This window comes from Sturnira hondurensis, unplaced genomic scaffold (genome assembly GCF_014824575.4).
Source record: "Sturnira hondurensis isolate 20B ecotype Veracruz unplaced genomic scaffold, ASM1482457v3 Scaffold0022707, whole genome shotgun sequence".
Taxonomy (NCBI): Eukaryota; Metazoa; Chordata; class Mammalia; order Chiroptera; family Phyllostomidae; genus Sturnira; species Sturnira hondurensis.
The window spans coordinates 387,381-459,469 of NW_028095338.1; the positions used below are offsets into that span (position 1 = coordinate 387,381).

At 40.4% G+C, this 72,089-nt stretch overlaps 2 protein-coding genes and 1 non-coding gene across 5 annotated transcripts in view; 2 read left to right on the plus strand and 1 right to left on the minus strand.

Moving 5' to 3' along the window:
- Positions 1-1,630: 1,630 nt before the first annotated feature.
- On the plus strand, positions 1,631-56,313 carry DAPP1 (dual adaptor of phosphotyrosine and 3-phosphoinositides 1). The gene is made up of 9 exons (XM_037036260.1): positions 1,631-1,878; positions 20,187-20,309; positions 24,747-24,880; positions 37,032-37,162; positions 49,565-49,612; positions 50,955-51,017; positions 51,643-51,728; positions 54,276-54,363; positions 55,710-56,313. The coding sequence occupies exons 1-9, from the start codon at positions 1,778-1,780 to the stop codon at positions 55,776-55,778; spliced, it is 843 nt and encodes a 280-aa protein (XP_036892155.1). The 5' UTR covers positions 1,631-1,777; the 3' UTR covers positions 55,779-56,313.
- On the plus strand, positions 27,408-27,547 carry LOC118979976 (small nucleolar RNA SNORA42/SNORA80 family). Its single transcript, XR_005065030.1, has one exon. It is a non-coding gene; the product is annotated as a small nucleolar RNA SNORA42/SNORA80 family (small nucleolar RNA).
- Positions 56,314-68,321: 12,008 nt separating the features above from the next.
- The window catches only part of LAMTOR3 (late endosomal/lysosomal adaptor, MAPK and MTOR activator 3), a 19,180-nt gene continuing 15,412 nt past the window's right edge, over positions 68,322-72,089 (minus strand). For all 3 annotated transcript variants that reach the window (XM_037036249.1, XM_037036246.1, XM_037036247.1), the window contains exons 5-7: positions 71,276-71,409; positions 70,165-70,228; positions 68,322-68,671 (exon numbers count right to left, since the gene is read on the minus strand). In XM_037036249.1, coding sequence (XP_036892144.1) covers positions 68,598-68,671; positions 70,165-70,228; positions 71,276-71,409 — 272 coding nt within the window. In that variant the 3' untranslated portion in view covers positions 68,322-68,597. The remainder of the gene's footprint in view (positions 68,672-70,164; positions 70,229-71,275; positions 71,410-72,089) is intronic.

Here is a 72,089-nt window from a genome sequence, read left to right on the forward strand (position 1 = left end):
AAAACAGGAACAAAATAGATACAAAACCACTAAACAAAGGGCTGTAGTAAGGGAACAGGAAACTCTGCCACCAGCTGGTCCCCTATCTCTGCTGCAGGCACATTCAGCACCTTCCTGGCCAGGACTGGCCACTGTTGCAAAAGGATCTTGCATTTCTCTGAAAACAAACTGTAGCTGAAAGAATGTTAAACGCTCGCATTCAATCAGTGTGTGTTATCAGAGCCTAGTCTCCTCCAGGCTGTTTCTAGAAACTCAGGAATTTCCCTCTGGCAATCAGAAGAGGCCAGGGTCTCACAAATGGCAGACATATGCAGAAATAATAGTGAAGGACCTTAAGGAAGGGTAGAATGATGCTAGGTGCAGGACAGCCTCTACTTTAGGAACAGCTCTGTCTTGGTACCCTATAAAAGTAGTCTCCTCAAACTTTAATGTGCAAGGAGTCACTTTAGGGATCTGGTTCTAAGGCAGATGCTGGCTCAGAAGGGTTGAACCTGAATGCACCTGAAATTCTCTGTTCTCATAAGCTCCAAATGATGCCAATGGTAATGGTCCTCAAATGACACAGGGAGAAGGAAGTTATTGAGCACTTTGGTGAACCCTGAGTCAGGGAGAGAGAGAGAGAGAGAGAGAGAATATGAATGGGACCAGCCAGGTGGCTTAGTTGGTTGGAGTGTCAGCCTGTACACCAAAAGGTTGTGGGTTCGATCCCCTGTCAGGGTACATACCAATGTTGTGGGTCCCATCCCTGGTCACGGCACATACAGGAGGCAACTGATGGATGTTTTTATCTGACACTGATGTTTCTTTTTCTCCCTTCCTCTCTCTCTAAAATCAATAAACATATCCTTGGGTGGAGATTAAGAAAATAAAAAAGGAAAGGAGAAAAGAAAAGAAAAAACAAAACCAGAAGCACATTCAGAGAGAAGGCAGGAAGCAATACATGTTTTTTATCCACTTATTGCTGGGTTTTATCCAGTTCCCAAGAATTCAGAGTTACCGCAGTTTCCCCTTAGGACTTTCAGGCAGATGAAATTCTCTACTCATGAATGTGGACACAAATTGATACCAGCTATTAAGCCCAGCGAAGGTAGTGTGATAAAGGGGGTGGCATTCTAACACCCCTAGTATTTGTCACCCTCCAACTTTTCCTACCTTGTTCTCAACTTATCTTTTTTCCACTGAGGAAATAATTGTCTCTGAATCATGCCAACCTGAACATCAAACATATGTTGGAAACTTGGATAATTGAAGCAAAAATACTGAGAAAGTGCTAAGAACCAGACTTCAGGATTGATTTGACTCTGATTTTTTTACCACTGTATTGATGCTCCTGAAATAGAAGCTTCCTCAGTGTCCTGTGTGTTTGTATGTGAGACAGAAGGTGTGGTGAATGAGTGCAGGCACCCCCCTCTACAAACCAGAGAAGACCAAGGAGAAGCTGTGGTCTGGCCTCACAAGAGGAGTCTGAATTCACGGTCCAGTCCCAGTTGGAGTGCTGTCGTATTTATCTCATTCGACAGAAACCAGGTTGTGTGATGCAGTGTGTGTGTCCTCAGAGGTAGCTAGCTAAGTTTGCATACTTCCTGCGTGACAGAACACTCCTGCCAGTGCCTCGGGCCAGGGCGGTAAGTGTCGGTGGGAGGAGCAACTAAGTTTCACTTCCTTGAGGGTCGGAGACTCACAGCTGGCTTCTCTAGGAGGAGAGTGTGAGGAGCCGCAGAGCCCATTGCTTCTTCCCTCGGCACCTGCAGGGGCTTCACAGACGTGAGAAGCGCGAATGGGCAGAGCAGAGTCTCTAGAAGGGAAGATGAGCAGGCAGGATCCTTCAGATCTGTGGAGCAGATCCGACGGAGAAGCTGAGCTGCTGCAGGACTTGGGGTAAGAGAGCAGATCCGGGTTTCTAAGCGCTTCTTGAGTGAGCACTAACTCCCTGCTCCCTAACGCTCAGGTTAATTGATGATCACCTTTAGCTCTCTGCCACCCCCATTTTCCATCCCTTCCACTTGATTCATTTGTGTCTGTTAGGTGTCTTCCTGCTTGGAGCTAACTGCATTGTAAAAGCACATATTATCCTCCCAGATGTGAAAGTAGGTAAATGTGGACTGTGGGACAAAATTCAAATGCTAGACAGACTCTGAGAGTAGGGACAGAATTGAAATGTGTAAGTTGGTGTTGCCTGGTTTCCTTCGTATTGATCTGGTTTATAAGTAAATGTGCTGCTAATTTTTTTTTTAGCTCTATTAAGCTCTTGCCGGTAAGATAAACAGAAAGTCTACCCTACTGTACAGGAGAGGGACTTTTTCAAAAGAGAAAGGAGGAAGTGTCTGCAGCAGTGTCCATATGCCTTTCTTTTTCCTGACACTGCTTTTGTGAGCTCGTTTATGTTGGTGTGTCTGCAGGGGCAACTTGGAGCCTCTTAAATACTAGCCAGTCAGAAAGAGGATACAGTTTCTGCCTCCAACAGGTAATGAGTTTGTGTAGGCAGAGTCATCATAGTCCTGTCTTTAAGAAGGGACCAGATGAGACAACCCATCAGGATATTTAATCAGAGAAACAGATATTACATAAGAGAGAAGTAGAAGATTTCCTAGAGACACTGAAGCTTTACCCTGACACACCAAGAACTGCCTGGTGAGGCTGGTTTGGACACCTGTGCTTCACGGCAGGTGAGACCTGCACCTCCTGTCTTAGTAAACAGCTCCAATCTTCACAACAACACAACAACATAAGAACTGTTACCATCTCCACCTTACAAAGGAAGAAAATGAGCACCAAAAGTGTTGAATAACTCATCGATGTCACGCATCAATTAAATGGTAGAGCTGGGATTCCAGTCTGCCAAAGCCTGTTCTCACCGAGAGAAACTGTGAGGCAGGGATGAAATCTTGTCAGGGATTGTGTCTTTGTGTTGTATTAGTGTAAAAGTTCTCGGTAAGTCCTATCTGTAGATTTTAAATTCGAGGTCTCAGAATCAAACTCTACCTTCAGAAGGTAAATCAGATGTAACAACTAGAATTTTGTATAAAGTAAACTCTTTTTATTGGAAATTCAGAGTTCCAGGACATCACTAACCTTCTAGATTTCCCCAAAGAGAAAAGGTAAAATGCCCCTGAGCACCAAAAGCAGGTGTCATAGATCCGGGCACTAAAGCTGGATGCTTGGGCTCTCAAAGCCTTATTAAATTGTTAAACTATAATTCTTTAGTACACGCTTCCTTATCTATATTCCCACCCATGGTCAGTAGGAAGCCTCCAAAGAGAAAAGAGCCAATGGAGATATTCAACTCTGGCCCTTTAATTCAATAATCCTGGAGCCTAGACTGTGCTTGAGCACCTTGGCACTCACTTAGATGATAAGGTGAGCTATACGATGTCCCTTCTCCCCACCATAACAACCATGGCAGGAAGCAAGTACAGGTGAAACCCACAAAGAAACAAATCTGTGTCTTCTCTCCACGTGCAAAGAATAGACAGTCAATACAATCCAGAAACACCCTAAAATGTGCATTTATGTCTAGACTTCCCTATTTCAGAAGGCCTGGTAATTTATTAAGCACCTGAGGATGGTTTCTGTAACAACAAGCAAGCTACAACTATCTGGAGAGATTGCTCCATACTTGTGGTTCTAAACCTTGGTGGCACACTGGAATCACCCTAGAAGTTTTAAGAAAACTTCCGCCCAGGCCACAGACCAGACTAATGACATCAGTGTTGTGGGAGTGTTTTCTTATGAAACTTTCCAAGTGATTCCAGAGTGAGAGCAAGGTTGAGAATCACTGCAGGGAATAAAGTTCATCAGAAGTGCTGAGTAATGTGGCTTCACCTTTTACTTGTAGGCTATGTACCTGAATCTTAAAGCCATTAATACATGCTGACATTTTGTTCATTAATTTGGGGGCATTTGTTGAATAATTTTGTTGAGGTATATTTTATTTTATTTTATTTTTTTAATTTTTTTAATATATTTTATTGATTATACCATTACAGTTGTTCTATTTCCCCCTTCATTCCTCTCCTCCCGCACACTCCCTCCCCCACCATTCTACCCCCCTTAGTTTATAACCACGTGTCTCAAGTTCTTTAGATTCTATATTTCCCCCACTATTCTCGCCCTCCCCCTATCCATTTTCTGCCTACCATCTATGCTATTTTCTGTGCCTTCTCCCCCCTTCTCCTCCTCCCATCCCCCTGTTTCTAACCCTCCATGTGTTCATCATTTCTATGGTTTCACTCCTGATCTAGCTGTCCTCTTGGTTTGCTTTTGTTTTAGGTGTGGTTGTTAATAACTGTGTATTTGCTGTCCTTCCACTGTTCATATTTTTCATCTTCTTTTTCTTATATAAGTCCCTTTAGCATTTCATATAATAAGGGCTTGGTGATGATGAACTCCTTGAACTTGACCTTATCTGAGAAGCACTTTATCTGTCCTTCCATTCTAAATGAAAGTTTTGCTGGATAAAGCAATCTTGGCTGTAGGTCTTTGGATTTCATGACTTGGAATACTTCTTTCCAGCCCCTTCTTGCCTGTAAGGTCTCTTTTGAGAAATCTGCTGACAGTCTGATGGGTACTCCTTTGTAGGTGACTGTCCCCTTATCTCTTGATGCTTCTAGGATTCTCTCCTTCATTTTAGTCTTGGCTAATGTAATGATGATGTGCCTTGGTGTGTTCCTTCTCGGGTCCAACTTCTTTGGGATTCTCTGAGCTTCCTGGATTTCCTGGAAGTCTATTTCCTTTGCCAGACTGGGGAAGTTCTCCTTCCGTATAATTCCGTTTTCTGGTCTTTGGGTGTGTCCTATTTCTCCAAAACTTTGTTGTATTCAAACTTGGTTGTGGGAGAAGGCACAGTGTTTCCACCTATGCCTCCATCTTGGCAGAAGTCCTGTTGAGGTATATTTTAGAGATCATAAAACTCCCTCATTTCAAGAGTATACAATTCAATAATTTTTAGTGACTTTAAAGAGTGGTACAACCATCACCACAATTCGATTTTAGAACATTTTCACCCCTGTCCCGATGAGATGCAGAAGAGCATGGTTGATTTAAATATACTCAATGGTGTGCTGATAGGCCGCATGGACAAGGGCAGACCCTGATTTCCAGAGTCTGCCAATCTCCCTGGTGTGAATGCTCCTACCTTGGATGATACCAAACCATCGAGGATTTAACAATCCGCTTGCAAAATTCCTGAAAATGTACTAATTGACTTGTCAGTACTTGCCCCTCCCGGACATCACTGATACACCTTTTATAGGAAATAATTTCTGAGAAAACTTGAAAATAACCTCTTGCCTCTGGCAGAATTCTGAATATGAAAGAAGGTTTTTTTCCCAACCGTTAAGTCACTGATTAGGTATATACCAAAACTTCTGGTTAGTTTAGATTTTAAAAGCTCCATGAAAGCAAAAAATGGCTAGAGTCCTTGAAAGATTAAAATAGCTAGCTTTAAAATTATCTTTAATAGGTTGTTTAAGTAGGTAGATTTTTACATTTGCATTCCTGATTCATATAGACATAATATGATGATTAAATTAGACAGAGTACATCTTTGCTCTCTGGTCCCTGGTTTTCTTCAGACTTTGGAATATGGAAGCTCTGTAAACTAAACCCTGCACTGCAGCAAATCCATCACTTGCCTGTCTCGGACACACATGACTTGCTCAGAGCACAAGCTTATTCCTTCCACAGCACTTAAATCAAGTAACTCAGATGGATTTCTGCCTCATTTATAGTGTCAGCCAAAAAACATTCATTTTCTTTCATCTTAAAGTTGTTATTTCCTCCTGCAAGAGGAAATAAAACAATCTGTGGTTGTCACTCAGCCTCACTGGTACCTTGGCAGTGTGGGATTGGGGGAGGAGTGGGTAGTGGCGGGAGAAAGAGCAAGAGGGTGGAGAATGGCCCTTAAGAAGAAAGAGGTGAGTTGGGAATGGTCAGCCTGTATGCTGCTTTCAAAATGAAGCAATGGGGAAATGAAACAAGTAATGAATATTAGAGTCATCACCTAAATAACAAACTGCTGTAGAATTGCTAGTCAGTTAATAATCTAAAATTCCAGAAGTTCTTTGACTGCTACAAAGTTTCCTATGAGATAATGTAGGAAAGCCTCCTAAAGGTATAAAGGCTTACCCCTTTATAAACTGCATAACTACAGACACAAAAGAAATACTGAGAAATGCAAATATTTTAGGATATTTTTAAATTAGATATTCAGATGATCTAGTCACACATATTCCGTCAAGTGATAAATATAATAACTATGACCCTTTTCATATTATTTCCCAAATCTTAAATTTTATAAGAAGTGTCAGTGCTTGGCTGACCAGTGTCAAGAAACTAGATTCTAAGCTCTGGATATTTAAGTAAATAAGTCAAAATACCTCTCATTTCTCTACCTGTTATCCTCTGCATATAAGAGAAGGTTAGAATAGATCAGGGATAAGTAAAATTTTTATAAAGACCTGGGTAATAAATACTTTGGGCTTTGAAGGCCTATGATCTTCACCAGCACGTCTCACATCTGTCACTGTGGTGAGAGAACAGCCAGGATAACAGAAGCTGTGACCATGATGCTGTTCAAACAAAAAGTCACTTTTGGACACTGAAATGTGATTTTTATATAATTTTCATGAGTCACAAAATCTTTTTCCCCTCCCAACCATTTATTTATTTTATTTTTTAAAGATTTTATTTATTTATCTTTAGAGGGGAAGGGAAGGAGAGAATTATCAATGTATGGTTGCTTCTTGTGAGTCCCCTGCTGGGAACTGGCCTGCAACCCAGGCATGTGCCCTGACTGGGAATCGAACTGCAATCGTGTGGTTCGCAGGCCCGCACTCAATCCACTGAGCTACACCAGCCAGGGCTTCCCCTCCCAACCATTTAAAAACATAAAACCATTCTTGGCTTTCAGTCCATACAAAACACATGCTCTGGCAGGAACTGGCTCTCAGGCAATGATTTGCTAACCCAAGGAACAAATAACCCAAGTGGGTTCTTATTATTAGGTAGACAGTTTGCACACACCAGCTCCAGTCTTTAATAGTTGCTGGTATTCCAACTTTACATGCAAAGAGACCCATTAGCAAAAAAATCAGGCTGCCTGAGTCCAGCAAATCTGGGTCCCTCATCCATGTGTAGTCCACCAGGCCAGGATGCTCTCATGTCATGATAGTTATTCTTCACTGAGCCCTTACTCCTTGCCTGTACCATGCCATTCACATTCGTTGTCATTTAGCTTTCACGGTAACACTTTCAATGATACTTCTATACAATGCACCTTGTGCATTTCATAGATGCACAAGGTGACATCAAATAAGTACAGTGAACTGTCCAGGTCACTGACCTCCTAAATGGGGCTGCTGAGTGACATGCCTAGGAGATTACCCCGAAGCTGATGCTCTTTCTACTGATCCAAGAAGGTGTATGTTCTAATTGTGGGAGTCAGGACTTGCTGGATGCTCACAATGTGCCAGGCACTATTTTAAGCCCTTTGCCTGCATGACTTTTAAATTCAAATATCACTCTATATACATACCATCACTAATGTCATTCCCATTCACAAATGACAAAAGTGAAGGACAGAGTGTTAATCACATGTCAAGTTTACATTGCTCAGAAACCTTCAAATTCAGTTTTGCTCCAGAGTCCATGTGCCTGTCAACCAATGCAACTTCCTAATTTACATCAAACTTCTTTCTTATTACACTAGCACTATATGCAAGTGCTAGTGTGAACTGAGAGAAATAAAAAAGTTCTGTGATTACTACAACCAATACATTTTATTACTAAAAGACATTAATTATTCTTTCACATGATTCATATTATATATATATATATATGAGCATGACAAAACCAAGTTAATATCCTAAATAATAAAATCTTTACTGAATTTTGTATAGATTTCATTTTGAGGTCTAGACAAATTGACAAAACTAAGAAGAAGAATAGAAAAGTTAAAGCTTTATGGAAACCTGTTTACAAATCTGTGATACCAAATAGAGCAATAACACTCATTCCTCTTCTGTGCACAATTTTGTAATCTTGGAGTCTAAAAAGGGAAGGTGAGTCTCTTATGGTGGTAGGAGAATATGTAACTAGTGTACAGTTTGCTCTCTCTTTGAGTCAAATGAATTTCCTCTTCAGTTGTTGTGTTTTCTGTTCCTCTATGGCTCATGGTATCTTCCTTCTACTTACATGTGGAAAGCTGTCCCTCCAGGTTCTCCACACTGACTGGGGTCACTTTGCTTCATTCATTCAATGCTTTATGCATTCAATGCTTTACTTCATTCATTCAATGCTTTATGCATTCTTTTATGTTCATTCGTAGATCCACCTGTTGTTGACATTAAGAAAAGAATGGCTGTCCCCTTCAGGAGTTCACAGCACAGAGGACAGCGAAGGCACATGTGCATACGGTTAGAGGATGCAGGGTGAGAGGACTGAGGGCCGTAAGGGCGTCTGCAGAAAGCATAGCTCACATGGCAGGAAGGAAGGAGATCGCTGGAGAAGGTGGTCTTGGAACTAGTAGGATTTTTGTCAGCTGAAGTCAGAAAAAAAAAAAGACATTTGCTGAACAGAAAATGGCCTGAGTAAAGTGGTGAAAGTGGCTAAAGTCGTGACTATTCAAAAAATAAAAAGAGCCTCCTTAGACTCCACCTTCCCAGTCTCTGGCCTGCAGCTGTTAGTCAGCAGTCAGTCTGGTTTCGGTCTTTACCTCTCCGAGTTCCTTCCTTCAGCCACATTGTATGAGAAAACTTCCATCTGGCTTTCTTCTTCTGGTTTTCTAGTGTCTTTATCATACCCTTCACTATAAAAAATGTATTGATTTGAGGAGAGAAAAGGAAGAGACAAACATCAATTTGCTGTTCAATGACAATGCAGTCTAAGGACAATTACACTCTAGCAACCTTTTAAAGGTACAGGCTGCAAGAGTACCCAGAATAAGTGCAGAGTCAAGCTACTCAGAGAGGAGTCCTCCTGACAAATCTCTGGCTCTGAGTTTCTGTGCAGCCATTCTAGTCCTTCTCAAGTTCTTGTTTTTTCTAGTCAGTTTTCAAGCTTTGGGTTCTAGTTCAAATCAAACATTCCTTGGCCCCAACCACTGGGTGAGCAGTGACATTTTTATAGCTATTCCTGCACCACGCAGGCTGACCAGGGGACTGGACAGAAGGACCTCTGCTGGAACAAAATACAATTTGCCACCCTCTGTCCAGTCTCTCCAAGTCTGACAGCATGGGTGTGTTTGCCCACCTTTGAGTCAGGGCCTGTGGGTCTCTCTTTATGTGTCTATGTCCTTCTTTCTGTTTGGCTTCTGCCTGTCTTGTAGACCACTCTGTTTGAGTCATATTTATGTTTGTCAGTCACTGTCCTGTATGCTTCTGACTACCTGTGGGAGCTGGTGTGCCTTTCTCTATCTCCACATTTTAGTCTCTATCTTTCTGTCTACAGCTCTTAACGTGTGTCTCTGACTCTTTGTGTCACTCTGTGTCTCTGAATCTCTGAGTCCCTGTCTTTCTCTCTGTGTTTTCATCTTTCAGAACTTCTTGCCTCATTCTTCTTGCCTCACTCCTTCAAGAACAGGTTTATCCTGGTCTCCAACTCCCACAGAATTCTTGTCTTCCTCTCAGTCCTCTTTCCCTTTAACTGAACCTTGACTTCCACCAAAACAACTTGGGGCCCACCTTTAGTTCATTGTTTGACCAGATACTCACCCGCCTACCCCTGTCATCACTCAGGTATGCTTTTTAAAGCCTGGGGCAACTGGCCTCACAATTTAGCTCTGCTATTAGCACATGCGAATTTAGAATGGCAACACAGAAAGCCACAGACAAGCTGGGTGCATCCCAGAAACCTCCCTATTGGAAAGACTGTAGTGAGTCTTTTTCTTTTTTCAGTCTCTCCTATGATCACGCTTTGCCTATCTGAGGCCTCATTAGAATTTTCGGAATCCTATGCAAAGTCTTTGCTTGATTCTCTGCACTTTGACAGGGCCCATAGCTATGATCAATGGAAAGATACTCCCAAATTTATGAATATGGAGGTTAATGTTCATATATAGACAACACCATCTTGTCCTAGGTACTTCACAGCCTGACTCTAATGCAAATTGCAGCATGGATTGTTCTTGAACCAAATAAGACATTTCCTTGTCCTAAATCATGATTTCTGATGGTGTAGAGGCTAAAAGCTTTATTTTTCAGAAAATCAAGGGACCTAGCACCAACTTCATAAACAAATGAACATGAAGGAAATCAGCAACTAAGCAATCCCATGGACTGACTCCAGTGCTAAAGTCGGACTAACCCAAGTTAAGACTGCTCACAGTGGGATTCCCTAATAGAGCCACCTCATGGCCAACCTCTACTCTGTTCAGAAAGATTCTGAGGCCAAATATAGGCTTAGCAAGAAAGAAGACAGATGATTGAGCCTTATCTATGGCCTTAGGAACAGGGAGTAGCATCATATGCTATGCATTCGTCATCTTTGGTCTGGAGAGTTCACAAAGTGTGCCAGTGTCACTTGAAAGTGAGACTAATTTTGCAAATGAAGAAACATTCTCTGGAAAACAGAGCTTTTGTTGACTTTTCCACTCCAGGACCTTTCATCTGCTTTCACAATCAAGGGTTGAACCTACCACTGGGGGTTGAAATGTGTGTTCTTACATTTTTAAATGTATGTCTTATTACAATTCTAATGGGGCAGAATGTAGGTTCTATGTTACTTCTCTTTGCCAGGAAGGAGAAAATATGCCATTAAATATATAAATAGTCTGCAGTATGGGTTACTGAGGAATTTTATCACCAACAAATACAGAATAACCTAATGGATTATTTAACGTGCACGGCCCACGTTTTAAAGTGAAAGGTCACTTTCTGTGCCTGCTGTTCTTCTAGCTTCCTTTGGCATTCCTCCTCGGTGTCGACTGCCCCAGCTCATGAGGATCCCCCTCCTTCGTGGAGATTTCCCTGATCATCCCACCTGCTGGGAAGCCCCCTTCTGTCTGTCTACTGTCCATCTCACTAAAATGGTAGCTATTTGTGGTTTCCTGACAACATGGCCTGCGAATCCTTCTCGTCCCCCCACACTGGTACTGCAAAGCCACTTAGTATTGTGCTTTGACCTCTTGTTCTTCCTCTTCAGAGCCACAGTCTACGAAGGCAAACCACCAGAGTTATAGAAATGAATTCAAGTTTTTTAGGACCAAGAGGTTTTCACGTCTGTGATTTTCAAAATATAAACTTGGGTATCAATCACATGAGGCTGTTGCTTACATAGAGATTGTAACTCAGCAGGTATAGGGGGTCTGATAATGTGAGTTTCTAACAATCTCAGGGCACTAAGTAGCAAGGCTTTGCATTGTTTTCAAACCCCAGGTGCAACCCATTTGTGTTCCTAAAGTCAGTTTAGTGAATCACGAGCAATATTTGTTAAAAAGAAATAGAAGACAAAAATAGTAAATAGCATATAGAATAGTGTTTTCTCCTATAAATTTTTTTTGGCTTTTTGTGTATGTTTGTAATGTACGTCTGTGTGTGTGTGTGTAGAGAGAGATATAAAATGTGTTTTATATCATAGGCCAATTCAAAAAGTTTGAAAGCCTCTGCTTTAAAGAACAGTGCAAAGTGAGATATAAACTTCTTTCAGCAAAGTAAGGCAGCAAAATCCAATGGGATAAGAATTTACAGAGGCTCTAAAATGCTGGGGCCATTCCCCAGAAAGTTTTAGCATGAAGGGGCACTGGAAAGAAAGAAGAGGCTGAATATGGGAACCAGTTTTCTGGATCTAGCTTGTCTTTTTTCTCTGTGGTTGGGCTTGTTTCCTGTACCCTGCTGAGGGGCAGCTATGAAAATTCTTTAGTGGATGGGTGTTTCCTAATTTGTTACTGTATCACGGAAGGGATAATACCACCGTTTCCTTCAAGGTCAACTGCTGGGTTTGATAATCTCAAAAATGCAGCACAAATACACTTTGAGGGCTTGAGAAGCCTCTGCTCTGTTGCCTCTATCAGCCGTGAGACACAGTAATGGCAGCGGGTGCGCCTGGGGGAAAAGCAGACCATGACATTGCTTTGAGTGTGTGGTTATAAACAGCAGTTCCTTGTGCTTTTTCACTTCTTCGCGGAAAATGAAACCAACATTTTTTTGTAAGTTCCAGGAAAACAAAATTTATTTCTAACTATTCCCAGCACCTAGCACAATGTCTGCCATATTCATAACATGCGGTGTAATTAGTAAATCTTGTGTTCTGTTCTCTTCTACAAAAGTTAAGGGAGCATATAAAAAGTTTCTAAAAGAAGACTTCCAACATATGAAAATAAGAGGGTGTTCTTTCCAGGCATTATTATTAGTCACCTTGACAGATGAGAGGAAACTGAGGTTGCTACCTGAGAGGGGTCACAGTGCTAATCAGAAGTCATTGGTGTGGATAGACTCGCTGGGGAAATGACTTAGCAACAAAGGCATTGTCTCTTCTCCCCAAAATTCTCACTGCCACTGCATGAATGTTCCAGATGTAAGTGGCTGCCTATTAGCATTCCTTTTCACTTAGTATTTTCCAGGAATAAAAATGTTTCTTCTTGCACTTACCTTTGAAAGACATCACCCTTCAAATGTAGCTGGAGGAGACCTGACAGAGCAGCAGAGAAAAATGACCTACTGGGAGATTTAATCAATAGGACATTTAGTGTGAATCAGCAGCATGGTGCAATTGTCAAGAAACTAATGCAACCTTGGGTTTCCATAATGCAGATAGCACCTAGAATAAGGGAGACTTGTGAGGGTTTGTTTTGCATGTCAGACCTTGGCATTAAGTTGATTATAAGAATTTGAAAAGTAGTCAAAGGAGGTAAGTTTCTGGGTAGTAAGGTCCCTGGGTGCTACAGGGACTGAGAGACTGTCATAAAAGGAGAAGTTGAAGGTGAAGGAAAGGGAAGAGGACATATTCCAAATGCTTTACACTAGTGTCCAACACAATGCCATTTTTTATTACAAAATATTTTATTACAAAATCATAAGCACACAATTCTGTAGCAAAACATTATCACACTCAAGCACACCATAAGATATTTTAGATGCAATGCGCAAATTAAAACTATGAATTATTATACCTATTTTATTACTCTACCAACCACATTCAAGCAGGAGTTACTTCTGCCAGACCGTGTATTTGTTTAAGTCATCACTTTTTAAAGTTTAACACCAAAAAGTAGCTCTTGGGCCATCTGTTGAATGCAGGAAGTAGCAATTCCTGGAAATAATCATGGAAGTACTGAAGTATGGAGTGAGCTTACTTATGAAATAGTGAGCTTCCCTTCATTGGTAATATGTAGGCAAAGGTTGGATGACAGTCATCTTAGGGTTTAGATTTTATTCACATACTATACAAAATTTAAAAGAATTTTAATCAATCTAATGGTTGCAACAGGAGATTATACATGACTTCTATTTATTAGGGTAAACATTTTAACTGTTTAATTAAAAAATAAGAGTCCTATATGGCTTTTATAATCACCAGAGATGAGTCTACGGTGAAGGCAATGAAGTTGCAGCTTCAGGGCCCCTCCTTGGTGCAGACACTGGCTGGGTAGTTAATAAGCATTGTCACCTCAAAGAATATTTAATGTTAGTCCCTGTATGTAGCATCCCAAATGCCCTGGAATCTTACAGCTTGTACTTGAGAGAAATGTAATGGAAGTCCCCAAATTTGCCAACAATCTTAAAAACTTTATTACCAATGAAGCTGAAAATAACTTTTCTATACTACCACCGATTTCAAAAATTATTCTAGGTGAGAGACTGAATTACTGTTTCAGTCTCTCTCTAAAAAATTAGATTTTAAAATTGTTACTATATGAAGAAATAATCAATGATAATACAGCCCAAAAAGTGAGGGAGTATGGACATAAGTTAAACAAAGGAAATTAGTTAATAATTAGTTATTATTAATAAGATGAGTGATTTTTAATAAAAATAAAAATTAGTTATTTTTCTCAAATTTGCGATGTTTGTGATATTCATCAGCTTTTTAAATTTGAGTTTTTTATGGTTTCTCATTCTAAATAATTATTTTCTTATTTTTTGTAATTTTATATTAAATATGTTAACGAGACGTCCAAATTTTACAAGCTTAAGTTTCTTAAAATCTGACTCTTCCCTCTAAAAATCATAACAGCGAAATAAAAGAAAGCCTTTAAAACACAATTTCTATTACAGGAAATTTAGGTCCATGAAATTAGGACTCCGTGTAATGAGCTGTTGGATGTGGATTTCAAGCCATAAAAGCTCTATGAATAAAGCCTGTGTAACCGTGGCCAAGGACCCGTAGGTATCCAGTGGCGAGCACAACGCAGCATCAGTCTCCTCCCAGAGTCATCTCGCCACTCAGGACCACTGCCCTTTGACACTCATCCTGAATCAGACACACCACCATGCAGTGCTCTGATCCCATGCACAGCTAGCACTCCATTGCCTCTAGGCCTTGGCTCTGGTGATTCCCTTCCACCCTGACCCCACCCTCCATCCAAGTGCTGGGCCAATTCCAACATTTAATAAATAGTAGATGAATAAATTAAAAATAAACATATTATTAACAGGGTTATCTTTGGAGGTTGGATTATGGAAAAAATTAACTCTTATTTTCAAATTTTAGTTACCCAATAAATATATGAATCTATTTTTGATTAGAACAAGCTATATTAGGAAAATTTGATCAAGCTGAAGTCTACTTTAACAACACCCTCAATCTTGTTCCTTCCATTAAGGAACCCATACTTATGACTTCGGTATATACTTTTATTTTATGCACTTGCCTGTCATTATATGTACACATATATGTGTTGGATAGTTTAGGAAGAGAATGGGTGATTTTATACAACTAGTGGTATCATTCTGTACTTGCCACTAATTCCTTTAATTTAACACTATGTTTTGAGAGCAGTCAACTTCAATGTGTGTGTACAACGCCCCCCGTGTTTCTCAGTGCAGAGTGTAACGGGTGTTCTGGGCAGGAAAATTCTTGTTTGGTCAGAACTCATCATTCTTTGTAAGATGTGAAGCATTCCTGGCAGCCCACCTGACACAGTGCTGACAATCCCTTACCCTATCATCTGACAATCAAAAATGTGCTCATATATTTCCAACACTTTTGGCTAACTTTTTACATAATCTCATCCATGAGCACCCAACCTCGTCATCTTACTGTTACTGGGCGTTTACAATGGCTCCAAATGTTTACTCTCACAAACATGTCTGCAACAAACACCTGTGTTCATCTTTCTTCTGCTCACGTGTGAGTTCTGCCGGGCACCCACAAGAAGTGGAGTCTCCAGTCACCTGTGCATGTCCTGTTACACTTGTTATGCTGAATTCCCCTCCAGGTTATACGCCTCCCAGCCATGGACAATGATATCCATCATCCCCAAATTCTCTAATAGTTAATAATATCTAACTCTTCAATTTTACTCAACCTAATTGATAAAGAAAATGGCACATTTTTGTTTTAGTGTGCATATCTCTATTTAGTACTGAGACTTTATTTAAAACACATAATCCCTCTTCTGTGAAAAAACTTTCACTTTGTCTTCTCTGAGTGTATATATTTTAATTTTCACTACATAAACTTTATAATAAAAAATTACATACACTAAAAAATAACCTGCATGTCCTTGAAGGCCTACTTTGATATTGGCTTATTTAGGGAATGGTCTTGATTTTTCTTCCTGAAACCTCTGTTGGGTACTTCACTCTGTAGTATACAGTTTGCAAAGGATTTGTCTTATCCTTCTGACTAGATTAATGGTTTCTTGAAGCCCAGACTTGGGCTTTTCCATTTTTGTCCTTTTGACCTGCCCAGTACAGTGCCTTGCACAGTGCTTTGCACAGATTTAAAGCTTGATAAATAAAGACTTATAAAGTTGCCAGTCAGGGCACATGCCTGGGTTGCAGGCCAGTTCCCAGCGGGGGACACACAAGAGGCAACCATACCTTTTGTGTGGAGATGTTTTTCTCCCTCTCTCCTTCCCTTCCCCTGAAGATAAATAAAATCTTCAAAAAAAAAAAGACTTATAAAGTTGAATGATACAAGGTAGAGAAGATGGATTGTGAGGAAACTACCAACTTCAGTTTTTTAGTTGGTAGGAAACTACCAGTTTTTAACCTTTAGTTCTTCATGGACACGGATGGATATATTTCTATAGNAGTACAGTGCCTTGCACAGTGCTTTGCACAGATTTAAAGCTTGATAAATAAAGACTTATAAAGTTGCCAGTCAGGGCACATGCCTGGGTTGCAGGCCAGTTCCCAGCGGGGGACACACAAGAGGCAACCATACCTTTTGTGTGGAGATGTTTTTCTCCCTCTCTCCTTCCCTTCCCCTGAAGATAAATAAAATCTTAAAAAAAAAAAAAAAAAGACTTATAAAGCTGAATGATACAAGGTAGAGAAGATGGATTGTGAGGAAACTACCAACTTCAGTTTTTTAGTTGGTAGGAAACTACCAGCTTTTAACCTTTAGTTCTTCATGGACACGGGTGGATATATTTCTATAGAGGATATGTAATGTGACTTCGGTATATAGTAACTTCCCTGGAAGACATGCTCATCCTAAGTTTCTGGAAAAGAATTGCTTAACTCAAGTAAAAGATGAGGTTCCGGCATTTCTGGGAGAGCTGTTTGGGGAATGAGGATCTTCATTGCCTCATAGTCATCGTGAAGTGTGCATAGGTGTCTGTCAGGAAGGCTCTGTCTCAGGTTTGCCCAGGCTCAGGACTTGATAAAATCCGAGAGACATCAAAATTGACTCAGCAAGCTGCTACCCAGAAAATAATATTCACTGAGATGTTCCAAATTGGAGCACAGTGTGATTCTTCTTGCTTTATACTCAAGCAATTTTTAGTATTTATTTATTGTATTTATGACACATAACTATTATTAAAAGATTAGCATACAAATTTTCTTAGAAAAAAACCCTGCCATCAGGCTGCAATTATCAGAAGAAATTTGTAAATGCTTTAAATACAGACTTCAGATCTCATTGAAAAGAATCCAAAAGAATGACCAACTCCTTTACATTTTAGAATTTTGTTGATCAAATTTTGTTGTTTCAAATACATGATCTACTGGCTAAACTAAATCTTATTCTGAAATGTTCACCCAAAATTTAGTTATTAGCACAAAGAATTTAAGAACTTGTGACCTTGTGGAGATTTTAGCTATCAAAGGAATTAGAATTTTGGTTGTAGCCAAACCTGAAGTATTTTTATAGCTTCACTTTTAATTCCTCCAACTGTCTTTTTTTAAGTGAAGTATAATTGACATACAACATTATACTAGCTTTTGGTTCCAGCTAGCTGTCCTTTGAAAACATTTTGTAGTGAGATGTGAATTTGTCTGTGAATCAGTCCAATGAACAAGGCTGTTTTGTGGGTAAATAACCCAATAGTTTTTTAATAAAATATTTTTCCTTGTAGTTGTTTTCAGATAGTAAATATATTTCTAGTACAGGATAGAGACATCTCTGGCCCAAAGAGGAAATAAGCTAAAGAAACACACATTTAGGAAATAGCTTGGAGACCTCTGCAGAATCTTGCTTCCACAGACGGTCTTATGTTTAGTTTTTCTTATCAGGCTAAAATTTCAGACCATGGGGATGTCACAGTGGACGCTAGTGTGGCTCATGACAGCAGGGTCCCTCATGCCCAGAGTTAGGCTCTTCTTTTAAATTCTTGTGCACTATACACACCTTGCTCACTGTACTTCCTTTATTGACATTATTTGTATAACTGCCATGTCCCCTTCCCCCACACTGCCCTGGACTATGGGTCCCTTTCAGTAGCAACAGTCCCTGATACCTAGCTTTCTGTTATCTGAAATAAATTAAAATTAACACAAACTTATATTTGAGCAACAAGAAAATCACACCACGATCACAGCATAGCACATCACAAGTTATGGCTTTGTGGATCTCAGTCACTTCATGCTAATGACTGATGTGTACTAAGTTTTGCTGTTTGCCAGGGCTGTTTGGACCATTTCATGTGTGTTAATGTGAGCAGTACTCACAACTGACCCAGGAGGGCTATTATGAATCCATTATCAAGGTGAGAAAGCTGAGGCTCAGATAGGTTTTGTAACTTGTAAAGACACTGAGAGTTAACACCTGGATAAGGATTTGAGCAAACCAACTCCAGGAGCCACAATCCTAATCACCACCTTGGATTGCCTCCACCAAGTTGTTGGGTTTTTTTTAGTAGAATCTTTTTTATTCAGGAAAAATAAAACCCCTAAGAACAAAAAATTTTCCAACCACACACAGGAGGAGGTGTCTGTCCATCCAGCTCTGTCCCTTAGCCCATGTGGTTTTGGCAGCAACATAGGGTGTAGGGTAATGGCTCCATAAATAAAAATGGTGTATGTGTGTGCATGGGAAGGAGAGGGGTGCAAAAGCAGTGAGGAGTGGTAGGGGGAAGGGAAAGGCAAGGTCAGTACTGAGAACATCGCGAGTGGGAGGTTCCCAAGTCTTTAAAGGAACAAGAGCAAGGTGCAGAAGAGTGTGCCTAGAATGTTCTGTTTCCACGGAATTAGGAGAGGGGACAAATCTGAACGTCTCTAGATCAACAATTTTCGACCCTTTTCATCTTATAGCACACATGAACTAATTATTAAAATTCTGTGGCACACCCCAAAAATAATTTTGCCCATCTGACAGAAAGTAGGTATAACTTTGATTGATTTACAAAATAATCATAGTGGTTACCTACTCTTTTTGCTCCAAAGTGACTTTTTAAAAATCAGTGCTTACCCTGTACATAAAGATTTATGTACCAATTTGGTACCAAGAATTAACCGATCAGACACAACCATGTTATGCAACATGACCAATAAGATGCAACTCCTATATATTTATGGTTCAAGTCAGGACATTCATACCAGTTGGCCATTGTTGTGTTGGCTATTGTCATTTTTCTATTTGGTGATCTAAAGAAAAAGAGGGCAATGCCCCTGAATAAATAGTCAGGAATTGCATGTTTTAAAAACCCCTGTGACTCACCAGTGTGCCTCTTGGCTAAAAGAGGCACTGCACACTGGCTGAAAAATCACTGCTGTGGATGTATAGGACTTCTCTTAGGAGGAACCCCAAGAAAACGGTTAGCACTGGTGTCCTCTAGGGAAAGGAACAAAGGAATTGAGGATTAAGGGTGAAAAGAAAGCTTTTTGGTTTTCACTATGTCTTCTTTTGAAGAGCGTTTGGAATTGTTTTCTTCTATCATGGATGTATGTTACCTTTTCTAAAGTCTTTTTTTTCCCTAACCCATAGATCGATTTGAATATCCATGGGACCTCCTCAGCGCTACAGATATCTGTCAGTTTGAACCAGTATTTAGTGTGGCTGGCATCTCATGTAAAACATCTGAATTCCTCATGACAATGGACTCTAGTATTAAATACCTCAGTGGTTTCCACACCGCAAAAGGCAGTGCCACACCTTGCAAGAGAGATTGTGAAAGAGAGAACAAATATAAGAAAGAAAATTGGCCAAAGCCTATTCTTACAGTTATTTTTGATGTGGACTTTTAAAGATTTCCTGTTTACCAAGTAATTTTGTATGTTTGTCTGCTAGGGCTACCAGGACAAAAATATCACAGAATGGGTGGTTTAAACAGAAGAAATTTCTTGTCCTACAGTTCTGGAGGACAGAAGCCTGTTAGTGGGTTTGGTTCTTTCTGAGGGTTGTGAGAGAGGGTCTGTTAGAGCCTTCTCTCTTTGACTTGTAGGTGGTTGTCTTCACATTTACATGACACTCTCTCTATTTGCAAGTCTATCTCCAAATGTCCCCTTTGTGCAAGAGGACACCAGTGCTCATTGATTAGGGCCCATGCTAATAACCTCATAACTTCCTAAAAACCTTATCTCCAAATAAGGTCACATTCTGAGGTTCCAGGGCTTAGGTCTTCGACCTATGAGTTTTCAGAACACAATTCAACCCATAATGCTGTTGGTAGCTAACTCTCTCTGCCCTTCCCTTTCCTCAAGCCCAGTGATTTCCTCGTGCTGTTGTGTCGGCTGAGAGCTTGGTCTCTGGGCCACCTATGTGGGGAGGATTGCTGAGGTGATCTTCGAGAGGAAAAGCCAGTAAGAGAAGGGTCACCCTGCAGTTTTCCCTGAGTGAAAGCACTGTTCTCTCCTTCCTAGGTGGTATCACGGCAACCTTACCCGCCACGCAGCTGAGGCTCTCCTCCTCTCCAATGGATGTGATGGTAGCTACCTTCTGAGGGACAGCAATGAAAGGACCGGGCTGTACTCTCTCTCTGTAAGGTAGGATGCATAGTCACTCTATGAATTCAACATGGTCCCATTTCTTAACTTAGAGGGCCACTAACTTTATTATCACACTCAAATAGTCAGATAACAAAATCTTCTTGGCTCCTGGTAGACCAGCCAGTCTAAGAATTGCAAGCTCTGAGCAGTGAGACTGTAAAACACATTCTTGCTCCTTCCCTTAGCCAGTAAAAAAGGTAAGAGCTGAAGGAGACTTTTTGAGTTGTTTAATCCAAACCTCTGGCTGGACTGATGAAGAAACTGAAACCTGAAGTAGTAAACTGCCTTGCACCTAATAAACCAGTGATACCAGAATGCAGACCCCTGAATGCAGGCCCTGAGTGTCCTTGCTTCCTCTGGAAACTCAGAGTGATTTGTGTCTGTGCAACTCTCACTATCACAACGTCAGGTAGGCATTGATGCAACTTTTACTTTTTCCTTTCTGTGAATGGACTGACCTTCTTTCTCAAGCTGCCATTTCCCCTGAAAGTTAACAAAGTTAATCTAGACCCTCCTAGGTATCAAAAACAGTGCCTGTCCAGTCCTATCAGGGTCTCTCTCCTCCTCCCTCCCCACTGGATGGCTTTCCTATCAGAGAAGTTGGCCTTGCCATGAGATAAGCAGTGGGAGTGGATGGTTCTCAGTCAGCGTCTGTCACTTTCCCTTCTGTTGGCAAGTAGCAAGTCTTTGTGCGTCCGTGGGCGGTTGCCCCTGGCCTAGACTAAGCATGCGAGGACTCCATGAAACTGCCTTCAGCCGCCTGCCCATTAACCTCAAGGTATTGCTATTTTATTACTGCTCTGGTGGCACCTCCCCATATCCTTGAAAGAAGCAGCAGGTTCCCTCCCTGTTGCAGTCCCTCATGTGGATCACCGATCCCTCATAAAAAAGTTTTCTCTTTTTTTTTCCTGCTCCACATGGTCCAGGCCTCCTTGTCACTATCTCAGTAGCAACATCTACACTCCTCGGTCTCTGAATCCTCATTTCTATCCAGCTCAGCAATGTATATTTTTAAATCTCCTCTCCCTCTAATAGGGGGGAAAATGGCTATAAACAGATTTCCTTAAATAATTAATGGCAGGCTGCTATGAGTGCAAAAGCCAAGAATTAATGTATTTTCTCATCTTCTATTTGGACTTGGGGCCTTCCATATTTTCTGTGCTACAAAAATGAAGTACAGAATATTGTACTACAAATATTTATGTAGGCATATTTGAAGGCATTTTTTTGTACTACAAAAAATGTAGTACAGAAAATATAGGGTAACAACTCATCCTTCATCTTAGTGGTTTAATACAACATAAATTTATTATCTCACAGTTTCTGTGTATCAGAAGTCCAGGCATGATATGGTTAGATTCTGTGCTCAGCCTCTTACCAGGGTGAAATATAGGTGTTGGCGAAGGCTGTGGCTTCTCTGGGGCTCAGTCTCCTCTTCCTTCACTCTCTCGTTTCTTCTTCACTCATGTCCTTGCTGCTATAAGACTGAGCTCACCATTTTCCACATAGCTGTAAACCAGGGACCACTCTCAGCTCCTAGAGGCCACTCACAGTCCCTTGCCAAGGGACCCCATAGGCAGTTCATGTGGACGTTTGCTATTTCCTAGACCGTTAGAGCATATATCTCTGATTTCTTCTTCTGTGACCAGTCAAAGAAAACTGTTTTTACCAAAACTTTTACATGATTAGTTCAGGCACACCCAATCTCCTTATGTTAAGGTCAGCTGATTTGGGACCTTAATTATCAGAAAAAAATGCCTTCACAGCAGCATTTACATTGGTGTTGTATTGGGTAATTGGGGAAAAGTGTGTCTGCTCCAGGAACTGAGAACTTTGGGGCTGTGTTGGAATGCTGCCTGCTACACCCTCCATTCCCTGGCTCCCTGGAAGTCTAGAGGCTACTTTAAGGGGAGTGAGAAAAATAGGTGGGAAGGTGGTGGTGGGATAAATAAGAGGGTCAGAGAAAAAAAAGCATTAACATTTTTATGTTACTCAGGGGTATTTTCTTTACAAATTTTCTAAATTACAGTTTTGGGAAAACTATTAATAAAAATGGAATTCTGTTTAGGGGGAAGCATGAACTGTGCTTTTTTGATCAACAACAAATGTTAAAATTCATCAAGAGGTTATACTATGGATCCTTTACTGTGTGTGTCTCCCCCAAGTCTCAAACAAACCTGTGGAATTATGGGATCAAAGCATGTTAACTTTTCACCTATGTATGTTTCATCTGAACAAATGGATTATTAGCTCCTTACCAATAGATGGCATATATATTACATCTATATAAAAATTTAACTATAAACAATTAATTTCCATTATAAGTACCTGTAAATGTTTTAACACACAAGCACACATGCACGCAGATAGCAGATGTGACAGGAATCATAGACCAGCTCGGGATAATAAATAAATATTTAAGAGCATCCACTCTGTGCCAACCATTTTGACAAGTCTTATAGAAGATTCAAAGAATTTGCCCTTAGGAAGTGTAGTCTTACATGAGTAATAAGACATTTCCAAATACCTCACTACAAAGTAGAGTGCAGTAAATAACATGAAAGACTGCAAAATAAGTGCTTGGATTCTTAAAAGAGAAAAAGCAAGTAACTCAAGTTAGACGAATCTTACAATATTTGTCAGAGTAGGTGGTATTTGAATAGACGCTTTGTCAGAAACCAAGGGAAAAAAGTTGCAGGTGAAGGGAACTATATGAGCTAAGGGACAAAGTGGAAAGTCCTAGGAGAAATGTAGGTCCAGCTGGACTAGAGCAGCAGTTCTCAAGGCGTGGTCCCCAGATCAGTAGCATCACCTGAGAATGTGGTAGGAATGCAGATCCTCAGGCCCCACCCTGGATGTACTGAATCAGGAATTCAGGCAGTGGGGCCCTGAAATCAAGGTTTTCACAAGATCTCCAAGTGATTCTGAATATTTATCAATTTGACAGACAGAGAGAGACATCAATTTGTTGTTCTAATTATTTATGCATTCATTAGATAATTCTTGTATGTGCTCTGACCAGGAATCAAACCCGAAACCTTAGCATATCAGGATAATGCTCTAACGAACTGAGCTACTCTGCCAGAGCTGATTCTGGTTTCTGATACATGTGACAGCTACAGCCTGCCCTGCACAGAGAGGAGAGGAGTAGTGGGATTCAATAAAATATACAAAGTGTGTCCAGAAGGTATCCAGCCATGTAGCATGAAAAATAAAGACATTTATTGAGCAAGACACAAGATACAAGAAACAATGTACATAGGACAGTGATGCATCAGTCCCCTTCAAAGCAGGTGACTTGGGGCCTCTCACAGTTCTCCCAATTGCCATCAGCTGCCCCATGGTACTTTCCCAAACCTTATTGATGGCCTGAAATATTTTCCCTTTCAAAGGTGATTTTAGTTTTGGGAAAAGCCAGAAGTCACATGGTACCAAATCTGGGCTGTAGGGGGACTTACTCAATGGGGCGATTTGATGTTTCCCCCAAAAACACTACATGAGGCATGATGAATGAGCGAGTGTGTTGCCATGATGAAGCTGCCAATCACCAGTTGCCCATAGGTATAGCCTTCTGAATCATCTGAATAACTTCTGCAGAAGAACATTTAAGCCTAACACAAAATCTGATACAGATTCATTGCTCTACTCATTCAGTCCTTTTGAATACGATGGCAATACAGTGCACATGCTCACTCAATGGTGTCTACCACCCCCATTTACTAGTACAGTGAAGTTGTCATTGTTCATGCATGTGCATTCCAGTCCACTCTCCTTGGCTGCCAAGTTACATCGATATTGCACAACCCATTCTCATTGTATTAACAATGGCTGGACTTTTTCTAGACAGATCTCATATATAGTATATATAATTTATATTTTGTTTAGTACTCTGCCTTATTCCAAAAATGAAGTGGAAAATTAAATGTAGGGAATTTGATATTTTAGTCAGTAGGCAGTGAAACTGGCATGGGAGGAAAAGGGCTGGACTCACACAACTAATTCAGTGACAGAAGTAAAATTCAGACTGACTACCAAACAAGTAAGGAAGTTAGGCCAAGGACAGAGGAGAATGTGGGGAAGGTGTGACCTGTTATTTCCATCATCCATTTTTCCTGCCCTTCTTAAACTCATACTTCTTGGAGAGGTTAATGTGCAAGGACTTTTTCGACAAGTGACAGAATGCACAGGTACCACTGTCTCTTGTCTTCCATTGGAGTGAAAAATTGTTAAGAGCACAGTTTGCCAAAACAAACAAACAAACAACCCAAAACTCTGTGCTGAAATCATTGAAATGCCAATGATTTCAATGATTGTGCCATAATTCTCAGTTTTTGGAGGGGGTTAATGGTAATACAAATACCTAAGGTTACTACTTTCCTTCAAAAATGATATTAATTTGTTAAATAACATTAAGCATTTCTTTTTCCCTTTCAGAGCCAAAGACTCTGTCAAACACTTTCATGTTGAATATACTGGATATTCATTTAAATTTGGCTTTAATGAATTTCCATCTTTGAAGGATTTTGTCAAGCATTTTGCAAATCAGCCTTTGATTGGAAGTGAGACAGGTAAGCTCTGAACAGATAGACACTTGATGTATAAGACATTGTTTCAGGATGGAGGAGCAACAGGTGGATCTCAATTAAACACTTGCCACTTCTATTGAATTAGGTGCATATGACATGCAATTGGATATATATTTAGGAACTTTTTTCCAATAACTGTCTCATGTGCTACATTAATAAATTATATGTGTATATGTATAAATTTATATTTACATGTATTTAAGTATTATTTTAGGAGGAAACAAAGTGCTTTGCACAAAGTAGAAACTTTTTGTCAGATGTTATTTAAAGGATTTGATTAGAAATGCACAATTTCTTTAAATTGACCTATTCAATATGCAATAAACAAAAAAAAGAACACAGTAAGAACAACTTTTTGATTCCTCATAATTTTAGGTATGGGTAGTTTGCATATTGGGGAGGCCCATAACAGATAATTCTGTTCTTAAAAAATAAAATTTATATTTAAATTCTCACAAAGATAATTGAATATTGAAAATATTGACTAGCAATTGCTCTTCTGAGCAGTTCCTTCATTTCATCATAAAATGCTGGTTCTCTTGTCTTGGTTTCTCATAAATTTTTAAATTGGATTTACATATGGCTGAAAAAAGTTAAATTTACCTATTTTAGTTGTTAGAGTGAAACCAAAATCTGCAAGTTAAAAAAACAAACAAAACCCACTATTTTGGTATTTGAATCATCAAGATTTTTTTGTCCATACTATTTAAATAAAGTAAAAGATCGTCCCTATATTTGTGATATAAAGTCACAATTTTATATGTAATGGTAACTAAATAGTAACTCTCAGTTAATCAAGAGTTGGGTAATTCCAAGAACCTGTGGCACAGAGGAACTCAAGACTTAGTAACCCGACTGGTTACTGTGAATTCATACCTATTGTTTTCTTGGTAAGCATGGCCATGGGGTTTTTTTGTTAAACTGCAGTGTGGTGGGAAGAAATGCCATTATGGCTTTTTTTTCCTGCTATTTCTCTGGTCTGGATAGACCCTGATATAAATCACACAGTGCAGAGTATAGATGAAAAGCACAGTGGAAACCATGAAATATTTGCCTTACTTAATATTGACCACACAGGCCTATCACAGAATATTCCAATCCACAAAATTGAAGCTGTAATTGTTTTTTCTGACGGAAATTCTCTCCATCAGCCCTGAAAATGACTTCACCACTTTGCCAGAAGTAGTTCTCATAAGCAAATGGTAGGTCGGGTTGTATTTATTTCCACTGCTACTGTGGCTTTGGCAAGCATTTCAATTTCTCAGATCCCTTCACTTCAGACTTATTTCCTGCTTGTGCCCAACCTACACTCAATTTTGTTCAAATCTTGGTCACTGGCAATGAAGAGATTTTTTAAACCAAAGACTTGTTCTGTCTACCTCTATTTTTGTCCTTCGGCATGTCCCTCAGCGCCTGGCACTTTGGGTGAATGAATGAATGGATGGATGGCTACAAATAGGAAATCTTTGAAGCCTTCAAAGCCATTATAATTGGTACTTCAGCCTGCTCTTCTTTCTCCATGCAAAGTCAGATCCCTTTTTTTAAATTCTCCTCCTAGACCCTATTTTCAACCCCTTTGATCATTCTCTGTACTCTTTCCTGGACTTTCTTGAAGTTAGGAAAAAGGTTTCCATTTTGCCTACCAACAGATTTCAAAACAATTTAAGATTAAAGTGAATGCAGAGATATTTAGTAGAACCTTTCTGGCACTTATCCAATCACCAGTCAAGGGGGTCACCTCAGACTGCTCTAAAGTAAAGGCTTCCTGACATTGAATTTGGGACACTGTTAAACTTCCCAGTAAATATATTAACCTAGCTAAAGAAGGTTTATGATTAATGCATTAAGGATTATAAGGATTTGTAATCCTGACTCCTACAGTATTCTCCAAAGCTAAAGCTTGCTCTACCATTATCATTACCATCTCCTCTGTTCTATTCATTATCCAGTAAGGAATTTGCTGCTATTTAAATCCCTGCTACAGGATCCTGGTGCTGATGGACATACACTTGACTTACTGGCTTCTAGCCCTTGAGTTAGATTCTACTAACTCTATGAAATACATCTTTTATCCACTCCATCCAGATGAAGGCAAAGCCACTAAGGCTGGGAACAGAGCCAAAACCCATGACAAATAGTTGTTTCAATTTTGCCCCTCTGGGAGAAATAGGCTTCAGGAAACTAGATAAGGCACTGAAGTCATAATGACTGGAGCCTAAAAATTTCTTGGAAGCCACAGAGTCATCATTGCAACCTATGAAGAATGGTGAATGGAAACTGGGATGCCACCTCCTAAAATAGGTGTCTTCATGTTCACTAAGAGTCAGCTTCTGTCCTGGCCAGGTGGCTCAGTTGGTTGGAGCATCATCCCATACACCTAAAGGTTGCTGGTTTGATCCCCATTTGGGGTACATATGGAAGGCAACTGATCAATGCTTCTCTTTCTCTCAAATCAATTTTTAAAAAAATTCTCAGGTGAGAATTTTTTTAAAAGTTTTGGTCTTCTGGAGGACGGTAATGGATTTATGGCGGGCCCTTGTCTATGGTGGGCCTCTCATAGTGTACCCATGCCAGAGTAAATTGCAACCTTGAACCATTGCCCAGCCTTTTTACCTGTGGGCTGTGAGCACTGAAGGGGGTTACACAGTGTTAAGAAAAGAAAAGAAGAATACAGAATTGGCTTCCAGTGTTGGCTCCCTGTGATCAACAGACCTCCAGGTTGATGATTCCTTGAGCACCATTAGAAAAAGTGCAAATTCCTCTTCAAGTTTTTGTTGTATAAAAGATCACGAGGAGAAGGAAGTATTTGCCTGCACAATGGAGGACCTCACCTCCAGATCCTCAGAAAGGGAAGGACCACACTTGGGTATTTCAGGCCTTTCCTCTCAGCCCAGACCCCATTCAGGCCAGCCTCACCTTGCAGAGCCTGGAGAGTGAGTTCATTTAAGAGAGACTTTCTCCCACTCATCCACTGGAAAGGATGGAATCACATCTGAGGGCAACGGAGAAGATTCAGATAGCCAACGACCTTATACTTTTGCCTTGCACTTATATTTAATGTCTTCCGTAGAGTGAAACTGAGAACACTTGGTTTTGGGTCACAAGAAAATATTTGTGCTCAGGATAGGTGACAGTATTAATCTAAAGCAATGAATACTATTTCAAAGTTTCTTTTTTTCCATTCTCTTTCTAGTCCCTCTTCTTGAAATTCTAGGAATTTCTGTCTCCTACTCCGAAGAATGAAGATTTCCTGAACAAGACCCAAACCTCCTGACAACCTTAAGATTCTATTGTTATAATTTCCCCTTTCCCTTGCTATAATCTGCATTTAAATCTCTTTAATCTCTATTAATGTTTCTGTTCACTCTAATTTCTCCTTATTAATACCCCAAACACTCTTAAACTATTTCCAATTCTCAAAACTCAATCATGTACCCTCTTGCTTTACTTCCCTCCATGACCCTTTTGTCTTTGAACATACTTATAACTCACTGTAAAAATCTTTGCTGTAGTACGTAAACTCTGTGAGAAGAAGGGTTTTTGTCAGTTTTGTTCCGTAGTATGTCCCAACACAAAAAAGAATTAAATTACCCACACCTTTCATGTGTGGTATCCATCCCATTACCGATGCCTGCACTGCAGCTGAAGTGGCAACACCACAACCAGCAGACCCCTGGTAATTAACAGTCACTTCCAAAGTTTATACAGAGAATAATTTGAAATGATGTCATGTGTGTATGTATGTCAGTAATGGTTAAATTAAGAACTTCCCTTTCATTTGTAATAATAAGAGGTTACATAAGACATCTCTTCATAGTGTACATAGCTTGAAAATTCAACTCAAATAGGCTTGAAAATTTGAGACTTTTTATATATGTTTAGTCCCTTATTAATTTTTACTGCATCCTCTTGTAACCGGCCATTTCCTATATATTCTTGAAAATATAGACAACTGTGGGGGCAACTTTGCCAGTCTCCCCATTCACCATGCATGAAAGTAACTCTACCAAGACATGATTTGCTTGGGGAGAAGAGGAGGCCAATCTCTCAGAGGAGAAAAGCCAGGAGCCCCTTCCTCAATGGCTATTATTGGGTTGTAATACACAGGAATACAGGCAGCAAGGATCAAACAGTAGGTAACACTTCAAAGAAATCTGAGGGCTTAGTCTGAGTCAGTGTCTGTCAGAAAAGGGGGTTGGAGAAACTTTGGGAGACATACTCATTTCCTCCTCAGACCCTTGACATATGAATGAAAGCACTCGTAGCAAAGCAAGCTTCTCAGGACTTTTAGGAATTCTTTTTTATGCCTGGTCACCATGGATCCCACTCTAGCTGGCAAGAGGCTGCACCACCTCCTCCAACACAGGTTTTCAGGCTTAAGTGGATTAGAGCCAGGAAACGCTTCTCCCAGAGGACATCGGGACTCCAGCTATGTCAGAATAGCTGGGGGCGAGAGTCCATCACTCCCTCTTTGTTGCAGCCCCCAGAGTCCTTCCATGAAGGCCTCCCAAGTGATCGTGTCTGGCTTAGGTTGCCCCCACGCTGAGGGGTCTTACCCATCTCTGACTAACCAACCATGCATTGGGGGCAGGGGATGAAGCAGGGGCAGCGTTTGCCACCAGAGACAAGCTTTGTCTCCTTAGTGGCTTGTATTCTGGAGGTCGCTCACTCAGCCTTAGCCATGGGGGCAATTACAATTTCTGAAACTAGGCAGAGCTGTTCCCAACAGACAACAATTCTCCTTATGTTAAATTCTAAATATTATTACAACAAAAATTACCTTTCCAACTACCTTTTGTTTCTATTGTAATACTTATGTATGTAAAATTGTCATATATGATTCATTGTAGGAATCACTGTGTTGTGACTTTAATCACCCAACAGCATGAAAAACTATCATATTAGTCAAGTGCTTTGTTTGTGCATACCCTTTATAGTAATTGGTTCTTGGTTTTGAAGATCCTATCTGGTTCTTTCTTAAATGTCAAATTTCCACTTCTGTTTTTGTTTTGTTGTGGGGATTCCCAACCTCTTGATAACTACTACAGTTGTCATTATCTTATTTTGTGACACCAGCCATTTACCCAGGTACCATTTTTAAATAATTAAGTTAAAATTATCTTTAATTTGAGAATTGTGTGACATTTCTGAAAATAATTGCTGACAAGTTGAAATTTTGCCAAACCATGACCAGGAATCACTTCTTTTAGTTTGTGTTTGCCAAAAATATGTATTTTCTTAGTTTGTAATGTGGTGTGTTTGAAAAAGGAAAAAGCAAGCAAGGAAGAGAGTGAAACCAACATTTGTGGAGTATTTACTAAGTTCTAGGCATTTCATTAGATGTTGTGACAAACATCAAATTATTCAATCTTCTGAACCATCCACAATAATGTGCGAAGTAGTGGCATTTTCAAATGAGGAAATCAAAATTCAGAAATTTAAGTTACTGTATTTCCCCAAGTTTGCACATCTAGTAAACATCAGAGCCGAGGTGGGAATGCAGACTAACCTAGTTCTAAGTGTACGCACATTCCACTCCCATTGCGCCCTCCTAAACTGCTCTCAGTGATACTGGATTACGTATAGGATTGCCACAGCACAACATGGCTTTAAATGGGTTTGGATGGGATGACTCTCTACCACAGCATATAATAGGATGTTTATAGGATATGGCTGGGCTGCAGTACGTATTTCAGTCCTAGCCCTCTGTCTCTAAGGTCTATAATAATATTTTTGGTGTGTGATGTAAATCCATTGTTCTGAAGAGCACAAATCAACTTGAACATCTATCTTTATATTTATTGCCACTTGAGAAATTACACATATACTAGAGGAAATCTTAAAACATTAAAAGACTGACTAGAAAACATCTCCCAAATACTTTGGCCCATCTAGATCCTGTCTCTCCAGAAAGGATATAAAACAACCTATAAGAAGGCAAAATAAAATTTAAAGTTTGATGAGCCCTGGCTGGTGTAGCTCAGTGGATTGAGCGCAGGCCTGCGAACCAATAAACCACAGTTTGATTCCCAGTCAGGGCACATGCCTGGGTTGCAGGCCAGTTCCCAACAAGAGACACATGAGAAGCAACCATACATTGATGTTTCTCTCCCTCTCTCCTTCCTTTCCCCTCTAAAGATAAATAAAGTTTGATGGAGAAAAATAAAAATGAGACACAAGGATTAAATGACATCAGGAAAAAGGCATTTAAAATGAATATTGTACATCTGTGGGAAACAGGACACACATTTATTTAAAAGCACTCTAACATTTCTTCCCCTCAATGGGGCCTGTGTGTCTAACTAGGTTTACAGATGTTAGAATGGGCAGGGATCTCAGAAGGCATTTAATTTCTCTGTACAAATGCAGAAACTGAGCCCAGGTGAGAAGTGTTGAGGCAAAAACTCACATCTTTTTTCCTGAAGCTTTCTCCTAAAGAATCCATTTTTTTGAACTTTGACTTAGACATATGCTCTCTTGTCCACACTAGATAAAGTACAGCTCACACGCCACAGACAGTTTCTATGGTGGTGACCGCACCAAGGCTGAGAACAATACAGAGTATAATGAGTACACATGAATTCCCAGTGCAACTCTGTCTCTGTTGTTTACCAACGGATGTCCTTCTGCAAGTTATGTAACCTCTCTGAACTTCAGTTTCATCATGTTACAAAATTGAGCTGATGACATAATAGTTTACACTTTAAAAGTTCATGACTTGCTGTGAAGATTGAATGAAATTACTCATGTAAGACATTTAGAATTATTTATAGCATGGCATAAATACTCAGTCATTATTATTGTTATAATGAAGTCCTTTTGGTGGTAATTCACTCTATATTATATAGAAGAGCTATACATTCTTTGGTACATAATGAAGAGTTAGTTTAGGGACAGCTGAATTTATATTTCTCAAATGTTTATAATGTTTTTCAAAGCTTAAGTCCCTTTCTTTGTAAATGAACGTGGTTTAACTAGCACCATTTCATGATGAGTTAAAGTCCTCTTACACAGCAGGTTACAAAGAAGAAAGGAGGGAAATCTTGAATATTTCTAAACCCACCCCCTGACTCCACCAGAAAGCCACTTCCCTCCGGCAGGAAGAGACAGACGAGTCCATCATGCATAAGCCAGTTGCAAAGCTTGTTTTCTGAGCCTGAGGTCAATAATGAAACCTGAGTGATCTTATGTTAATATAATTCATCAAATAAACATTGAGTGCCAACTATAAACTGGGTACTGTTAGCCACTGACAAACTGGTGATGAATCAGATATCATCCTTGCCCTCAAACACCTTACAGTCCAGCTGGGGATCCTGATGAGTAAAGCACTAGATTTAGTGCATAAAAGAAATATCCTAAAATTCCCCTTTCAGGAGTGATGTGTGCTCTTGCACTATACTGCATTTCAGATATCACACTGATACCTGGAGCCTGAGACTGTTCTCACCCTTCTTCCTGCTGGAATACAAGATGAGTTCTTCCAATGCAATCTCACAGTATTACATACAGAGTAGGTATCCTGTAAGTAACAGTTTAGTCAAAGAAAATTGAAATGCCTACCTCAGTCCCGCTCTCATCACCTCAAAAATGTACCCCCACTGAGCATTTCTGAAACCAAGCTTCAGTCAAAGGCAGGAAACAACAGTCTCCTTCATGTAGCACAGAAACTGATGTGAAACTAGCAGCCAGGTTTCCAAGACCCGTGGTTGCTAACCCTCCTTTCTCTTCTCCTTCCACCAGCCCTGCCTCCAGTTGACTTTTATCTCAATCTTCCAACCAAGTCCTGGAGTTAATCTGGGATATCATTAACCCGGAGTTCCTCTCCTATAGAACCAAGGCACTATCTCGAACCTTGAGTGGAAATTATAGTGAGTCTGTAATGGCTTAATCATATAAGTTTCTTTTGATTGAAAATCACAGAAACCAATCTTAATAAGCTGATTAAAAAAAAAGAAGAAGAAGAAGGAGGATACAGGGAGAGAAGTGGAATTTTTTGGAAGGATATTAGTATTTCTCCCAAGAATATAAGGACAAGCTGAACAACAATAAGGAACCAGCCCAGTGATCTCGACAGCTCTGAGAGCTTTCAGAAAATTGAAATGCCTGCCTTGGTCCTGTTCTGATCACTTCAAAAATGTACCTCCGCCATGTGTTTCTGAAACCAGGTTTTATGTCAAAGGCAGGAAACAACAGTTTCTTTCATGTATGTATATACTTGAGAAACTGAAGCTAGTGGACCTTCTCTCCACAGAAATAACAAAACGGATCTCCAGAGGTGAGTCCAGGGAGTGCAGCCCAGATGAGGTGTTTACAGGAGAGCCAGAGTCTGGGATCTGCTTCTGTATTGGGATGTGATAGTCTCTTCAGAAGGGGAAATCATTGTAAGCCTCATGGCCATACCAAGAAGTCTGCATATTGGCCCTTCCTTGGGCAAAATGGCCAACTCAGGAGACCTGTCTTTTAGGAGACCGAATTTTTATCAGGAGGAGTTACCATTTTTTAAGTAGTTTATCATTTTCTTCATGCCACCATTCAATCTAGCCTCATTCATGGTCTTACTAGTTAAAATTAATTTATAGTCAATTCTACTTTCCTGGTTGACTCATATCATTTCCTTCAGTTTAGCCTTTATTGGTTAAACTTGAGAAGAGGATTTCAAAATAGAATTTTGGTCCTTGCAATGGAGACTTATAAAGCCACACTTGAAGTTGTCCAGTCTGTGCCCTGGGTCAAGATGGTTGTGGACCTTGGAGGCTGGTCCATCTCAGTCTCTCTTTTCTGCCTTACACCTGAATTACTGTGACATTCATTCATTCATTCACTCACTCACTCATCAAGACTTCATTATGTCACAAATTCTATCAAGAGGTGGGTATACAAAGATAAATTTGGATCCATACCTGCTCTGAGGAGCTCATAAGGTTTGCAGATGTGTCTGTTGTAAAGGCAATAGCTTTATAATACCAAGTGGTTACTGCACTGCAGTTTCCGGGAGCAGCACTAGCCCAGAGATCCTTACACAGCAGTGCAACTGCCCCTATAGCTATGCTCTTCCAGGGACTGATACTGTGGTAGGCATGATAACGGCACCCCCAAAGATGCCCACCTCTCTCCCTGGACCTGTGAATAAGTTATATGGCAAGAGGGAATTAAGCTTGCAGATGAATTAACCCTACTACTTGGCTGCCATTGAGCTAGAGAGATGATTCTGAATTGTCCAGCATCCTTATAAGTGAAAGACAAAGGCAGATGAGGGACAACCAGAGACATGGCCCCATGAAAAGACTTGACCTGCTGTTGCTGCCTTAGAAGGTAGAGAAATATGGCCACTAGTCAAGGAATGTGGGCAGCCTCCGGAAGCTGGAAAGGCAAAGGAATGGATTCTCCTCTAGAGCTTCCAGAAGGAAGCCAGCTTTGTCAATTCTGTGATTCTAGATTAGTGAGACTCATTTCAGATTTCCATCTTCTAGAGTTGTAAGAAAATAAACTTCAGTTATTTTAAGTCACTACACTGGTGGTGATTTGTTGTAGCAGCAATAAGAAAATAGAATCAGTGGGAGTATGCCTGGGGTATGCATGCCTGGTTACATGCAGAAAGAAGATGGACTAGGTGCATCTTCCTAGAGCATCATTAAAAAACCAAGTTTCATATGGAGCAGGATAAAAATATAGCATCAACTCTGAAGATAAAGTATAAGATTTCACATTCCTTCTAACTTGTGAGCTGCTTTGACCCCTGCGCTCCAGCCCCCCGTGCTCCACTGCTATACAGACGCGTTTAAGAAGCACTGATACGTCTGACCTCTGCAGTCAGTGACTACCAGGCCACTGTCATTGTTATTCTTAGCAGAATGTTGCACATTGGTCTTTTTTAATTTACATTTTAAAATTCACGTTCCCAAAGACAAGGACACTGGTCTTTCTTTTAAGGTTTTAAAAATACTCTAAATGAAAGTATGACAGCTAACATTTTTATAATCCTTTCACAAATACTAATTCTTTTTTTTATAAGATTTTATTTATTTATCTTCAGAGGGGAAGGGAAGGAGAGAAGGAGAGAAATATCAATGTATGGTTGCCTCGCATGAGTCCCCTGCTGGGAACTGGCCCGCAACCCAGGCATGTGCCCTGACTGGGAATCGAACCGCGATCATGTGGTTCGCAGGCCCGTGCTCAACCACTGAGCTACACCAGCTAGGGCAACAAATACTAATTCTTTATTGGTGCTTAAAATAACCTTGTGAAGAAAGGGTTAATTATTCTCACTTGCCAGAGGAGGAAACAAATACTAGAATGATTGTCCAAGGTCAACAGGCACTGAGTGGTAGTGTTGGCTCTTTCCATGTCACCAGGGTGACTGCCCGCAGGTGCATTGCTGGAGGGTTTGGTAGGCCACGTAGGGGCCAACCCCAAACCCATCAGGTATCTGCCATGTTACAACTCTGCTCAAACAGCCCCGAGTCTGCACAATGGCTGCTCTTCATTTAGGTGCCGTTGCTTTCATTATGACTGTCAAACTGTAACCAGACCCAAGTCCTGATATGACTAGATCTGTTCCGATGAAAGGATCGCATTGACAAAAGAGGCGCAGCCAATGTGTGAGAGCAGGGCTGGGACCTCTGGTAACTGCAAAAGGCCATTTTCACTGTGATCCCCATGCTACCACCATGAGCTGATGCAGAAAAAGGAGGAGACCAGAGTCTCCTGTTCTTCACTGGAGCCGGAATTAGAAACCTTCCTTTGGCCTTTCCCATCACTCCTTTTCATTCTCAGTGGTGCATTGTCTGGACCCACATCTTAGAAGCCCCAGTTGTGTTTGTGTAGTGAGTGCATTTGTGTGTATTCAAGCACCACAGAAATGTGTAATTTTGTTTGCAGGTTTATCATTATTAATAAGGGTTTTATAACTACACAGGAGGTATTTCATCACAGCCTCTCTCTTACTCCATTTTAAGGTCTCTACTTTCAATAATTACCTTTTCAAAGGAGTCTTTCGGACCACCATATAAGTGTTACCCTTGCCCAATACTATGCTTTTTGGTCTCTATTCCTTTATCTTGCTCTATTAGTTTGTTCAAAAACACTTTTCTCACCTGGTATATTATTTTTTTCATATTTTTTCTGTCTCCCCTGCCAGAGAGCAGATGCTCTATCTCCTTTGTTTGCTGTTGTATGTAGACAAGTGCCTGGCACATAGCAGAGCTCAGCAAACATTTGTGAATGAATTACTGAATTCTTTAATCTCCCCCAGTGTCTAGTGTAATCCCGCCATATGAGAGACCCTAGTAAAATAAAAAGGAAGCCCTACCTAAGGGGAAAAAGCCCTTAACTTACTTATCTATAGTCAAAGTTTCTAGTTTCTGATTGACTGGTCGGGGGAAGGGAAGGGTCAGAAGGGAGAACCTTCGGACTTCCGGGCGGAAGTGCAGAGTCAGACTGTTCTCAGCCCCTGAATGATGTAAACAAGCCCCCAAACCTGATCCCTTCTTCAAATAGAAATGAGTATTCACAGCGCATTTTCTTAAGGCACACAAAGGCTTTGGTTAGCTTGTTTCATTAATTGGGTGGTAGGAGATAGTAGAGGGAAGCTGTGAGTCTAATTTTTTGTGATCCACTGACTTGTTACAAGTTTGTTTTGAAACTAGGAAGAAGTAAGAGCAGTGAAAGAAATCCTCCTATATCCCAGTGCATATGTTGAGTTTGTTTTTATGGGTTTTGCAAAGTCTACCTGGAAAATTTTCAGTCATTGCTTAAGGTATAGATCAATGTCGCCTCTTCTAGAGGGGCTGGTTCTTCAGGGCCTCTGGGAGCCACCAATGTGCTTTGTTCATGTGGCTGACATTGGTCCCTTACCCTGTTCATTTCAATGACAATCTGTTAAGTGGTATCCACTGATAGTTCTCTTTGAGCGTTAGGAGGCCAGAAATCATCTCACCATACTTCATATCTCCAGTGAGCTGCTCGAGTGCTCAGTACATAGTCGGTACTTGAAAAATGTTGAGAAAGTAGACAGGTGAATGAATGAAAAAACAAGGGACGATAGTCCAGACACAATTATCCAGTTGTTAACATTTGGACCTTTTTTCTGGGGAAATTATTTGATTATGGTTTCTTCTTTTCCTTCATTCAGGCACTCTGATTGTTCTGAAACATCCCTATCCAAGAGAAGTGGAAGAACCTTCCATTTATGAGTCTGTCCGGGTTCACACAGCAATGCAGACCGGAAGAACAGAAAATGACCTGGTGCCCACTGCACCTTCTGTAAGTGGCCATTAATCCAAGCAGGCTCTCTCACTGTCTAAGAGCGATAAAGTGCAATAGAATGATATAATTTTCAAAGTATGTTTGTTCACATAAAAATTCTAACTTGGGATATGAAACCTGGAAAGGAACATAAGGTTTGGAGCCTATGACTCAGCTCATTCGGTTCAGCATAAATCATGTTAAAAAAAAAGATTCAATGTAATTAGTGGGGAGATCTTAAATACTTAGAAAATGACACAAATTCCTATCCTTACTTAGCCAAACTAGTTCATACTAGAGTGGATGAGAGCTGTTTAAGTTTACATAGTTAGCTGAACTATTCTTCAATGGATTTCTAAAATGAAGAAAAAGTATGTTCTTTTACCTTTGAAGTGTAATGGAAGGAAAATATTTTTGAAAAATATTTTACTCTAAACCCTTGGGATGTTATTTTCCTAGCCTTTTTTCCCTGCACCGAGTGAAGGGCACAGACAGAAAACACCTGCACGTCTCTGCAACACGTGCCATTGCACGGGTGCTGTGTGCCCAGGTCGCTCGTTGTTCTTTTGAGAGGCTGCTTCTTTTTGCTCTGTGAGCTGTGGGCTGCAGAGGGTCTTCTCTACTCCTCTGCCCTGCATTACACTCAGAGCTCTCCTATTCTTTTTCTCTTTGTTTGCTGAACATTCCTGGTATAAAACATCTGGATTTGTGCATATGACAAAGAAGACAACACTGTGATGAAATATCAAGAAATTAATTCTAGACAGTAGCCATCACACTTGAAAAATGATCACCTGGAGATAATTATATTTGAATATTAAATTATATTAAAATATGCGTGACCTTTCTGTCGCTGCAGTACTTTTTGTGCTCTGCCACCAGAGACATCTTTCTTAAAACATAGATTCACTGCATGACCTTCCTACTTAACACCCAGGGTCCTCTCATCACCCTGGACCCTGCTTACCCCTCTGGCCTCACCACATGCTATTCTCACACTCATGCTGTGGAACATGCTCCCCTTGGCAACATTCATTTCTGATTGTGCTCCTCCCCCCCCATCCTACACCTGAAGTGCCACCAACACCACACTGCCCTCTCATTTTTCAAGTCTTGCATCAGAGATCAGTATCTTTCAGGAAGAGACTTCCTGGCTCCTGCCGGTTTTCTGTAAAATGCCTCTCTTCTGTGGTCCAAAGCACCCTCTGTTTGCCTTTATTCTGGACTCATCACACTGGAGGCTAATTACCTGCACCTGTGCCTGCCCTTCTCAGCAGCCTGACACTTCCGAGGAAAGGAATCATAGCCTAGCCTTTATAGCTTTATAGCCTAGCCACAATATACATTACCTTCCTGTCACTTCTTGCAAATACTCAAAAATGAAAATCTTGGACATTGGTCGAGAAAGATATTTTAGCTTTGTCAGAGTTGGAAGAAGAAGCATCAGCTCTCACAACTAAAGAAATTTCGGGAAACAGAAATTGTTGCCAGACCAAGAACCAATCAAGACCTACCTCCTAATCTTTGTTTTCCAGTTCATGCACTCATTCTTAACTTTTCTCTTTTCTTTACCCATCTTTGCCCCACCACCAATCGCTTCAACATGTCTTTCATTTGTACCCTCAGTTTAACTTCACTGTCTCCTCTTTTACCCTTTTCCTAAAGATCTCCATTTAAAATCAATCATATCATACCCTGCTGTGTGTGTGTGTCCTTTATCAACACTAAAATGCAAGGGGAAAGAGTTGGTGTGAGCATGAGAGGCAGTATACTTAGGGAGAAGTAGACCACTTTAGCCCTGGCTGGTGTGGCTCAGTGGACCGGGTTCTGGCCTGTGAACCAAAAGGTCTCTGGTTTGATATCCAGTCAGGGCACATGCCTGGGTTCTGGGCCAGGTCCCTAGTAGGGGGGTCCTTGAGAGGCAACTGATGTATCTCTCGCATATCAATTTATCTCTCACACATCAATGTTTCATTCTTGCTCCCTTCCCTGCTCTTTAAAAATAAATAAATAAAATCTAAAAAATATGTTAAAAAATTAAAGAAGCAGACCACTGTAGACCAAATCCTGGAAACCTTATTATTTAATGTTTTTGCTCACCCCAGGTATCAGATGATTTACCTGCCCAAATACCTAAATATGATCACACGTAGAAGGTTCTGTATAATGGAGCCTTTTAAACACTTGTGAGTGAATGGTTGAGAATGACTGCATTCACACTATCTAGTGAAGAGTCCATGAAGTTTGCTGTGCATTAACATAGACAGAAAACTATGAAGGGTCCCTAAGGGATAGTGAAATGTCTCTTATTATTCCTCCTTTAAGAAACAATTGATCACTAGACCAGCCAACTGGGGAAACAGCTCTGATCACATCAGATGCTCTTGTCCCTTACTGAACATAGGCAACCTCAGCCTTCGTTGTTACCCCAAATGCCAACACAATGCTGTACCTCCATCTTCAATGAGAGAGCTCTAAGGCCTTCCAAACTTCTCCTTTTCTCTTCTAAGGATGCCCGTCTTGTACAAGCTCTGGCAATGGAGGAAGAAACTTAAGTCCCATTTACAGAAAAAAGAACTTGCTTAAAGTGAAAATGAAAACAGATGTCTATTGCCCAGAAATGTAAATGCTTATGTAACACTGTTTAATAACCTATGGCAACTGCATTTGGGGAAATTACTATTTATATATTTTATAAACAACATAAGATTTGGTTCCTGAGACTGGATGAAATTTAACTAATTTAGTTATTTAAATTGTTTTAAATTGAATTTATTGGGGGAAATATTGTTAATAAATATAGATTTCAAGTGTACGATTCTATGATGCATCATCTGTATATTGCACTGTGTTCACCATCCAAAGTCAAGTTCCCTTCTCTCACCACTTATTCTTCCTTTACACTCTTCTACCTTCCTCGGCACATCCCTTCCCCTCTAATAACCACCAGGCTGTTATCCATGAGGTTTTTTTCTTTGCTTAATCCCTTCACTTTTTTCACCCAGCCCCCAAACCTTTCCCCTCTGACAGCTGTCAGTCTGTTCAATATCTATGAGTCTGCTTCTGTTTTGTTAGTTTATTTGGTTCGTTAGATTCCACAAATAAGTGAAATCACATGGCATTTGTCTTTCTCTGACTGGCTGTTAGCATAATGCTCTCTAGGTCCACCCATACCGTCAGAAAAGATAAGATTTCCTTGTTTTTTATGGCCAAGTAGTACTCCATCATGTAAATGTACCACGATTTACCATCATGTAAATTTTAAATATTAAAATTCCAAATTATAGTAGGTATTATCTTCTTCCTTTTTAATGTTATTACTGCCTTTAATTTCAATGAAATATTGAAGTGTGTAGTACGCTATTCTTAACAATGATACTGCTTCTGTCTGCATGTTAGTGATTTAACTCATAGTTTTGTGAACTTTTGTTCTTTGTCTCTAGTAGAGCAACATCCTTGAGTATTTTCTTCAAAGGAAGGTCTTCTGGAAGTAAATTTTCTCAGCTTCTGTATGTCCAGAAAAGTCTTTATTTCTTCTTTTTAAAAAGATTTTATTTATTTATCTTTAGAAGGGAAGGGAAGGAGAAAAGGAGAGAAAGATCAATGTATGGTTGCCTCTCGTGAGTCCCCTGCCGGGAACTGGCCTGCAACCCAGGCATGTGCCCTGACTGGGAATCGAACCATGATCGTGTGGTTCGCAGGTCCGCGCTCAATCCCCTGAGCTACGCCAGCCAGGGCCTTTATTTCTTCTTTACTTCTAAAAGTTAACTTCGCTGGATATAATTATTCCTATCACGTAATTTTTCTCTTTCAGTAGTTCCACTATTTGATTCCACTTTCTCCTAGCTTTTAGGGTTTCTGCTGAGAAATCCAATGATAATCTAATGGGATTTCTTTTATCAGTTACCATCTTCTTTTCCCTGGCTGCCTTGAGAATTCTTTCTTCCTTGTTAATTTGTGAGAGTTTTGATACAGTGTGCCTTGGCAAACACCTTTTTTTGGGTAGAGATAATTAGGTGCTCTGTTTGCTCCTTGGACTCGAGGATTGAGCTCATCCTGGAGGTTTGGGATGTCCTTTTCAACTGTTTGTTTGAATAGAATCTCTGTTTCCTTCTCCCTTCCTTCTTCTGGTACGCATGTTATTCTTATATTACTCTTTCTTAGAGTCAGATAGTTCTTGTAGAAGTTTTTCATTATTTTAGGTTTAAGTCTCTTTCTTCTTCCCTTGTGTCATTTCTAGGTTTCTATCTTTGATATCACTAATTCTTTCTCCCATCTGGTCAGCTCTATTCCCTGTGCTTGCTAGTTCATTCTTTATCTCTTTTATTGAGTTCTTCATCTCCAGAATTGCTGTTTGGTTCTTTTTTAAAGTTCAGTCTCTTTGGCAAAGTACTTGTTTTGTTCATTGAAATTATTTCTGAGTTTATTAAACTGCCTATCTGTTTTCTTGTAACTCACTGAGTTTTTTCAGAATTGCAATCTTGAATTCTCTGTCATTTAAATCACATATTCCCACTTCTTTATTTATTTTTTGGAGATTTTTTTTCATTTTCTTTCTGAGCTGCTCTGTTACCTTGGTTATTCATGGTGTTTGATGGATTATTTCTCTGTTTAGGCATGTATGTATGAGTGGCACTTCTCCAGCAGATTGATAAGAAGTCTTTCTGTGGTTTTCCAATAGGTGGCGCTATGGGCCGGAAGTGGGCATCCCCTCTGTGTTCAGGTCACCTCAATCTCAGGGCATCAAGCTCCCAGGGGAAATGTGGTGGGCAATGGGCTTCGAAATCCATGAAATCATAGTGCTGAACCCTGCAGCCACATGCTTCCGGCAGTGCGGCCTCAATGGCTGGGGTGAGCTGGGGGAGGCTGACCAGTGTCTCTGTTACTTTGTTCTCCCAGTAATGGTGACTGACAGACCTCAGCAACCTCCTTTCCGTATCTCCCCCAACCCTGGGATTAGTCACAGAGTGTACCTGTGGCTCAGGGAAAAAAATGTTTCTGTAGTACCAGTTTTCAGGATTGCAGATAATGGGCTCTGCAACCCAGCACTCACTGCTACGGCTGCTTCTGGGGCCTGCTGCTAGCTCTGGGAAGGGAAGGGAAGGCGGCAGGGCTCTGTGACTTTGTTCTGTGTCTGGAATGCTGATTGCCAGACAACTGTGGCCACATCTCTGTGCTTCCTTCCTGCACAGGTCACTGGGCTCAGCAGCAGCATACTGATTACTCCTGCAGGAATACTCTTTGTATTGCTCTGTTTATCCAGGCTTAAGCCAGTGCCAGCGGCAAACTGATTCCTCCCTTCTCTGGGCTGAACCCTGCAGTAAGCTCTAGGCTGTGCATCTGCAGTATCATCTCAGTTCTTCTCCCTTCCCACCTACCTGCTTCACTTCCACTTGCTCACCTTCAGATGTGTCAATACATGGATCTCTCAGATGTGTGTTGAGCAGGGAATCATCTTTTGAATTATAGCTGTTCAAATTGTTGAAACTTCAAGGGGAGAGAGCAAGGGAACCTCTCACGCTGTCATTCCTCTGACATCCTGTAAACTTTTTTTAAGTGCCTACAATACACCCAGTTTTAAGCACTGGTGATTTGGCAAAGTACATTAAACAAAGGCTCTTCCCTCATTGAGCCCACATTTCAGGGGAGGGATCACAGGCACTAATCGATGTAATGATATAAAACCAATAGTAATACATCATAAAAAAAGGGAAAGCAGGATAAAGGGAGAAGAGAGATGCAGGGGAGGCTTCTTTGAGGAGGGGACATTTGAGCAGAGGCTTTTGCGAAGGAAAGGGAACACTCATGACAACAGGTGGGAGTGTTGCAGGCGGAGAGAACAGCGCAAAAGCCCTATGGTGAGAACTGCATCGAGGTGTTTTAAAGTCTAGCAGGAAGATCATAACGACGGGCATGGCATGAGCTGCAGGGAAGGTGGCAGGAATGAACTTGTTGAGGTAATGAGGGGTCAGATCATGAAAGGCAATAGCATTCCCAAGAGGAAGTACTGTTCAGGTAAGTGTTTGGAGATTTTTGATAATGTTTTAGTTATCTCCGTGCTTTGGGGCACTACTAGCATTAGTGAGTGTCAAGAACGGTGAGGAATCTGAGACTACCCTACCTGTGAGCTAACAAGTTAGCCTGCACAGCTTCACAAGTGCCGGTACATGGCACCAGGCTTCTGGTTGTCTGCCAGTTCCTCCAGAGGAAGACACTTTTTATCTTTGAGAGCTGTTTGCTATAAAAATATGCTTTAAAATTTGGTCTAGGAAAAACAGCTGTTATTGCCTTGCTCACAAGATGTGCAGAAACAGGAGGGGTCCCTGGAGGACTGTTTCCCAGTGATGGGGCAGAGGTCAGGGAGGCCACACACGCTTCCGGACGTAGGGAAGAAGCATTTGCCCACGACGCCTGTGCTCCCTCTCTCCACAACACGAAAGGTCGTTCAGGGCAATATAGCGTTTATTTTTGCCCTAAGCATTCATGAGGAACTTTGATATTCTTGAGTAACATAATTTGTTTTTAAGTTTGGGGGAAAGGGTCATTATTATTACCAAGTGCAAAATGGAGTGGGGGCAAAGTGAGAGACAGGGAGACCAGGTGGGAGACGATGATCAGCAGACCAGGTAAAAGATGGTGGTCGTTGAAACTGGGGAGAGGGGATAAGAATGGGTACTTAGAACAGGAGGAAGGGATAACGGGTCAGTTTTAGAATGTGTGTTGAAAGTAGCAGAGACAAGACTTAACTGTTGGGTTGAATGCACTCTGTGAGAGAAGGAGCAACAGGGTCAACGCTTCATTTACCGAGATGGCCAAGACTTCAGGAGGAATGAATGGGTTTGGGGGCACGGGAACGGGGAGCTCTGTTTTGACCCTGGGAAACATGAGATACAAATTAGTTGTGTTGATAGAGATTACGTGAGATAATGTATTTTAAGTACCTGACATAGAGTAAGTCCTATCTAAAATGTTAGCTTCCTTAGCTTTTCTTTTGTGGTACCTGATATTTTTAACAACTTCCTTCTAAAATTTCAGTTCCTTTTGCTTGTGTGACATTTTTCTCTATTCCGTTGTCTCTTTAACACAGTTTATACTTCCTTTTCACGGACACTCCCCTTGTATGTTTGCCATTTCTTAGGGTTCTGTCATTGAGGCTCTCTCACAGTTAACACTTCAGTGTCTACCTTTCTAGCCTTTCTCTTGAATAAAGATGATATATTCTATATATATAACACACCTATTATATATAATGAGCTCTTTATTGTAAATAAAGTTACAATGTGCTTGTGAATATCTTCCATCTCACTACATAGTTTTCTAAAACATCATTAAGACAAATTCCTAAATATTCCCATATTTAGATATACCATAATTTATTAAGTTCATCCTCTATTATGTTTTTACATTCTATTTTTGGTGGTTGTTCAAAGTTTGTTAAAAATATACAAGCTTTTTATTATTTTAAATAATTTCAAACTGACAGGGAAAAATTACAAGAATAGTACAAAGATTACACCATACACAAGAATAAACTCAAATGGATTGAAGATTTAAATATTAAACTTGAAACCATAAAAATCCTAGAAGAAAACATAGGCAGTAAAACCTCAGACATTTCTCATATCGGAATATTTTTTTCCGATATATTGTCTCAAGCAAAGGAAACAAAAGAAAAAAACAAATGAATGGGACTACATCATGCTGAAAACTGTTTGTACAGCAAAGGAAACCATCAACAAAATGAAAAAGAAAGCCCACTGAATGAAAGAACATTCACCTGTGATATATCTGATGGAGTTAATATTCAAAATTTATAAAGAACTCAATGCCAAAAAAACAAACAAGCCAATTAAAAAATGGGCAAAGGCCTTGACTGTTGTGGCTGAGTGGATTTAATGCTAACCTGTAAACCGAAGGGTCACTGGTTCAATTTTTAGCTAGGGCACATGCCTGGGTTGTGGGCCAGGTCCCCAGTAGGGGCACGCAAGAGGCAAGCACCAATTGATGTTTCTCTCCCTCTCATTCTCCCTCCCTTCTCCTTTCTCTAAAAATAAATTTAAAAAAATATTTTTAAAAACTGGGCAAGGGACTTGAATAGATGCTTCCCTAAAGAGGACATACAGATGGCCAATAGATATAGGAAAAGCTGTTCAATGTCACTAATCATCAGAGAAATACAAATTAAAATTACAATGAGATATCACCTCACACTTGCCAGAATGACTAATCATCAATATATTAACTAGCATCAACAAACAACTAGTGTTGGCAAGATGTGGAGAAAAGGGAGCACGCATGCACTGTGGGAATGCAGACTGGTGCAGCACCCATGGAAAGCAGTATGAAATTACCTCAAAAAATAAAAATGGAACTTCCTTATGACCCAGCAGTTCCACTTCTGGGAATATATTGGAAGAAGTCTAAAACACTAATTTGAAAGGATATGTGAATCCCTAGGTTGATTGCAGCATTATTGACAGTAGCCAAGATTTAGAAGAAGCCCAGATGCCCATCAGTAGGTGAGTGGATAAAATAGCCATGGTGCATTTACACAATGGAATACTGCTTGGCCATAAAAAAAGGAAATTTTACCTTTCCTGACAGCATGGATGAAACTGGAGAGCATTATGCTAAGTGACAGACGCCAGTCAGAAAAAGACAAATACTGTATGATTTCACTCATATGAGGAATCTAATGAAAAGCAAACAAATAATGTAGAAACAGACTCATAAATAAAGAGAACAGACTGACAGCTGTCAGAGGGGAGGAGGGTTGAGTGGGTAGGTGGAAAAGGTGAAGGGGCGAAGCAAAGAAAAAAAATACTCATTGACATAGAACAGTATAATGATCACCAGAGGGAAAGGGGAGTAGGGGAGGAAAAAGAAGGTAAATGGGGGATAAATGGTGATGGAAGGAGACTTGACTTGGAGTAGTAGACACACAATACAATATACAGATGATATATCATAGAATTATATGCCTGAAACCTATGTAATTCTATTAACCAATAGAATTCAGTCACCCCAATAAATTCAGTAAAACAATTTTAAAGAAATAGAACAAAGGAATGTGTTTGCCCCTGAGCCATTTGGGAATAAATTACCCACATGATACCTTATTGCCCCAGTACTTCAATATGTATTTCCTACACACAAGCACAATGGCTTACGTGACCAGCTGGAGCCATTCCAATGAGAAAACAATGCGCGCCGCCCCTTCCGCGGATCTCAGAATTCATCGGTTTTCCCAATAAGCTTCTATAGAACAAAAGGGTTCAGTCCACAATAACAAGTAGTACTTATTTTTCCCCACTTCTTGAGTATTCTTCACTCTGGAACACTTCCTCAGTTTGTCCTTGATTTCATGACTTTAACACTTTTGAAAATTAAAGGCCAGTCACTTTGTGAACTGTTATTCAACTTTGGTTTGTCTGACGTTGCCTAAAAATTAGATTTGGGTTTTGCAGTTTTGGTAGAAATGCCACCGAGGCGGTACTTGCCCTTCTCCGTGCGTCCTCTCAGGAGAAACCTACGTTCGATCTGTCTCAATAAGGTGTGTTTGATTGCTTGGTTTTGTGGTGTCCGCCAGGTTTCTTCGCTCTAAAATCACTTTGTTCCCTTCTTTGTTATTAATGTTTTGGGTGAAGGTTGAGACTAAGTAAATATCCTGTTCCTCATTAAACTTTTATCCATCAGTTTTTAGCATCATTGATATTTCTTGACTATTTCATTATTGCTATGGTGTTACCAAATGGAGCTTCCATGATTCTATTTTTTATTTTACATTTATTGGCTGTCATTCTACTGTAAGAAACAGCGTTTTATTTTCTGAAGTTCTGCATTCATTTATTTTTGTATCATTGGGCTATAATCATGATTACCATGATTTATTTTGACCCTTTAAATTTTCCCAGGTTGGCCATTAGAGCTCATTCAAGGTGACTTCCATGTCATTATAACTTCATAGTTCTTTGAGAATTTTTTTTTCCTCCCTGGTATAGCAAAATGTTCTAGGATTATCTCATACATTCCTTGCATCCATTTCTAGAATCAGCTACTTTTCTAAGAAATTCTGTCCTTTTTTTTCTGGCGAGTATGATACTTTAGAAGCCAAGGTCTGCATGCTATGTGTTTGTTGTTAGCAGGATGTCACTTTCTCAGTTCCCTCTGAGAGCAGAGCTAGCAAAAGTACGTATGCACATACATGTATGCACACACCTGTGTTGATATCTATCTTTAATTCTACTCCTATCTACATTTGTCTATCTATCATCTATTTATCTACCTCTGTCTATATCTCTATAGCAATACCTGTCTATTCATCATCTATCTATGGGGTCATGCCACTACCTCCAGTCCTATTCCGGTATTAAAAGGCTCCTTCTAGTTTTTTCACTTCTCATATTTGTAACTCCCTTCTCCCACAGTGAAGAATGTGGATTTTGTTATGTTCAATACACTTACTTATTTGAGATCAATCAAATGCAAGCAGTCTCCTATTGCCCAGGGACAACTGCCTGGCCACTGCTACTCGCATCCCCACTGCAGATGCCCACCGACCCTGACTCGGCTCTATCACTACGCCCTGTCTGCCACTTCCGTTCCTTCAGGCAGAACCACCCCCCCACCCCCCGCCACCTTCCAGGCTTCAATACCTCGCCCTAAGCCACTGCAGCCACCGCTGTCAACACCAATGCTCTCCGTTCCCTGCTGTGTTCACCCTGTACTACTAACGTGGAATGCCCAGCACACACTCACACTGATGCCCACCTGGCTTCACCTCACCCAGTGACTTTTGACTAAATTTAAGGCAGGCAGGCAGGCACCCAAGCAGATAGAAAGGATAATAGGAAGGCTAATCCTTTCTTTTTAAACATTTAAGTGGTTTCCAATTTGAGACTCTTATAAATAGCTTTCCTGTTATAGATCATAATTTTTTTAAAAAGATAAATCTGTTATATAATTATTTCCCTCCTTACTTCCTGAGACCATGAATAAAATTAATACGCTCAGCTCTTCCCTCCCAGCCTTCCAGCTATCTACCAAAATCTTGGGAAAAGATTAGACTTATAGTATATTTCTTGGGTGGAGGCAAGATGAAGTGAGCAGCATCATTCCTTAGCTCAATTTCAACAAACAATTCTATCAGGGTCTTCTATGTAACAATTTACCCATAATTATTTTGCCTCGGCAAACTTTAACCTACAACAACCCAAAGTCTTAGTCTCTGCCATTTCCATAATAACCAAATTAAGTTCAGTCACTTTGATATATTTTAATGTCAAAATAAGTTGAGTGATTACACTAAATTAAGTCCCCTGATATTGTTTATGATCATTTCAATGAACACTTGAGAAGTTCATCCTTACTTCAATGCCATAAGAATTGTAGAAGACATGGTTATATATTATTTCTTGCTTTAACTCTTTTTACTATGATGGTTATTGTTCCTCTTTTTATTTGGTGGGGAAAATTTACCTCAGGAAAAAAAATACTCTGGAAACTCCCATAAAAAGAACCTTGACGTCAACTAAGTTATTTCCCAATTTTTATTCACTCTTTCCTTATTAGGATAAGATATATTATAATACCATATCACAACAAAAATATCTACCAGGAGTTCAATTTCTGCAGAAATCTATAAAATTATAAATTTCTTCATCTGATGGTCTTTATTTTATTCAAATTTCTATTAACACAGTCCCCTACCATTTGTTCCATTTTCCAGTTGCTAGGGAAGTGTCTTGTTACGTTTGCATTAATGATGTGTGAGTTAAAAGAAATGATTCACTCTCACTTCCAATTCCTTTTGGATAAATCCAGTATATGTAAATCTGCATTCCTGTAACTCTGTCCCAGGGAATATATAGGTCTCAGCTGGAGGCATACAAAAAACTAAAGAGGGGCGTGGTGGAGGATTATGTGATAAAATAAATATGGGAATGGCATTGCTAATGTTCCCTCTTAAAAGTTCACAAAGCACATTCGCATAATGCAGACAGACTCTGGGAAGCACAGAAGTAATACATCCCTTTACTTGCTCAGTCCAGACTTTCCCAAACCTGCTGACCCAATATCAACGTGTGTGCCCAGGTTTGTGTGCCTAATCCCCTAGTGACAATCCAAGCAGGTGAGTTTTACGGGACACACTTTGCCCCACACTAACTTTTATAAGTGGCAAGATGTGGTTTATTGTTTGCAAATAGCAAATTTTAAAATTTGCAAAATTACGCGAGACAATCCAATCTGACAGTCTCTAAACACAGGAAGGATTTGCCAGTGCCTAGGTGAAACATAAAAGCTGATTATTTAAAGATCAATGGCAAACTTGTGTTTTATTTAAAATCAGGACAGAAACAGAAAGACAAAGATCATGTTGTGATAGTTCTGAGCTTCACCTGAGGCTTCTTTCTTTTTCAGCTGGGCACCAAAGAAGGCTACCTCACCAAACAGGGGGGCCTGGTCAAGGTAAGGAGGCATGTGTTGGCTAGTGCTCATCACAAAGGAAGGAAACTTTCATGCACACTCAGTTCTCACTTTGACACTTACTTAAACATAACTGCCTGCCTGTTTCGACCCAGTTATAACATTTACCTGTTTCTGGACTTTATCTTTATGGCTGTTAGTTAAAATTCTGGAAAGTTACTTGACTATTCTTTAGCAAAGTCAAATGTATCAGAGTAGCCTACAGTTAATACCCAAGAAAAAATACAACCCTTTTTTAATGACATAATGGAGGATGAAAGTAGCAAGTAAACTCTAGGATATTTCTAAAAAAAAATTTTTTTAACAAAGAAGTTAAATTTTATAAAATGTTACCTAAAAGTAAGCAAAAAAGATCACTGGCATTAGTGTAACTATGTTAAAAAATTCCCAAAGAAAACACAATTTAGGACTTTACTAGTCTGGAAGTCCAACTGTCCCTCAATTTGCATGAGAGTGTTTTTCAAGTTACTTTATTTCATTTAACTGTGCCAAGAAGACCTTCATGAAGTATCTCTATTTTAAGAGTCAGGTCACTTAATACCTCTCAAAGGTACTTTCCCGCTTGAACTGAACATGTATGTGTAGTTATTTGTGTCCCTACTAGACTGGATGCTCCCTAAGGACACCAAGTATTCGTATCCATAGCAGATTTGCTTTTAAATCCATTGCTGCTGCTTTTAACCAGGCACACTGGCATTTGGGGTAAGAAATGAAGGATGGTGGAGAACCACAGTTTTTGTCTTGGGTGTTGTGGAATTCTTGGGCAAGGTTTAGAGTATCATGCGGTTAGAGGTTCCTAAACCCCACACTTTTACAAAATAAGGTTAGTATTTGACATTGTAGAGGGAAGAGAGGTGGAGGCGGGAAAAGGGTGGGGAAATGGGGACATCTGTAATAGTGTCAACAATAAAAATAAAGAAAAAGTATTTGGCATTGTATGAGAATTGGCTATAATATACAGAAACATCCAAGGGTAGTACGTAGCCCACATCAAATGCTCAAGAAATGATACCTATCCTTCTTACAGAGTTCGTAAGATGGCAACTTCAGTGTTTGTCAGAAAACACCTTGAATACTTTTGATTGGCTCTTTCTTTTTATATGTTTAAATATGAAGGTGGTATCCCTGCCTTTACTATTAGCTTGATGCACAAAAACTTTCATTTTTGTAGATATTTTGAAACGTTTTTCCAGAAATGACACCTACCACAAGACTATTTTATTGTATCTAATGTTTTAGATATTTTTAGACCAAAAGGGAATGATCTCATTCAAGTAGTGCATTTCTGTTTTCAAAACCTATGTGTTCTGATTACTTTCCTCAGACCTGGAAAACAAGATGGTTCACTCTGCACAGGAATGAACTGAAATACTTCAAAGACCAGATGGTGAGACACATGATAATACATTTTTCCTTTAAAACTCAGCTCTCTAGATGAGAAGAACGTCTGCCTTTAAAATCCCTAAAATTTTCCTGTGAGCCCTTGAAACACCTGCTAAAGGAGTGGAGGTGTGAGTTCTTGATTCCTGATGTGACCCAAGTTCTTTTGCAAAGGTGACATGTGTGTCCCAGAAACTGCTCTCTGGGACAAGCTAAACTGCATTAACTTTTGCAACAATTTCCTCCTTTGTTAAAAGCATGTCCATTTCCCATGTCCATTTCATGAAGCCAATTTAAATGTATTTTGTTTCCTCTCACTTTCCCTATACAAAGTTTCTGAGAAAGTTAAAGTTTAAAGACATAAGAGAAAAATGGCGCCCTTCCATGTATTAAAATTGATCTCTATCAAATTAAAACTGATAAATCCATGTCTTCACTATTAGTGCCCAGTTTCGTGAAAAACCAACTTTCCAAACAGGGATGCCTCACTTCCCTTAGTAGATTTTTTATTATCTTTCCCCACGGAGAAAAGAAAATGGACAGTTGCACATAGCGGAAGATTCATTAGGAGAATAAATAATGGACAGATTTGTGTTTTTTAAAAATAGTAACAGGTTGTTGTTTTTTTTAAGTCCCCAGAACCAATTCGGATCTTGAACTTAACAGAATGTTCAGCTGTACAATTTGATTACTCACAGGAAAGGGTAAACTGTTTTTGGTAAGTTGTTTCATAAAGGAAATACTTGTAAAAGTCTTCTTGCCACGTATTTTAGCCGAGGAACAAAACCTGTGTGGCTTTATGTGCACAGTTGCTTTGGTCTGAGTGTCATGAATTCAGCCATCACACCGGGCGCTCGCTCATGGTGGGATCACGCATCTGCTCGTACAGTTGGTTAGCTGTACACTGACCACGTATGATAGATACGCTTAAGAGGACCCCATGCACATCTTAAACAGTATTATTCTTTTGGAGTTTTCCCCTCTATGAAAACTTTGTTGACTCCGGTGATGGGCGATTTGTATTGTTACGACATTTTCTGGAAAATGGCGCAAAATGTTTTGCTCTAACATAATCAGCATAGCGTGACAATTTTCTAACTGGGAAAAGTAAAATGTCCTGAGGAAGAGGTGTCTTATTTGCCACCTCTGGCAAATAAAATAAAAAGAAAACTTTTTATTTTAAAGTTTTCAAGCATATGAAAGTTGATAGACACAGATCCATAAACCCCTCACGCAGATGCATCCATTGTTAAAATTTTTCCGTATCTGCTTTCTCTCTGTTCATTTTCTTTTTCCTGAACCAACTGACAGTGAGGTGCAGACTTCATGGCACTCTACCCCTGAACACGTCAATATGCATCTCCCCAGAGTAAAAATGTCACTTAGGGAACTATAATACTATCATCATACCTAGGAAAATTAACATTAATTCTATAGTATTAACCAAGAGTGGTTATCTTTTAAAATTTGGGTAAAGAAACTATATGAGCTAGCAGGGGTTTATCATGTTCATATAACAAAATGTAGGGAGACAGGCACCTGTCCTGACAACGTCAGGTCCTGTGTCTCTACAGGCTTGCTGGTCTCTTCCTCCGGCTTGCTACTGCAGGGTTCACGTAAGTCATGACAGAAGGTGTAGGGGGGCATCAGCCACGTCCGCCCATTTTTGTCAGGAAAGCAGACATTCTCCCAGAAAGCCTCTGATAAGATGTCACCTCTCATCTCATTGGCCTGGACTGGGCCCCATGGCCATGGCCAGCAGCAGAGGAAGATAAAAAAGGGAACTAGCATGATTATAATTGGCTTCAACTAATTGTAATATATCATCTGGAGTACTGTTGGTAAAAAGAAAGGAAAATGTAATCTGGGTTAATAGTCAATCAATAATATCTCCCACAGGGATTGCCAAACAATGACAATTCCAGAGGCCATTTTTGTACAGTGTGTGCACAATAGCACTCCCTACCCCCCCACACTGCACACACACACACACTGTCNAAGTCATGACAGAAGGTGTAGGGGGGCATCAGCCACGTCCGCCCATTTTTGTCAGGAAAGCAGACATTCTCCCAGAAAGCCTCTGATAAGATGTCACCTCTCATCTCATTGGCCTGGACTGGGCCCCATGGCCATGGCCAGCAGCAGAGGAAGATAAAAAAGGGAACTAGCATGATTATAATTGGCTTCAACTAATTGTAATATATCACCTGGAGTACTGTTGGTAAAAAGAAAGGAAAATGTAATCTGGGTTAATAGTCAATCAATAATGTCTCCCACAGGGATTGCCAAACAATGACAATTCCAGAGGCCATTTTTGTACAGTGTGTGCACAATAGCACTCCCTACCCCCCCACACTGCACACACACACACGCTGTCTACTCAGCCTCGACCGTACCTCACATCAGGGTGTACCTTCTGTTCCTGGGGACTGAACTCTCATCGACTCAACATGCATTACTGGTACAGACAAAATATGCTGCTTAGGCTTTAGGATATAGAAACCTTTCTGAATTTCAGTTCAGGGCTTTTTTTTTTAATCATAAAAGGGAAAAAGATTTTTGGCATATTGCATCTCGACAGTAAGGACAGAAAGTATGGGCGAGATGTAAGCTACCTTATTAGTCAGATGGTTTTGTTTCTGCAGCCAAAGAGACAATCAAATGAGCTACCATGTTCCTAGAACAAGTCTTCGTTCGGTGCTAGTAGGAAAGTTCACTTCCCTCCAGCAGAGACTGACTAACTCATGGCCAGAGTGGGTGGAATGACTAACTAGCTACGGAGTTTCGTCGTCTGTGTCTCCTGCCCCCCACACCTAACTCTGCTGACATCCACAGCGGGCAGCATTTTCCTCATTGAAGCAAGCTCCCAAGTGAGCTCCTTCATCAAGCTTTCTTTTTTGTCTTGCTTATTCTTTGAAATATAGCCCAGATTTTGAGTCATTTTACAGATAAGCTGAATAAATGTGAAAGTGTTGTATTCAGTCTATGACAAAAGGATATGGGGGTGTCCTGGACATTGGTTTCTCTTCTTTAAATTCTAATTAGAAAATACAAATCTGGCCCACAATGGTGATATGAATATTCAGCAACCTCGACATTTCTGCCGAGTGCTGGCAGGAATAGCTCTGTGTACACCAGTTCTCAGATTGCCTCCCCAGGCCTTTTGTCTATTCTCGTGTTCTTGGAATACTGTAATTAGTGTTCAACTAATGTATATTCAGCTAACCACCTGGAGCATCTTACCCTCTTTCTTTTGTTTTATCAGCTTAGTATTTCCATTCAGGACATTTTATCTCTGTGCAAAGACAGGAGTGGAAGCTGATGAGTGGATCAAGATACTACGTTGGAAATTGGTGAGTTATACAAGTTTTCTGGGTGGATGCCTAGTACTCAGATATAGCATGGTGAGGATTTGAGACACATTTCTGTTGAAAGAGTCAGGGTATCCCCGAGAATCACTGGGATATGTACTTGCAGGCTTGTGGAATAGTTCATTCTCCTGGGACATGGAAGGGCTATAGAAAGGGGTAAATAGAGAAAGGATGGGTCTGCACTGAGGTCTCTGCCCCAGACCATTTGTCTTGTATCTGAGTAGCTATCAGCCTTCCTTTAAGTGTGCAAGCTTGTTCAATTTTGCCTGGAGGAGGACAAGGGGGATCGGAAGGTCAGAAAGAGAAAAGCTGACATATTTCTACAGTAGAAAGCCCTTTTAAATTGCCAGAGAAGAAAGCTTGCCACAGGAACTTAGCTTAATTTCCAGTGTAAGCATTATTTTTTACAGGTCAAGGACAAAAGTTAATTTATTTTGTCTGCTTCCTATGTACCTCCCAGGGGGAACTTGGAGTGCTGATAAAAATTTATCAGTCTCATACATTTTTCGTATGTGTTTGTAAGTCAATGAACTGTTTGCCCAGAACTTGTCCTTAAAGCTTTCTAAAATTTCCTGTAGACATATTATCTTGAAACCCATGATATTTTTAAACATACACAATTTTTTCTAATTAATTTGTTATGAAGTTAGCTGCTATATTGAATCTTGTTGAATCTTCTTTTCTATATACTGAGACTTTTGCTTTGGTTATCTTTTCAGTTTGAAATCTAAATAAATATCCCACTCATTTTACAATGGCTCCAACATATTTGATATTCAGTGAAAAAATTTTTGCCATATGAAAACTTTGCTGATAAATGAGTCCGTTTTTATTCTTCCTATTTTATAGTCATGCAAGCAATATCATCATTATAGAAAAATTAAGGTTAAAAATACATCAAATGCACATACTTTCAGACTTTTCTCTCTGCCAATAAATAATTTAAAGGAAAATTTCATTATTCTTAAGAGTTCTTTACCTGTTCACTCACTCCACCTAGTAATATATTGTGAACATCTTTCCTTATCAATAAGTTTAGCTCTATGTCTTCTTTTGATTTATCTAATAGTATTGCATTTTATGAATTAGTGAATTAGGCCAAATTCCAATTTGCACGAGTTCTAGCAATCACTTTACTATATTTTTCTTGAAAAAATACAAAAGCCAGAAAACAAATTAAAACTTAGGAAGGGGCTCATGATTATTAACTTATTGTTGCATGGTTTCCTTACTAATCAGCCTGTCTTATTTAATATTTGTTATAGCCAGAGGTAATTATCCTAAAATTGCTTAATAATACATACACACTTATGTGTGCTTCTTTACAGTCTCAAATAAGAAAACAGCTGGACCAAAGGGAAGGCACAATCCGATCCCGGTCCTTCATCTTTAAATAGGCCTCCCCAGACGGATGCCCTGGCCGGAGCAGCGTGGCGTGCTCTCTGACGCTGTGATCCATAGCAGGCTGCAGCTGAAAGCTGACTGCAGCTGGAAGCTGACTGCGGGTTTTTCTTCAAAAACAAATCAGAAGCAGATGCTGATTTGGACCTTTCCAAATGCACCACATTTGCTGATCCCTGGGGAACTGCTGCCCTTCAGGGTGTTCTCATCTCCTTCGGAGCACTGAGTAGTCACCCTAGGGATGGAGACCGATGCAGCCGCCACACCCAGTGTGCTCGTTCCTAGAGCTCACCGTAGGAGATAAAGGGTTTGCATTTTCCCTCATCATCGTCCCCAGCCTTATGGACATTATTTGCCCAGAGTCCAACTCTGTGTCATCGTCGGCTTCTCTGACATCCACACTGAGCTATTAACGAGGCACGAAACAGTCATGTACTTTGAGGCTTCATCTGCCTCTTTCGAAAGTATATCGAGAGAGCAAATGTCAAAGGCTGGGTTGGGGAAGGAACAGAGTTATTCTGATTTTTTCCCCTTTATACAAAAAAACAAAACAATTTCCAAAGCTATAATGGAAAATATTTGCAGTATTTATTTTCTCTTTTTAAAAGGCTCAGAAATCTGGTAGGTTCTTCCTTCCCTTTGAATGGTAAACCTGTGAGAAGTAAATGCTATATGGTCGATTAGGTAGGATGGTAAAGGAAGGTATAATCTTAAAAAAATCTTTTAATCATTTTGGAGAAACATGTTTTAAAGAAGGAGAAAACATAAATCGAGGAAGGGCAATAAAATATAGATGGTGTAGTTTAATGAGAATATTGTACATATTATTATAACAATGATAGAGCACATGTAAGCACTAAGTTATTTTCACCCAACATTTCTCCAGACAGACTGAAAGAGCCTAGTGGAGAAGAGTGTGTTACAACAATCCCTTCCCCAGAGTCAACTGTAGGTGTAAGCCCAAGAGAAGTAAGAATCACCTGGCAATGAGATAGCTGAGCACCTTGCACCTTATTCAAGAGCAACTTCTGTTGTCAGTTGGGGGAGCAATACCCAATCCTCATGCAGGTATAAGGGTGTGTTTGTTACTCAGCATTTTCAAAGTAGAATAAGGGGATCGAAATGAAAGAAGAAGACACTGCCATCCAGAGCTCATAAGTATATTCTATTATCTTTATTAATACTTCTTTTTTCTAGATAGAGGTTTGAAGAGAGAGAAAGTGGAGGAGGAACACCAAAATATAAAGATTATGGTGCAAAACTGTGATACGACACTGCTCTTGCAAGCCAAAGAAATACCTTGTTAAATATGTTTTTCTGTTAATTTAAATATCCAGGTTTCAGAAATTACATTACATTTTTGTATATTTCAGAAAGATGCTTAATGTATTTCGCTGTTTTTATCATGGGAGATAAAGCAAATGTCAAGTTCAAATGTATGAAGTTCTCAAACTAAGGAGATACAAATGAATCCTTATTGAAATGCACTGTTTTGTGTTTTGTTTTCTTAGAACCAAGAGCGTTACTTTGTGTAGGCAATACTGTTCTCACCTTTTGTAAAATATGTCATGTTTATTTATACTTTTGGGTTACATTTATTAAAAAGAGCATGATTTTCTGTGCCTGAAATGGTTGCTATTAAAGTATACTTTTTCTATCTGTAATTTAAAAGAAGTTTAACTTCCTGATATCACAAACAGTAATGAAGAATCCGCATCAGTTAGACTATGAGCTATGAAGGATTCAGAGTTGAAGAAGTAGCCTGGGTCCTGGAGGATTTTATTTGAATATAGAAAAGATAATATATACATGGTAGTGTATAGATGGTAAATACCGCAGGTGAGGCACATAAAGCGATATGATGGAGAGTGTGCCACAGTGGTGATAAAGCCATTTTCTTGAAGGTTCGACAAGAAAAAGGTGAGCTAACATATCTACTACATCATTAGTACTATGTTAGATCTTGACCTGCTGTAAGCAGCCCTGAGAAAGGGTCACTATGTCACACCCTGAGGGGAAGCCCACGGCTCTTTCTGCAAGTGCAAGGTGAGGGAGAATGTTTCGTGCCAAGGGCAGATCTGAGTGGGGTTGTCCGGGAGAAGAGCCAGTGGTGTACCTGTGTCAGGCCATGTCTGCTAACAGGTATGTGCTTATCATAAAGGCAGTACTTCTTAGGACACAGCCCAAGTAGTTGTGGTAGCCCCCCCTTACCTGCGGGGAACATGATCCTAGACCCCCACTGGATGCCTGAAACTGCAGACAGTACCACCCCTATAAATCCTGTGTTTTTTCCTATACATATATACCTATGGTGTAAAGATTAACTTCTAAATTAGGCATAGCAGCAGATTAACAATAACTAGTAAGAAAATAGAACAATTATAATGATCTACTGTGACAAAAATCATCTCTCTCTCTCTCTAAAAATATCTGGCTTTTCCATTTCATATTTTCAGACCATGGTTGAATACTGCTGTGTTCTCACAGTTCCCCCGAGGAATAGCTTCCCCCACAGAAGCGCTGTTGCCTCTGGATGAGGAGAGTCATCCCCGTGGGGATGACTGTGATGGCTATTGCTGCCTCTGAACCCTGCCCCTCTAGTCCAGGGCCACCGGACGTCAGAACACGCCGCAGGCTAGAGCTCTTCTCTTCCCACCCACATGGCATGGGAGTGAGCGGGCTCCTAGATGCCCACCGGGGCAAGGGCGGTATTCAGCAGACCTCCAGGCTCGAGCCTACTCAGCTCACAGGGATTCAGGCTGCCAGAGCATGTCAATCAGAGTTTCTTAAATCACCTGTGCTGAGGGATCAGCTCTTCTTTTTCTTTTTAATTTCAGACAGAAATTTTGTAAAATCCAATAAAAATAAACTATTAGAAAAGTATAATAAACGTGTAAATATCCAATCCCAGTTTTTACAGAAAGCTCATGTTTCTGTACTTGCCACCTACTGGCAACAGCCCAGTTTGGAGACCACATTTGAAGGAGCCCTGGTCTAGTGGGCTGGCAGGTAAAAGGAACCAAAAGCCCTCTTGAGAAAGGATTCACCTGCAGGTAGAGAAGATTGAGGTGTGCATGCATGTTTTATTGATGAGTTATGGGCACCTGTAATACAGTGATTCTGAGCACGTTCTTGTCTATTACTCTGATGCTCCACAAAACCTAAGGAAGGTTTTTCACTAGAGTCTCAGGGGACAGACACTGATAATTGTGTCACATTTATAGCTGTGAAGATGATACTCAGAGCCTTCAGCAGCCTCTAGGCACCCCTGTCAGCAGCAGCACCAATGGCCTGGGTTGGGGTACACGTAGAGAGAGCTCTTCTGGAGAACAGAAAAAAGAGCAAATGAAATTGGCCGGTGCCATGCGGCATCTGCAAAAACTGGTTTCAAGAGTACATGTAAAGGCTTTATGGGGAAATATCTGGAAGGCATTTGAGAAGCGCTGGGTTTCCCACAGAAGCATCAAGAATGGAACCAGAGAAGTGGTCCGGTGAGCTCTGGGACCTGTGGCAATTGCCCCCATTTCTGAGAGCAATGTTGGTATAGATATACACAGTCACTGGCAAAATAGCCACGTTGGTTTTCTGACCACTGGCCTGAGGGCTATTATGGTAAGAAAGGACAAGTGTAAACCACTGGAACTGTCCCTACCTAGGAAGATAGTAAATGGAAAGCAAAGGTGAGAGTTCAGAGGTTAGTGCTGCCATCAGACTGGAAGGATTGAGGTGGGTGTTTCCTTCCACATCCTCAATCGGCCCACCTGTTTGGCCTGTGCGGAAAATAAATGACTCCTGGAGAATGACAGTAGATCCTCACGGACTTAACCAGGGGTGACTCCAGTTACCGCTATTGGCCCAGGTGTGATTCCATTGCTTGAACAAATTAACACACCCCCTGAGACCTGATATACAGCTATGGATCTGGCAAGTGGTTTTTTTTTTTCTTTATACTTATTAGTAAAGAGCACCAGAAACAGTTTATCTGGAATGGCCAGCAATATAGCTTACACTCTCCTCCCTCAGATGTGTATCAGTTCTCCACCCTGTGTTGTAATTTAGTCCACAGACACCTTGCCCACCTTTCCCTACACGAGACATTCTCACACTGGTCCACCGCGCTGATACACTGATTGGACAGAGTGGGCAAGAAGTAGCAACTACTCTAGATTTATTTGTAAGACATCTGTGTGCCAGAGAGTGGGAAATAACTCTAGCAAAACATTAAGGCCTTCTACCTCGCCTTAACTCTAGGGGTCCAGATGGATCCTGGATCTTTTGTAAGGTAAAGGTTAACTTGATGCATCTGACTTCTCCCACTACTCAAAAAGAGGCACAATACCGCGTGGGCCTCTTTGGATTTGGAGATAATATATTTCTTTTTTTTTCTTTTAAAGATTTTATTTATTTATCTTAGGGGAAGGGAAGGAGCGAGAGAGAGAGAGAAATATCAATGTATGGTTGCCTCTCGTGCTTCCCCTGCCGGGAACCGGGAACTGGCCTGCAACCCAGGCATGTGCCCTGACTGGGAATCGAACCATGATCCTCTGGTTCGCAGGCCCGCGCTCAATCCACTGAGCTACACCAGCCAGGCTAATATATTTCTTATTTGCTTATGGAATTCATTAGTCTTATCCCATTCCCCATCATCCTGTAGCAGTGGGCCTGACAAGATGGGGCAATGGCCTTTTGAGGACTCAGGTATCACCGTACTACCTGGACAGCAGGCAGCACCTTGCAGGGTGGGGCAACCTTCCCCCGGAAGCTATACTTGCCCTAAATCAGCATTTGACACATGGTGCTCTTCCTCCCATAGGTCCCATAATCAGGGGATGGAAATGTACATGGCACCACCCCTGTTAACCCTAGTAACCTTTTGGGCTGTCCCCACATTCTTAGTTTGTGCTGGTGTAGAGGTTTTGTTACAAAAGGAGAAATTCCTCCCCGAGTGGACACAGAAGTTCCATTAATCTGGACATTAAGACTGCTACTTGGTTACTTTGGGCTCCTCATGCCTCTGAATCAATAAGAAAAGGGAATTACTGTCCTGGCTGGGGTGCTTTATCCCGACGGCTGAGGGGAACTGGGGCTGCTACTGGACAGTGGAGGTAAGGAAGGGCGTGTCTAAGGCACAGGTCTCCTAGGGATCTTTGTAGCCCCAAGCCCTGTAGCTAACGTCAATGGAAAGCTACAGAATTCAATCAGAGAGGGCACCTAATGGCTCAGATTCTTTAGCCATAGAGGTTTGCATTACCCCACCAGGTGAACAGCCACGACCAGCTGCTGAGGGCAGTGGGAACATGGAATTAGTAATGGAAGGTACTTATAAAAACCAGCTACAACCGCACACCCAGATGGGAAACAAGGACTGCGATGATTATTTTTCCTCTTTTTATGTTTGCATGTACATGGATCAAATATATATTTTATAATGTATATTTGTAATGTATCTAACACACATACATATATTAGGTGATGTCTGTTTTCTTTCCTCTCACCCTCCTACGTAAGATACATCAGAACCGCCTAACCGCCCATCATAGTATTTATGCTAAAGTATATTATTACTCAAGCACTACACCCTCTTCCAGGGAAAGAAATAATATGTTCTCAGTTATACACTGAAGAGTTGTATCATGTCGGGGGCGGGGGGGGGGGGAGGTATGCTTGGTCCAAGGCGGGGGGAGGTATGCTTGGTTGTTTTCATTATTTGGAGTTAAATGCAGCTTATAGCTGCCACGCTGCTGAGGATAAACAGTGAAGGCTGTGGGTCACTTGGCTAGGCTACCCATTTGCTCAGTAGAACAGGAATCTAGATGTTACTATGAAGGTATTTCACAGATGTGCTTAACATCTACAGTCCACCGAATTTAAATAAAAGAGATTATCTTCCATAATGTAGGTCACCTCATCCAATCAGCTGAAAGGCCCGTTTTGCTCAGAGCAAAACTGAGGTTTCCAAGGGGAAGAATTTCTGACAAGGCTGCAGGCTGAGATCCTGCCTGAAATTTCCCAGGCTTCTAGCCTGCCTCACCGATTTTGGACTTGCCACTTCCCACAGTCACATAAGCGGGGTCCTGGAAATAAATCTCACTCATAATAGCCCACTGGTTGTTTCTTTGACAAACCCTAACTGACATAGCATTCTGCCCCAACACCTTATCACCATTTTATTTTCAGGTTTGTTGTTCGATAAAATAGTTTTTTTGTTTTTGAATAGTTAAAAGTTTTTGATTTAATAAAGCTTACAGTGAAAGGCTCACGTCTGGGATATTCACACCCAGGTACCTAGCCCACTCCTTGGGGGTTACCACTGTGACCAGGTTGTGTATCTACGGAGATGCTCTATCACATACAAGCAAATATAAACACACAGGTATCTTCCCTTCCTGTAGCATGCCACAGGCGGTTTCACTCCGTGCTTTTTTTCAATCAACATTGTATCTTAGATCATTCCATCTCAGTTCTGACAGAGAGCTCTGATCAGATCACTGTGGAGGAGGGAGGGGCGGTAGGAGGAGGTTGCCGGAGGAAATGGTAAACAGACTAGGTAGAGATTAGGGGAGAAGCCGAATGCCTCCAGGGTGCTTGGCATTATGGGCTAGAAGATTTAAAATAAAGAGAGGGCAGAGGCTGCCTCTCCAGGTCTTTTTCCTGGAGGATGCCTGGATGATTGTGCTGCAGCTGCCTGCGTTTCCCAAAGGACGGTGTGGTAGATGGGAAGGAACTTTGGGTGCAGCCTAGGGCTCAGCTGGACTGGCAGGGGGTGGCCAGGTTATTCTTTTCTGGGTGTTCCAGAGGGGACAGGCTCTGAGGCAGAAGCCTGCCATCCTTCCAAAATTGTGTAGCCTTAGTATCTCACGTTGTTTTAGTTTGTAAACTAACCCTATAGAAATAAGATAATTAAAACCAAACAAGAACAATAGGGGAACTCAGAAGTTAAAGATTTAGCCTTAATTGATAGGCTTAGGCAATTAAAGCTGGAACTAAAGTTAATGAGTTTTGCCTTAATTAATAGGCTTAAGTGAGTAATGCAAGTGGAAAGCTGTTATTCCAAAACTGTGTAGCTTTTGAATAAAGACTCCTTTCCTTTGTCCTTAAAACTTTGCCTCTGGAATTTGCCTAGAGGGTGGTGGCAGGCAGCAGGGCCTTACTTGCTCTTCAGTAACAGCAATGGCGACTCTGGTGGGAAGCAGGCAGCCTGTGGTTAGTGGACACTGAGAGTAGGACTGTGGGGTTTCCCGGTCTCCAGGAATTTTTCTGCACTTCCGCTCAATACATTGGCCACCTGAACAGGCCTGGCTGGTGAAAAGGAAACGGGTCTAGGGAAAGGTTGTGAAACGAGGTCCGGGTGAGGACTGCTTTGGGGAAGCCATTGCGTGGGAACCAGGGTTTGTGAAATTGGTTGGCAGATTTGCCTGTGAGTACTCTTTGGAATAACAGAGTCGAATACCTGTTTTGTTTATATGTTCTCAGGTTCCTTGGATTTTTCTGGTTATAGCTTTTCCCCTGTATGTCTGGGCCAATAAGGGCAGTTCTATGCTGGCTCCTGGAGGGAACCCACAGGGCAGGATTTTGGCAGACTGGAGCATGTACTGCCGTTACCCAGCATCCAGGGAGGTATTGATTTGTTATTGTAACACTGTGGGCCTACATAAGTTTTGGCCTGTGAGGAAAGGTGGCCCCTGCATGGCTCCCTAAGTTATTTTACTGCCATGAAATTGAAACAGTATTGCCAACAGTTAGACAGATAGAATGAAATTCCTTTTGTCAATGCATTTATGTCATCGAATAATAAGATTTTGCCAGGGACAGAGACTCGCTTGACAGTTCAGAGAAGGGAAGAGCATCTAAAACCTCTTCCCTGTGGTAAGATTCAGGGAGAAAAGGAGACTGAGGAGGTAAAACTTCGTCCATGTTCTGAACCTGTTACCAAACAGAGGGCCAAGGCTGGGGCAATACTTGGCCCCCCCAGGGATGCCAAATACTGCTACAGAACAACAGGGGCCCCTCCCAAGGACAGTATACTAATACCTACTGGGTCCGTCTGTCTGTTGCTGGTTGGAAAGACATCTCTCAATGCCAGAGATTTGTGAAAATGAAAGGAAAGGTTTATTTAAAGCTATACAGACTTAAAGCAGTGACCCAATGTCCCCATAAAAAATCAAAGTCCTTAGGATAACCACAGACACCCACAGGGCTTCCTTCTCCCCTGCCCTAATTCGGGGTACTGTATCTCAGGAAAAGAAGCACACGTCCGTGTTTCCAAGCCACTGGCACCATCAGCTATGTCACTGGCCAGGCAGGATCTCCAATTAATCCAAAGTCATGTGACACCTTCTAATGACTTACTGGCAGAGTTCTTTCACCCTTCTTCCAGGCAAAGTTTCTCCTGCTTCCCAGGACACGTGGCCAAAGGGAGCATCCCAAAGCCATGTGGGCCTCTTCTACCAGAGCTGCAGGGGCCCACACTCTGCCAAAAGCATGTGGCTTTTTTTTTTTACCTGGCTGCAGGGGTCCCCACTCTGGCAAAGATGCACGGCTCTCTCTTTCACCTCGCCAAGAGGGGGTCTTCACTCTGCCCAAAACTGCATGTTTTTCTTCTTTCACCTGGGCAAGAGGGGGGTCCTAACTCTGCCCCAAACTGCATGGCTCTCTCCCCAATGGCTGCCGTCTCTGGGTTTTAAATCCCTGCTCCAGTCCTCCTTTGCAGCCCCATTTCTGACTCCTCCTACAATCAGTTACACCTACCAGGACTCCCCTACCCTCCCAGCTTTACTCACTATGGGCTGCCATAGTGAGTCTGGGCAAGTGTAGCCCCGTGGTGTGGAGCCATTCAACTCCAAGCTCTCACACAGGTGCTGTAAGTCAGGGGACCAGCCCCCACTTACATCCTGGGTAGAAGCCACTCTCCCTGGCTCAAAGCATGGCCATAGCTATTTAACATATCTATGAAACCAGTTAAAGTTATAGATATATTAAATTACCATTCCAGAGGTTAGCTGCAAACGTGTTGCTATGCAAAGCAATTCTCAATGGCCCTGCTCCATTCGTCCCTTCCCTCAACTGACACCTGGGGGTGGGGAGAGGGTGAGGACATCTTAATATTTCCTGGACACCCTGAGCTCTGGACCCCATCCCAAATCCTTTTTCAGGGTCCCCCTCCTGCCTGCACCCTGTTACAAATCCACAGAACCCTGAGTTCATGGCAGGAGGAGCTTTTGCACCACCACCCCCTTCTCGAGCTGCCCCTGCAGTAGAAACCACAGAGCCAAGAGCTCCACCCTTGTACGGTGAGGGATGGGTCTCCCCCTCAAAGACCCGTCAAGGCACCCCATTTGGCAAGGGAGCATCCCTATCTAGAGAAAGCCAGTTTCCTTGGAGGCAATATCCGACTGGTGGAGCATATTGGGGAAGACCAGCCTGCTGGCTATTACTGGGCCCATACTCCATTCTCCACTTCAGGCTTACTGAATTGGAAACATTCCAACCCTTCATATAGGGATGACCTTCAGAGAATCGCTGATCTTATCACCTCAATTTTTGCCACTCACCATCCAAACTGGGCAGCTATATCAGCTCTCCTCAATATCTTGGCTGTGGATGACAGATGGCTGGTTATAAATAGGGCTAATGAAGAGGTCTCTACCAAGAGAATCCAAATGGGACCTCCAACCCAGCGGCAGCAATTCCCTGGACATCCTGACTGGTACCCAAATGGTGGGGGCCTAGCCTTCCTGGAATATTACACAAAGTGCATATTGGAAGGGCTTAAGGAGGTGCCCAAGCAAAAGAGTCTAAATATGATACAAGCCCTTCAGCAAAAGCCCAATGAGGACCCTTCTGAATTTTCGGAGAGGCTCTATCAGGTCTATAGGAAGCACACTGATGCTGACCCACAGGCAGCAGAGTGTGCAGATGGTGAACATGACCATTACTGGGCAAAGTACCCTGGACATCAGAAACGAACTCCAGCATTTAGATGGGACGTTGGGAATGAATCCCTCCCAGCTGGTGGACAGAGCATGGAAAGCAGAGAAGCAAGGAAGGTAAAACAGGCCATGGTGTTCTCAGCAGCAGGGTGGGGAGGCCAAAGGAGGACACAGGATCCCTTTGGCTGTTTGGTAACAGTACCTATTGTCTTCTTTATTCTTTTTTCCACAAATGTAGAATGTAGCCATTATTTCCACAAATGACAAATGTAGCCATTATTTTAACTAATCCTCTATAATTAGGGTGACTATATCGTTTCTTACGTAAAATGGGACACTTGAGAGTTAAAAGTGCTCATAATTATAGTCTGAAATGTTTAAACTGGTAATGTTAAAAAAAAACAGAACACATGGTCACCCTATCTGACAGGTATCTAGGTTTCCATTTTTTCTGGTGTTAACCAAATTGAAATGAATAGAGCTGAAAATAGCTAATTTTGCACATGTCCATATGCATCAGTAGGGTAAATAGCTACAGGTGGAATTGCTGGCTACAATGGTTAATCTGGTGTCAACTTGACTGGTCGTGAGGTACCCAGTTTAAGTACTTTGTGTCTGTTGGTGCTGCTTCCCTGTAGAATCCTAGTACTTCGAAGTCTGGTAGAGAAAGCCCCGTTGTCCCTCATAACGGGGCATAACGATTTCCACTTTCACCAGCAGAGTATAAAAAATGCACGCTCTACTGGTTATCGAGCAATCTTCTCCCCATTGATGTACGCAGTTTTTATGTTTTAAGTCCTCATACATACGTACTAAAGCCTGTTTTTGGATTAGTTTGTTCCATTCGTCTGTCTAGCTGTGCACTTAGTTTTATACTACCTTTTCAAAAACTTCTTTAACATAGGGTTAGGATTAGGGCTAGATGGAGGGCTAGGGATAAAATCAGAGTTCGGGATAAGGCTAGGGCTAGGGCTATGGTTAGAAATGCTTAGGGCTGGGGTAGGTCTAGGTCTAGGATCAGGTTTACTGTTCGCCTTTTCAAAACTTAAGGGATTTTTCACCTTATTTTTCCAGATGAACTACAGAATTTATTATACCCCCTCAAAGAGAAATTTTAATAGTAGTAGTATTTGCCATGCAAAGGTTAAGTACCTCCATTTAACAGTTTTCTTTCCTGAAATTTTTAGATATATAATTATTACCTGCAATTCAAATTTTGGTCAACTCATTTATAAAAGACTTTGTTCTATGAAGCAGTGCCCTAGAAGAAATCTTCAGGGCACTACTAAATAATAATCCACATAATGGGAGCTCTGATTTTCATGGGTGTTATCTGTTTCATTAGGTTATACAATTCCTTACAGATAAAACAGATCTCTCCTGCCTACTTCTGTGTAAAGGCTGTTGCTCTTGCCCAATTTAAATGCCCCCTATTCTCTCAAAATGAAGCAAAACCTGATTCTAAAAAAAAATAAATTAAATAAATCAATGCCCCTATTCTGTCTCTATAGCAGTCCTTAGCACAGCATTTCATATACCTGTCTCATTTATTGAACTTTAAATTCTTTAAAGGTGGGGGCCACAATTTAGTCCCCATGTCACGTAGGAGGAAAGGAAGGAGGGAAAGCAGCGAGCAGGCACAGTGCCTGGCCCACTGCCTCACTCCGCAGCTACAGCGACATTTACACCCGTTCCATGGAAAATGCACCCCCGGAGCATGGAAGCAGGATGTGAACTGTGCTCCCTAGACTTCTACAGGGAGTTCTGGTGCTGGCACACAGGTGCTCGGTGCACGCGTGCTGAACTGGACGTACTACAACAAACTAGACTGTCAAAGAACCTAGGAGGGAATTAACCACCTCGAATGATGGCCTGCATTCCTGAAGACAAAGGGCACATTCTGTTAGTATGACACCAATTTATTCATAGAGATTAAATTAGGCTCATGGATATTTATTCTCCAAATGACAGTTTATGCAAGGTAAAACCATCTCCCAAGCAATATCCACAAGAAACTCACTACTTATTCATGTGGTCGAAAAGAATGAATGTAGTAATTATACTCTTTAAACTTTTGAAAGAAGTCTGGGGGGAGGGGGACTATACAATGCTCAAACTATACTTTTAAAAATACTATTTTATTTATACTTATGTACTGAAAAAAATGGTTGTAGTATCATGTTTACATACGTATCAATATTGGAAACAGTTCAATAATGAATTACACCTAAATTTTATAAAGAACACACAAACATTAAAACACTGATTGGTTACAGAAAGCAGAGAGGGGAAAAACCATCAGCTATCATTTTCATTAAACAGCAGCACCCTCTGAAGAGAATCAAATCAATTAGTAATATTCATCTATACTGCAAAATAATACATACAAAGGAAAGTTAGTGATTGTACTGATTTTATTACTTTACTATGCCATTTTATCTTCCCCATACTCAATGCAAAGAAATGAAACAACATGAAAAAAATATGTCTTCATTACTATTCACAATAAAAAGGATCTGCTTCATTCTGCAGGCCTGGCAGAATGTGTAAGAGGGAGCACTGCATGGTTCAAGTGGATCAAAGTAACGTTTGGATCCTGACCCACCGAACAGAATCTCATGCAGATTTGGTGACTGGACTAACTCCATGGGAGCTGCGATAGACTGAACCCTTTCTGTGGTACCCCCAGGTCTCAGTAAATAATATCTGTACAAGAAAAGATAGCAATCAATCTGTCTCTGTAGACTCTTTCTTTAGTGTAAGGTAGAAAAGGGGCCCTTTGTTGAGTACATGGATACAAACATTGTTGTGGTTTCAAGATGCTAAATTGGTATTGTTTGTGTCTGTTATACTGAAGATAAGGTAGACATCAAAACCACTGTGAGATTAAGAAACTTCTACGACTTGTCTCAATTCTTCAAATAATGGAGCCAGTTCCTTTTCTAGGCTGACAATTAGTCCTAAAACAAAGAAATTAAGAAAATTAGAACATTAGAAAAAAATGTTCCTAAAATGTTTTTGACTTAAATTTGCTTTTGTTATAATATAGTTAACTAAAAAATAAATGAGACATCATTTATTCTCTGTACTAAAACATTCTAAGTAACCAAAAAACTTGCATTCATTATGAAGTTTACACATAATTCCATGTTTAAAGGAAATTTAATGATGAATCTGAAGACAAGCTAGTCTAGAAATTAGATTTAGCTTCTCCCTTAGTTTACCAGAGTGAAAGGCTATATATTTTAGACACTACTTGTTCTATGTTCAAATAAATATCTTCCTCTATCTCAAAGAATATTAAAAGCATTGGAATTATCAAAGAAATGTTCTAAGCACTAAAATATGATTCTGTACATTATCATAATTTATAACAACTACTGACTTAGTATGTGATGGTGACTTATCACAACCAAGGTTTAATATACTTAAAATATTGACACTAATATCCTATGTAAGGGTGGGCAAAAGTAGGTTTACAGCTGTAAGTATGCAAAATACAGTTTATTCTTGTATTTTATTATAATATTTGTTTGTATCATAATTGTAAAGCTACTTTTGCACACCTCTGTCTAAATTACCAAGAGTTTTCACATATATATTTCACAGCTTCAAAAGATTTAGAAAAGGAAAATAACTATTAGATCATCAAATCTAAACTCCTCATTTTAAACATCAGAAATCTAGCGACTGGCTTCAGTGACACAGACAGAAATAGAACTTGCTCGAACACCTTGGAAATAAAAAAAAAAACAGAAAATGAATGTGTAACAGTTCTAAATAGCAGTCAAATCTGAAGGAGACAGATCTTTTAAAAAATCCCACTTTAGGAAAGGGAGTGAAAAAGTGCAATTCAACTGAATAGTATTACTTTACACATAAATGCCTAGTGAAGGCCACTGGATATGATGAGATCGGACTATCCTCTACAGAAAGAACAGCTTCCTAGTGCTTGTTCTCAATTCTTCGATCCTCAAGAAGAACGTGTTTTTTCATCCTGTCATGCTCTTCATATTCACTCTTCACATTCATCTTCCTCAACTAGCTCAAGATTTTAAAAATTTCTCAGAGATTGGTCTACATGGAATTTAACTCATCCTTGACCACTGTATTGTACTTTCTTTGGTTCTCTACTCCCTTTTTGTTGTAAGCTGTTTTAATGTGTGCAGAATGTGGCCTTCGAGCAGTGAAGATAACATTTTATTTTCTATGTTAAAGGATTACTTAGACACATTGTCTCATCTGAGCTACAAAGTAACCTCGTAAGATGGTGAAAGCAGATCATTAGTTTCATTACGCGGACACGGAAAACAGAGCAAGGCCTAGACTGTGGACCTGGACTACAAGTTCAATTTTTTTATTTTTACCCTAAAACTACTACTACTGTCATACTGGACTTCAGATATAGCATTATAAAAAATTAAAAGCTCTACTTAGGGTAATTAAAACACACCTGTATTGGCATTGCTGCTGGCTATGAAACTCACCACCAAAGGTAAGCGGTTAAACTGAACCACCTAAAAAGAAAATAAGATCGAACTAATGTTGTATTGTGAAAAGGCAGTATAATTCAATGAACTATGTTAATCTTTCAAAAAACTTGTAAATGGTAAATGTGCAAGATACCAGCACAACATCATGGCAGTACATCATGAAATATGAAAGCTGAAAAGAAATATTTTTATAAAACAGAGTTACTGATTATTTCTTAGAGACATTACCATTTAGCCTGGAAAGTTTTAAGGTGGGACTGTGTCTTCATCTTTTTATCTCTAGAAGACCAACAGACTGTCAATTACATAGTAAGAGCTCAATAAAAATTTAATCATTTCATGGCTAAAGGAAGTATTTCTCAGTCATTCAAGTAGTTGTATCCTCATGATTTTTCTGCTTCTTATGTACCACTATAATTTAAACAAATTTAAATTAACTTCAAAATCTCAACTATCAACTTAGCTTCAATCTAATCCTTGTCAGTGAAGTTAATGGTGAGATGGGTTTTGCCCAATACACATCAAAAAATATAAGCTCTTTCATTTTAAATGATAATACTTGTATATTATCAGTAGTACGTAAGTCATACTTTGGTAAGCATCACTAAAACACAAGCAATGAATGTATTCTAAGGAAAATGCAGCTGGACACTTATTTTATATATATAATATTTATATTATTTACCAAATGAAAGAATAAGGTGAAATAACACATTGAAATAACTTATCATTTGACTTTCAAGAGACATTTTTCCCTGTCACTACAACCAGTCACTTGAGATACCAGTTGCTAAGCTGAGGGCGCCATCTACTGGAGGTAAGTGACCTGACTTCCCCTTTTCAGGGTAACATGTATTTTATTATCTTTTTTACTGCTTTCCCACAGTAACTAATTTCTGGTATAAAATGTGAGGAAAATCTATAGTTTAACATAACCAATTTGAATGCCAAAATTTTAAAATTCTACCCCTTTCAAAACTCAAATTCAGAGTGATAACACAAGCTATGTTATATAGAAAATGTAACAATAATAGTTGAAATTAGCAAACTATTCAAAAGTAATGAACTCACCTGGTAGGTATTATAATAACAGATGATACTTTTATTTTTTGAAAGTCCAAGTTTGCTCCCCTGGTCTGTTGCAAGGGCAAAAGTAGATAAGAAACCGGGTCTCAACGCATGCTCTGGAGCGTTGTCATTGGCCACTGGAAACACAAATGAATTAAGTAAAAGTTAAGCAGTGGACATGGTAAAAATAAGATTTACAAAAATTTTAAAACATATATCTATAAAAATATCAAGCATAGGGTTCTGCTCCCAATATTTAAAATCCTATCAGTGACTGGTGGATCTCAGCAATTTAGGTGTGAAAAACTGCTCAGAAGTTGAGTGATCATAACTACGGGAAGAAATGACAATTCTCACAATGTTTTTTTAATTTTTAAAAATACACTAAATGTTTATATTTCCTTAATATCTACCTGTCTTAAAACACAGACTAATCAGTACATTTAATAAATTGTCAGCCAACCTAAGTAAAAAAAGCTCGGAAACCTTTGCTCTCATAAAACCCACAGTTGTATCACGTATAGATATTACTAATCCTGCAGCTGGCCAGCTCTTTTCCTTCATACGTTAACGTCATGGAGTTAGCTGTGCAAGCTTAAGGCACTAACACAGAGATCTTCAGAAAGAACATTAAATCTGGAAAATCTCTAAGGTTATTTTGTTGAAAGCATTCATTACAGAACTCAGAAAAGCCAAGTGACTTTCCCACAGCCACCTGTTTTATGGTGGGATAAAAAGCACACCACATGTCAGGAGATGGTGGGTTCTGATATTTTTGTCACTGACTCACATTGCCATTTTGGAATGACAATGTACT

What these genes read in the sequence shown, in the direction of transcription:
- DAPP1 (XM_037036260.1), top strand. Translation starts at nt 1,778, where the DNA reads ATGGGCAGAGCAGAGTCTCTAGAAGGGAAGATGAGCAGGCAGGATCCT. An exon ending in GAGCTGCTGCAGGACTTGGG is followed by an intron (nt 1,879 to 20,186) that starts GTAAGAGAGCAG and finishes TCTCCTTCCTAG; the next exon opens with GTGGTATCACGGCAACCTTA. An exon ending in CTGTACTCTCTCTCTGTAAG is followed by an intron (nt 20,310 to 24,746) that starts GTAGGATGCATA and finishes TTTCCCTTTCAG; the next exon opens with AGCCAAAGACTCTGTCAAAC.